Here is a 72089-nt window from a genome sequence, read left to right as displayed (position 1 = left end):
GCTGCGGTGCAGCCTGTCATGTGAATGTAGCAGAGCTGGACCGGTCCTGGGAACCATGGAGAGGTAAGGATGAGGTTGCTTTATTATTTTTCTTTTATTGCAGGAGATCGTTGGCTTCAGCTGGAATGGGCGTGATGGTAAGTATGGTTTAATTTAGAACAATAAAGGATTGTGTCTTTATTTCAATTAAAGGACTTTATTCTGGGTGTTTGTGTTTTTTTTTAACTTTGACTATGGGGTTAGTAATGGGGGTGTCTTATAGACGCCTCTCCATTACTAACCTGGGCTTGACGTCAGCTGGCATTATAAGCTGACATCAACCCCAGCCCTATTACCCCACTGCCACCGCTACAGGGCAGTGGGAAGAGCGAGGCTAAGTGCCAGATTTGGCGCATCCTATGGATGCGCCATTCCTGGGGCGGCTGACGGCTGGTGTTTCTAGCCTGGGAGGGGGCCAATATTCATGGCACCCTTCCTGGGCTATTAATATCAGCCTCCAGCTGTCTGCCTAGCCTTTGCTAGCTATTAAAATAGGGGGGACCCCACGTCATTTTTTTGGGGGGGTCCCCCATTTTAATAGCTAGTAAAGGCTAGGTATTCAGCTGGGGGCTGATATTAGTAGCCTGGGAAGCTCCGTGGGTATTACCCCCTTCCCAGGCTTCAAACATTTGCCCCAGCTGTCTGCTTAACCTCCGCTAGAGACTAAAATTAAGGGGAACCCCACGCCAATTTTTTTTTTAATAAATCCGTTATTTTAACACTAGATGACAAGTACAGTAACCAGCACTGTCACTGTACTTCATATATATGTGACTGACATGTTTCTATCTATCTAATCTATGTGTGAAGCTCTATTCTGTCTGTTATAAATTGTCGGGTACTGCTGCTGAATTGCCGGCCGGCTTTTTTAAAGAGACAGTGCATGAAAACACTATTATTTGTTTTAATAAATCCTTTACACTAAATGACAAGTACAGTAAGCAACACTGTCACTGTACTTCATATATATGTGACTGACATGTTTCTATCTATCTAATCTATGTGTGAAGCTCTATTCTTTCTATTCTAAATTGTCGGGTGCCGGCTTATGCCGCTGCTGAATTGCCGGCTTTTCATATATTGTCACAGAAGCGATGCGAACTTCCCAGCTCCGGACACAGCGCAGCGCTTCTGTGACAAGTGAAAGCTGTCGGCACAGAAGCCCTGCGCTGTGTCCGGAGCTGGGAATACGCAGCGATGTGTCCGTTTCAGCACAGAAGCGCTGACCGTCTGGACCTACCGCCACCGTATTTTAACTCCCTCCACCTTATATTAACTCCGACATGACAGGGATACAGCCACGGCAGCTTATTAACACCCCCAGAGTATCCCCGCATGTCAATTTCTGAAAGTTCAAAAGCATTACCGGCGTATAAGACGACCCCAGACTAGACAGAAGATTTTTCAGTCTTCAAAAGTCGTCTTATACGCCGGAATATACGGTAATCCTTTTACTTTAACCTAGTACCACTGTGGAACATGAACATTTCTCACCAATTCCTGGTCCCATACACTGCAGTACTCACGTAGTACTCACAATACAGTGCATGAGACCCGTTAGATTTTCACTGACTCAGTCTGTTAGACACTGCCATAAAAAGGGTCCAACAGACAACTGTACCCCGAGGTCATCTGAGGACCTCGGGGTGCAATGCAAACTATTGGCACCCACGATTACAATCGCGATGAGCAGATAGTGTTAAAGAGGGAGTATTCTCCCTTTTAACCACTTAGATGCTGCTGTTGTGATTGACGGTGGTATCTGATGGGTTAATTGGCATGGTGTACATATCTGGCACACAGCCCAAAGTGACATGTGCTCATGACCAATCTGTACAGCTTTCAGGGGTTAATCACCCTTTCTATAAGTTTTACACTGAAATGAAACTTACATCTGCAGCCCACAAGTCTCTGCTTATTGACCGACGGCACAATGTGTGGATTCTCTTTGGTTCATGCATAGGATTTTGGCTTGAGGACGTTAAAAGGATCCTTAAAAAGACAAAATGAGTTGTAAATGTTATACCACTTACAGGTGCATCTCACTAAATTAGAATATCAAAATTTATTTATTTCAGTTCTTCAATACAAAAAGTGAAACTCATTATATAAAGTCATTACAGACAGAATGATCTATTTCAAGTGTTTATTTCTGTTAATGTTGATGATTATGGCTTACAGCCAAAGAAAACACAAAAGTCATTATCTCAGTAAATTAGAATACTTTATAACAGCATGAAAAATGTTTCCTCTTGACAATACCCCATAGATTCTCTATGGGGTTAAGGTCAGGCGAGTTTGCTGGCCAATCAAGCACAGGGATACTGTTGTTTGTAAACCAGGTATTGGCACCTGTCCACACTGCCAAAAGTACCAAGTCCTGCAGGAGAATGAAATTTCCATCTCCAAAAATCTTAGCAGAGGGAAGCGTGAAGTGCAATAAAATCTCCTGGCAGACTGTTGCGCTGACCTTGGTCTTGATAAAAACACAGTGGACCTACACCAGCAGATGACATGGCTCCCCAAACCATCACTGATTGTGGAAACGTCACACTAGACCTCAAGCAGCTTGGATTGTGGCCTCTCCACTCTTCCTTCAGACTCCGGGACCTTGATTTCCAAATGAAATGCAAAATTTACTTTCATCTGAAAACACCACCTTGGACCACTGAGCAACAGTCCAGGTCTTTTTCTCCTTGGCCCAGGTAAGACGCTTCTGGCGCTGTCTATTGGTCATGAGTGGCTTGACACAAGGAATGCGACACTTGTAGCCCATGTCCTGGATAGGTCTGTGTGTGGTGGCTCTTGAAGCAATGACTCCAGCAGCAGTCCACTCCTTGTGAGCCTCCCCCAAATTTTTGAACGGCCTTTTCTTAATAATCCTTTCAAGGCTGCGGTTATCCCGATTGCTTGTGCACCTTATTCTACACACTTTTTCGTTCCACTCAACTTTCCATTAATATGCTTGGATTCAGCACTCTGAACAGCCAGCTTCTTTAGCAATGACCTTTCGTGGCTTATCCTCCTTGTGGAGTGTGTCAGTGACTGCCTTCTGGACATCTGTCAAGTTAGCAGTCTTCCCCATGATTGTGGAGCCTACTGAAACAGACTAAGGGACCCTTGTAAACGCTTAGGAAGCCTTTGCAGGTGTTTATTGTTAATTATTCTACTTTACTGAGATAATGAGTTTTGTGTTTTCATTGGCTGTAAGCCATATTCAACATTAAAAGAAATAAACACTTGAAATAGATCACTAAGTTTGTAATGACTATATAATATCCGTTTCAGTTTTTGTATTGAAGAACTGAAATAAATTAAATTTTTGATAATATTCTAATTTTGTGAGATGCACCTGTATATGTAAAGAACACAGAAACGTTTATTTAAAGACACTGAACAAAATAATTTAGCAATGTCTTGTCATGAATCCAGATACACTGAGAGATTCCTGCAAAGGACTCATTATGGACTTTGACCTTAATCCACATTTGTATAAGAGGTCTGTCATTTGCTTTACTTCTCCTGGAAACAAAGGAATAACTGGAACAAGGCCTGAAACTCCTGATAGGCACTGCTGTACTTACACGGTTGATCCTCTGAAATCAGCACAATAGATCCCATGCACAGCTATACAGTACATTGCCTAATCTCAGACCTGCACTATTTACCTGTGTTGAAGCAAGAACACCATCTTATAATAAGGTCTGGAAAGAAGCTGTCGTAGGACAAACTTATTGTAATACTCCTGCCAGCAGTGATCAATGTAATGGAGGCCAAAGTATGTCAACAGCAGGAGAAACCTTTCCTCCCCACTATGATGTCTAAAGTGATGGGTACATGGTTAGCACCCCATTCTGCTTTATGACATCCATATGCACTGAGGACCTGTGGAGAGGGTGCATGAGAAAGAACGTAAAAAAAGTAATCTGGTGGCATTACCCCTTGAGTTGTTGCCACATGACAGATGTTTGGAGTCCTTCACAGTGAGAAGCAAGGTAGAACAACGTTATTAAACGATGCTGCCAAAGTATCATTAAATGGGTTGTCCAGGGCCATTTTATTTTTACTTTGGGCCTAAAAACTAACAGGCAGGTAGTTGCAAACAGAGACAACTACCTGCCTGCTTTATCCAACTACAGTCATACTGATTGACAGCTGGCTCTCCGCAGTTAGGCAGCAGGAAGCTGGCTGTCAACAGAGCAGAAGAGAAGAATCTGCTCTGTTGACAAGACGTCCATGGAAGCCGCTGAATCACCAGCAGGAGCAGTCTGTGACCGCTCTGTGCTGGCAGAGACAGACACCAGGCACAGACAGGCAGTTAGCAACTATCTGCCTGTTAGTTTTTAGTTCATAGTAAAATAAATAAATATAAAAAAAATTCTTCTCATGCCTATTTGTGGATACTGCCATCATTCCTAGACTACATATCCCATCCTGTCTTATATGCTGGAAAAAGTATCCAGTTTCTCCTAGTTCCCCACTCTGTTATAGGGTCCTGGCTTCAAATCCCACCAAGGACAACATCTGCAAGGAGTTTGTATGTTCTCCCTGTGTTTGCGTGGGTATCCTCCAATTTACTCCCAAACTCCAAAGACATACTGATAGAGAATTTAGATTATGAGCCCCAATGGGGACAGTGATGATAATGTCGGTAAAGTGCTTTGGAATTAAAGGCGCTATATAAGGGATTAAATAAAAAAGCGCCAAGAAATAGGACCTGGGAAGCATGACTACAGAACACAGAAGTGACCAGATGTGTGTTCCCTGTGGCTAGACTGTCTAGCAGGTCACTAATAATGCCCCATATACACCAGGGTGTGACTAGCAGCTACACCAATAAAGTATAGGGGATGCCACCAGGACCCAAACTTTACATCACAAGCACAAGACCTACAGATGCATCTGAAGACGGGGACCCCTCTTCAGCCAGTTTCACTTTGTCCCAGACTCATCAAGTGTCACCAGGTTTCTACTGTAAAACCGATTGGAATGTCGCTTTTTGCACAACTTTTCGTTGCTGAAAGCAAATAGTTTCTTGACACGTGTGTCCCAGCCAGCTTAGACAACTTTGAGAAGTGGGCAAAGCCAATGTTTGTTCCTCTAAACACACAAGGATATTAAAATGGTTTGTCCAAGACTTGACAACCCCTTTCTTAAAGGCTGTATTACCCGGTATAAAACAAACTCCCCTTCCACACCAGCGTCGTTCCAACAGTGTCAGCAATAGATCTCCCGGTCCCATATGGAATAATCAGCAGCCACTAACAGGCTGCTTCGCTCACACTTCCTGGAGATGAACTTTGGACATCAGAGGAAAGTGTGAGAACAGTGGCCCATTAGCAGCAGACTGGCTGCAGCACTCACACGGTATACAAATATCATGGGAAACCAGGGAGACCCAGCACTCACATTGCTAGAATGGCACCCGCACAGGAGGGGAGTTTGTTTCCATTTTACACTGAGGGCTATAGTAAGGAGGGTTTTTCCACTACTTGGCACAATACAAGAAAATTGTAAAAAAAACAAACAGTAAACACAAGGAGTAAGATACAAGTGTGTGAACATGGCTCAGCCTTGTCCTAGACGCACTCTAACGGACGGGGGAGGGGAGCAGCACCCTAACGGACAGGGGAGGGGAGCAGCACCCTAACGGACGGGGGAGGGGAGCAGCACCCTAACGCCCCCAGTTGTACATTTCAGTCTTAATTATCTTAGTTAATTATGTCATATACCTCTCCCTTCTTCAAAGCGTTCAGGACTTTCCTCTCCAGGCCCGTCGCCTGCTCCTCATCAGTGGGGATACCTAAACAGAAGACACAAAAAGGACAGATCATAGCAAGAATACTACAAAAAAAAAAACAAAGTGACCTGAAAGTGGCTGATAAAAGAGGACAATTGCCAGCCGAGCTGTGTGACAATTCAGTCTGTACAGAGGGTACAGTAGTGGAAGTGTAACCTGTGCAGGGGCTTGGCAGACCCCGTGCACACGGTCACAGTCCTGGGTGTCACCTGCTGTCACTGGAGCAGTGAGTACCTGCTGATGGGCGGCGCACATTACTACACTGCTGCAAAGTCACGTACACGGTCCCGTCCTATGCCCTTCACAGGGGACACCGCACACTCCAGCCTCACACCTAGTAATACACAGCAGTCCTCACACCACACACAGGAGGCGGCCACTGTCCACCATGGCTGTCATACCCACCTCCAGCGCTCATGGCTCTGACGCATGGTCGGCTGCGGCACACGGTCCCTGCACTCCGGGGCACAGCGCGACGGACGAGCTGAGAAACCTCCAAGAAGCCATGACTGCTGCACCTCACAGCCGACAGCTGCCACTACAGCGTCCAGGGGGCGGGGCAGTGCGCATTTATACCCGGGACCATACCAAGCGCATAGCGGAGGGGTGCACCGTAACAAGGCAGCGAGCAGAGAGGCCGTGTCATCTCCGTATATGGCCGTAATGTGCTGTACCCGCGGGGTTATTGCTGGCGCTTAATTACCACATGTAAAGGGAGTCAATGACAGGTGGAAACGCCATTTGTTCTCTAGTAGCAGCCGCCCAATAAAAGTGACCTCATCAATGGGAAGAATTGTTTATAAAAAGCAGCAGCTTTGTGATTTACTTGTTTTTAAAAAATCCTTTTCATTCTCAAGGAGAGGAATTTTAGTTTTGTTTACTGCTCGTTGCCTAGGTTACCGGCCACTGCTGTGCTAGGAGTGCAGCGCTTACAAGCTGTTTTCTATAGAGCTTGTACACACTGATTTGAGGCTGCCCGGATTTAGTACCCTGCACTCTCCGGGGCTGCAGCGGTAAAGATGCCTCATGTGTCAGCATCGGAGGGCGCACCATTTGGGTTCAGCGATGCGACATTGCCACATGTCTGACCTGTCAATCAAGCAGCACAGCATCGGCCACCCGGCAACCAGAAGTCGGGAGGATGGGGATCGGGGTGCTGAACATCAACGTGGAGACAACCTCTTTATTATCTACCTTGAGCGAAGTTCACACACAGTTTTCTACATGGATATTGTGTCAGATCCGCTCCAAAATCCACGTAAAAAACTGCTTCAGATACTCTGACTACTCCTCATATTCATTGCTGTGGAATATCCACACGGCTGTTCATATTGTGAATTATTTTGAGAATTTTTCTGACTAAACATTAAAAACCTCACTGCACAAAATAAAAAATAATAATAATTAACGTCACTTCTGTGAGGCGGATTCTCATGGAAGCTTCTCCAAACTCGACACTGTCACAGGCTGCAAAAGACCATAAGGAGAGAATACTTCAATAACGCTTCAAGAAAAGAACCCCAAAACAAACAGAACAAGCAACGCAAATTCCTCTGGAAAATCTCATTGGATTTTCCGCTTCCAAAAAAGACATAGTTTTGTCATTTCTGTTTATAACCAAAGCCTGAGAGATCCGACGCAGGACAGAGCCCAGTGGTGCCGGGCGGACTATTATAATGGGGTACTATAGTTTTTGCCTGGGGTGCTGCCAGGACTTTTGGTGAAAAGGATTTTCTGAGAATTATTTGTTTACCCCCGAGGCTTCCAGAGGTTAAATGGGTATTCCAGATTTGGAAGACCTCTGTTCCCCAGCTGCAGTTTATTTAAAAAACAAGCAAAATGTGCTCTACTCACCCTCCACAGGTCCAGCGGTGACTCTCTGCCGCTGCTCTTGGTGTTTGCTATTGTGGGTTTCTGCTGCTGCCCCTTTCTGCACCAACTAAACCTCAGAGCCCAGTGATAGGCTATGTGCCCACGGTGCAGAAATGAAGCAGAAATTTTCCGCAGCATTTCTGCATGTCCTTGGCAGTAAAAACGCATGCTGATTTTACACGCGTTTTTGATGCATTTTTACTTGTGGATTTGCCAGGCGTTTTTCAAATGCATTGTATAGACAAATCAGCATGCGGAAACGCATAAAGAATGGACATGCTGCTTTTTTTTCCACACCTAAAATCCATGCAGAAAAAATCCTGAGATGTGCAATGCGCTTCTGCTACATTTCCGCACGGAAAATAAAAAACACAAAAAACGCACAAAATCTGCATCGTGGGCACATAGCCATAGGCTGCAATGGTGAGGAGCTGAGAGCCCTTCATAAGCGGCAGATGCCCAGTATGCGATACAGAGCCGGCATCTTTCTCTGACAGCTTTGGCTGGAGCTAGCTCCGATCGCAGCTGTCTACCATTTAGATGCCTCTTTTCCCTATTTAAAAATTAAGAAAATACAAAATTGAAATAAAAAAAACATTTACTTAGTATTGTCATGTCCAAAAAAAGGCTAGTTTATCAAAATATTACATTATTTAAACTGTATGTAAAATGACAAAAAAAATATATCAAAAGTTCAATTATAGCAGGATCCTTCCTTCTTATATACAGGTGCATTTCACAAAATTAGAATATCATCAAAAAGTTAATTCATTTCAGTTCTTCAATACAAAAAGTGAAACTCATTATATAGAGTCATTACAGACAGAGTGATCTATTTCAAGTGTTGATTTCTGTTAATGTTGATGATTATGGCTTACAGCCAATGACAACACAAAAGTCATTATCTCAGAAAACCGATCAGTATCTGGTGTGACCACCATTTGCCTCACGCGGTGCAAACACATCTCCTTCGCTTAGAGTTGATCAGGTTGTTGGTTGTGAAATGTTGGTCCTCTCATCAATGACTGCAAACTTGCTGGATATTGGCAGGAACTTGAACACTGTCGTGTACGCCGATCCAGAGCTATACTGGCCGTGCAAATCCCACCAAGGACAGCATCTGCAAGGAGTTTGTATGTTCTCCCCGTGTTTGCGGGGGTTTCCTCCGGGTTCTCCGGTTTCCTCCCACACTCCAAAGATATACTGACAGCGATGATAATGTATGTAAAGTGCTGTGGAATATGATGGCGCTATATCAGCAAGGTATAATAAATAAATAAAATTAATGCAATTTTATTGTGCATAAGAAAAAAGCTGCTCATCACTAGCGAATGGTGCGTCCAATCTCCAAGGTCACAGTGCTGGCAACACACTGCAAGAAACTAACTGGAAGTTTAGCCAAAACTCAGTACATTTCTATATGAAAGACACAGCTTTAGGGGTGGATTAAGGGTGGCCAGGGCCCCGGGCAGTTCAGATTGTGTGCCCCCCCCCCCACCCCCCCATGTGAGGGGTCATGCGGTCCAAGTACAGTAATGTGATCAATGTCATCATCATATACCTGAAACCTATAATATGTAAATAGGATGTACGTCACTCTTTATAAAAATATGGTGCCAGAATATGATAACACTCCATGTACTCAAAGAAGAAAAAATCCGGCACTCAGAGTTTCAGAAAAAATTCTGATTCATTGGTAAAGCAATCCAAAAACAGATCAACCATCTATCTGCAGGTCAATAGTGTTCTTCAATCTCACAGATTTCCTTTAAGAGCTTCCCTGCCGCCTGCTTTCTCACTAGATAAGAGCTGTTACCTCTGCAAACAATCTGACTGATCCTCAAGGCTTGGCCTTTATTCAACTCACTCAGGAACCTTCGCTGAACTTGCACTTTCTCAATACTTCCTATAATCAGTGGAGTAACTTGAAGCTCATGGGCCCCAATGTAAAAGCTCCAACGGGGCCCCCAATTATTGCAAGTCTTTAATAGTATTGGTCTTTTCATACAGACCAAAGGGACTTTTTGGGCCCTCTAGCCTCCAGAGCCTGGGTGTGATTGCAACCCCTGAACCTATTGTAGTTATGCCCCTGTCTATAATTGCTGACCCTTCCCCAATAAGCCCCCCTCCTGACAGTGCTTGCCTTTGGCAGAAATCACATAGGCCCCGATTCATCATTGCTATTTCTCCATTTTTCGGGAGTAATTGGCTCTTTTTTGGGGGGCTTTAGTATTTGCGCCTTATTTGCTTTATGTTTTGTGCCACTTTTTAAGTTTTCTTTCCTTTTCAAGTCTTTATTTTTTATTTTTCTTGATAACTTTGCTTATCCAGATGTTTTAGATTCATGAATTGCGACTTTTACCGAATATCACATTCTTTGGCGCATCTCTCTGCAGTCCCTACCTGGAGTAACATTTCTGGAGGAATTTTCAATGTGGCGCATTTCTGTGATTTTTTAAAAGATTTGCGAGTTTTGGTGCTGAAAAGGTGAAAAAACAATTAAAAATTGCCACAAATTCATGGACCGCGTACGCCATATTGAAGAATTTTATGAAAAAAACACTAGTAAATGCCACAAAACAAAAAAGAAAAGTGACTTGAATAAATCACAAATGATGAATCGGGCCACAGTGTTTGTAGTTAATGAATCTCCAGACTCTGCTATAATTCTTTGACAAAAGGGAAACCTCCATCAGCTCAGTATTAGCCCAAGTTACTGCAAATGGCCAAAACAGACTCAGGAGCTCATGCAGGCACAATGTCTAGCCAATAAATGTCAGAGTAAGGGCCAGAAACCAGCACGTTCCGGCATGAGAACGGCCGGTCTTGGTGAATCGCGGCTAAATCTTTACTGGAAGGCTTCCCATGTAAGAGGAATGTGCTGGCTGCAGTGAGGAGGTCATGTGACTGCAGGTGATTGGCAGTTACTGGTCACTCCTGACATCTGTAATGTTATCATTTGTATCTCAGGTGACAGTTGGGAGAGAGCGACGCAGCGACTTGTCTACAAGGAGCATACGCAGAGTTTTTAGCCTCAAAAGCGCAGTGTTTTGTCATATTTTCCCTTTCCTTCCCATTTGTACCCTCCCCCATTGCCCCTTTTATCATTTTGCTGGATTACATCATCCGTTACTGGTCATCATGTGGCAAGTATCATTCTCTGTGCCCCATATACAGTTCCCAGAGCACAATACATTCTCATTACACAGTGTATACACAGATAGGAACAGAACTGCTCACATCATGTGATTGGGACGAGCTGTATAACAGATTTATAACTTTAGAGTCTTAAAAGAAACCTCTCTGCAAAAATATAAATCTGCAGATAAAAGCTGTTTTATACAATGTGGGTCATCTAATTGGATGTGGGGAAAATGAAGTTGTATTCTCCCTGCAGCCGCTTGTTTCCTGTTCTTGGGCAGCACCGGGCAGTGAGCAGTCAGCGGTCACCACACTGTGAGCGAGCTGTAATCTCCCCCTTCTTTCTCACTGACATCCTGCTCTATGGATGTCGGAGCGGTGGATGTGATTACAGAGCACTCAGTGGGTAAAGATCACTGACTGTTCACTGCCCGAGCCCTGATGACTGGAAGGGAGCGGCTGCAGAGAGAGTGTAACTTTATTTTCTCCCTGCAGCCGCTCTTCCAATTAGATTGCTGCACATGTTTAATATAGTATTTATCTACAAATGACTCCTCTGCCTGCAGGCTAATGCCGTCTGTCTGCAGACAGGCTCCTTCTATGGCAGGTATACCCCTCATGTTTGACGTTTCTATGGGACCTGACCAGTAAGACAATGTTCACATCATATATAGACATTTGTTAATGTATACACTATTTATGTTTTTATGCTAAAAGGATGCGTCTGCCTGGTATATAATATGTCTATTAAAATCATCAAATCTTCCTGCCCTCTCCCCTCCCTAGTTTTTTTTAACCCATTCCCTTTTCTGCTTTCTTTCTCCACCTTTTCCTGTTTATTGGGGGTGGGCTGGAAAAATGATACACCAGTGTTGTAACATGTACATGTTTCTACAAAGCGATTTTATAACAAATAAAATTACTATTAATAAATTAAAAAATAAAATATCTTAATAGTATTGTAAACTATCTTAAAAAGACAACATCTGCAAGCAGTTTGTATATTCTCCCCGTGGGTGCGTTGATTTCCTCCCACACTTCAAAGACATACCAATAGAGAGTTTAGATTGTGAGCCCCAATGGGGACAGTGATGATAATATCTGTAAAGCGCTTTGGAATTACTGGCACTATATAAGTGAGTAAAATTAATAAATAAATTGGATACTATTTTTTGCAATGGATACCTATGGTCACAGATGCCAGTGTGCATCATCCATCAGATGTATTTGTGTAGCTTATATTTCAAAGCATATACATTAAATAGATACCTAAATGTGATGCAAAAATAGCTTAACACCGGTCATAGGAAGAAAGGGTACATGGGAGCAAGAAAAATCTCTATGTGTATACATGCAAAAACCTTTATAGCCAAGTAATGTGTATAATTGAAATTACGTGTATAATGATAAAAGTGTGTGTACATACAGTATATCTTGGATATTAGCGCCAACCGACTAATTGGTAACAAAATTGGTAGAAGGGACACAAAAAAACAATAATTAAGTCAATATAGCAAGTCATAAATAAATGTCATAAAAAATTAACTGTATTGATCAAGTAGAAAGGTGTAGTGGAGATACAAAAAACAGAAAACATCACAAATAAAAATAGTGTATATGAAAATGTAAAGGAGACTCTGTGCTTAGTACAAAATCACAAATATAGTATATTGAATGTAACCATCATCAGAAATATATATAAGGAAATATGTATAAAAATACATATATAATATTAATGATGCAATCAGAAGATACGGTGTGTATGGTGACTAAATAATGGTCAAGTATACAAGATTGGAGTAAAAGGTAAAGATATTCCCATATATTGCACGGTCAAATAGTCAGCATACACTCGGGATGGATGGGAAAAAATTAGTTTAGCACATACTGGGTTCACAGCAGGAGCTCCCTTGCGATGCGCTGACCAGAACACGCATTTTTGACAATGTCTTCATCAGGGGGTGGCATCATTATAGGAAGAGGGAGTATAACAATGCAGCACCAGCCAATAGGAGAGGGACGCGGCGTGTATTGATGCATGCGCAAACTGGTGACATCCAGGAGCTTGCCAACACTGGTGTCACGTGACCGGCCGTGTCACAAACTGGGTTGAGACGAAGAACCAGATGTGCATGTGACGCGCCCCTGGGCCTGTGTCGCGCTGCGTTGCGCACGCGGGAGCTTACCCGGAGCCGGATCTCTTGAGGGTTGTAGTCTCGTGGCGGTGACCCGGTCCGTGCCCAGGGAGTCAAACTGAGCGGCGATGTAACAGCGGTAGATGTAGGACGACTACGCCACCCGTTGAATGCAGCTATGGAGCTGCCGCTGCAGGACAGTCCGCTGAGGCCGGTGGATGGATGGTGCAGCGTAGATGGTATAACCCCCAACGGGAGGGGTATGGCCTCAGGGCAGCAGATGTGGATGATGGGGGTAGCAGGAACCACTCAGAGACGGTGCGGTGTAATTCAGGGTCTTTACTGGTAACAACGATAGACCCTCCCGGAGTACTTGCTAGTGAACGGGACCTGGTCAGTCCTTGAGCAGATGGGATCTCCCCTGGCCAGGCGGAGTTGTAGGCCTCCCAAACTGACTGTACTCTTCTGGCTACCTTGCTAGAAGCGGATATAAGTAGCCCACGTCCCTGAGTGTACAGTGTGGTGCTCACCCGTATGGCTGGTGACTCGGGGCCTTCTAATGGCTTCCGCTCCACGATGGCGGTGCTGGTCCCACGCGTGTGACCGTGCCTTCGGGTTTCTGGGCCTGAGGACCTGAAATCCCCTGCCGGTCGGCTTCTGCTGCTGGCTAAGAGTTAGTCCCCACAGCCTCGGACGCCGGGTCCGGTAAGAAAGCTTCTCAGTCAGGGCGAGCTCTGCAGCTGCCAGTCCCTGACTCGTAGTAGTATTGCTTCTGCTGTTTCTTGTCTCTACTCTCCTTGACTCACTCACCCTGCTTCAGCCCCGGGTTTATATAGGGGAAGTTCTTCCCCTCCCAAGACTGGGCAGGAGGTGTGGCATGCACAGGATCCCTGACCAAAGGACCTCCCACCTGCTCTCAGACATAATATTACATTACTGTGGAAACCAGACCCCTGGGGTGCCACATTCCCCCCTAGTAAAATTTAGTACTCCGGGACTAAACACATTTTAGAAAAACATAACAAGGTAAAAACAATAATAATACAATAAGAAAAACATATAAAGATGGTTACGGCATGTCCGTAACCGGGTACAGTCTTTGAGGAGAAGCAAGGTGTCCATTTCACCAAAACAGGGAGACGTAACCAGGTAGGGGTCTGTCCTACCCCGAGTCCTTAACAGTCTCTAGTCCATCCTGGGTTACGCTCCAACTATGTACAAGGATTCCCGGTAAATCCACCAAGGATTCCTAAAAATAACTGGAAACACAAAATTATACACAAGCAACAATACACAGATAAACATAAATAAAACAATTTATACACTTCAAATCCTCCAGCGTGCGGGTAACTGGCCTCTAGTGGCCCTAGTGGACCTACGGAGCTGACTGTCTGGCCCTGAACTACAGGGTGTAGGAGCTGTCAAGGGTAAACTGGGCAGCTGTCTACCGGCTCTTTGTCTCACTAGGGGTACGGCAGGCTCACTATAAGCAGAGGGTTGATCCTCCTGTTCTGCTTGTGTGGAGTCTTCTGCCTCCTGGACCGGCTGTTCTTCCAGCTCTACCTGTTGCTCCGTAGGTGCTTGGGATGCTGGTTGGAGGAAGGTGAGTACGGGTACCACGACTGCACCATTGACTTGAGTCCAAGACCGAGGGAAGTCCCCGAGCACAGTACTAACCATATCTTCCCTTTCCTCTACGGGTCGATGGTCTTCTTGTTCCTCTTCAGGGTTCCTCAGTTGTTCGGGACACTTCTTCAGGTGGTCCCGGGATACAATGGCTGTGGTTTCCCCTCCGTCTTTACTGATGGTACAAACCTTCGGGTTTTCGTGGCTTGAGGGCAGTACGGTGTACGGGTCCTTCTCCCACTGGTCGTCCAACTTGTGGAGCCGTCTCTTCCTCTTCAAGACCTGCTCTCCGGGTACCAGGGGAACAGCGGGAGCATACTGGTTGTAAATTTTCTCTTGTCTTTCCCTAGCCTGACAGAGACTTCGCTCCACGCTCTCCTGTACTCTCCGGTACTGCTGCTGCCTCTCTGTGTCCCAGTCTGTTTCTGGTGAAGTGTCCTCGGGTGTCAGGACTCCCATTTCCAGGTCAACAGGTAACTTACCAGGTCTTGCCCTCATTAGGTAAGCCGGGGTACAGTTGGTGGAACCTACCGGGATGTGGTTGTATAGGTCCACCAGATCGGGCAACTTCTCAGGCCACAGACTGCGTTCTTCCAGGGGCAACGTTTTTAGAAGATCCATTACCACCTGGTTCATTTTTTCACAAAGTCCATTAGTTTGCGGATGGTAGGGTGTCGTCCTTATCTTCCGGCAGCCATACAGATTGCAAAATTCCTGGAAGACCTCCGCTTCAAAGGCAGGTCCCTGGTCCGTCAGCACTTGGTCCGGGTACCCGTGTGGATGGCAGAAGTGCTGCTGGAAGGCTCTAGCTGCTGTTTGAGCCGTTAAGTCCTTGACGGGGACGACAACCAAGAACCGGGAGTAATGATCCACGATGGTTAACGCGTAGACGTAGCCACTTCTGCTTGGGGTCAGTTTTACATGATCCAAGGCTACCAGTTCCAACGGTTGCCGGGTGACGATGGACTGCAGGGGAGTCTTCTGGCTGGCACGGTCCTTCCTTCTCAGGTTGCACGGGCCACAGTCTCTGCACCACTTCTCGATGGTTCCCCTCATGCCTACCCAGTGGAACCGCTCGCGCAGCAGGAACTCCAGCTTCTTCCACCCGAAGTGTCCAGCTCCGTCGTGGTATGCCTCCATTACCATGGCTGCGTCTCTTCGTGGCACCACTACTTGCCAGAGTAATTCATGCGTCCGGGAGTTAACCATTCTGCGGCACAACTTCCCTTTGTAAAGGAACAGTCGACTCTTCTCTGCCCATAGTTGTTTGGCTTCCTCCGGAGCGTCTGGTTCAAGGCGAGCCTCCGGCCGAGTCAGCATCTCCTTCACCAGTCGGACGGCAGGGTCGCTGTCTTGCGTTTCCGCCCAGTTGTAGTGGGGTAAGGGGTTCAACGTAGCAGCCTGCTTACTCCTTACCCGGTGGGAATACTGGATAGTCCCATGATGGTGGAACGCAGGGAGTTCAACTTCTTCCAGTCCCTCCGGATCTTCTCCTCCATCCGGCAGGTTGGGCATCCTGGACAGGGCGTCCGCGTTGGTATTGGAGCGTCCTGCCCGGTATTTGATTGTGAACTTGTAGTTGGACAGACGGGCCATCCACCTCTGCTCCAGGGCACCGAGTCTTGCCGTGTCCAGGTGTGTCAACGGGTTGTTATCCGTGTACACGGTGAACCGGGAAGAAGCGAGGTAATGCTTAAAGCGCTCGGTGACTGCCCATACTACGGCCAGGAACTCTAGCTTAAATGAGCTGTAATTCTCGGGGTTCCTTTCGGTGGGTCGCAGTTTTCGGCTGGCGTAGGCGATTACTCGTTCCTTCCCCTGCTGGATCTGGGACAGTACGGCTCCTAGCCCGATGTTACTGGCGTCGGTGTAGAGGATAAAGGGCTGGCTATAATCCGGGTACCCCAGGATTTCGTCCCCCGTGAGGGCCATCTTCAGCTGGCGGAAGGACTCTTCTTCCAGCTCCTCCCATTTGAAGGGCGGCTTCTGGTTCTTGGCCTTCCGGGACTGGCCTATCAGGAGGTCCTGCATAGGTGCTGCCTTTTTGGTGAAACCGGGAATAAACCTTCGGTAGTAGCCTACCAACCCGAGGAACTGCCGCACTTCTTTTACGCTGGAGGGGCTTGGCCATTCCTTAATTGCGGTGATCTTATCAGGGTCGGGAGCCACTCCGTCAGCGCTCACCACATGTCCCAGGTACTGCACCTTTGGTTTCAGGAGGTGACACTTGGAGGGTTTCACCTTTAGGCCGTAACTCGCCAGAGCTTCGAACACTTCCGCCAGGTGTTTCAGGTGGTCCTCATACGTCTTGGAATATACAATGACATCGTCCAGGTACAACAGGACCGTCTCGAAGTTTCTGTGGCCCAGACAACACTCCATTAGTCGTTGGAAGGTTCCCGGTGCGTTGCAGAGTCCGAACGGCATGCAGGTGAACTCGCTAAGTCCCATCGGGGTGGTGAATGCGGTCTTCTCCCGGTCCGCCTCTGCTACAGGAACCTGCCAGTACCCGCTAGTGAGATCCAAGGTAGAGAAGAAGTTAGCAGATCTTAAAGCAGCCAATGACTCCTCTATCCTTGGTAAGGGGTACGCATCCTTGTGTGTGATACGATTGATTTTCCGGTAATCTACACACATCCTCATGGTGTTGTCTTTCTTTCGGACTAAGACTAGTGGAGCTGCCCAGGGGCTACAGCTATCCCTGATCACCCCAGCCTCCTTCATGTCTCTAAGCATCCCCTTGGCGTGTTGGTAGTGGGCAGGGAGTACGGGTCGATACCTCTCTTTTATAGGAGGATGGTCTCCCGTGGGGATGTGGTGTTCTACCCCCTTGACTCGCCCGAAGTCTAACGGGTGTTTACTGAACACTCTCTCGTACTCCTGAACCACCCGATAGACTCCTTGTTTCTGGTGTGCGGGAGTGGAGTCAGTACCCAGATGTAGTTGCTGACACCAGTCCTCCATGTTTTTCTTAGAGCCGTTACCTTCCTCCGGGTGAGATGGAGGCAAGGGTTCCACAGATTGTATAGAATTTTGGTTAATGGTATATAATTTGGCTAGCGTGGCATACCGGGGCAGGTACACTTCCCTCTCCCCGATATTTATTATGCGAACGGGCACCCTCCCATGGCGTACATCAACCACCCCCCGTGCTGTCAAAATGGTGGGCCTACTGTCCGAGTAAACTGGTTCTACCATTGCCTGGTAATCTCTACCTCTCAGACCAATAGCTGCCCGGCACCAAATCATCATTTCACTTTTTGGGGGCATGGCAATAGGAAAAGGGTCACACATTCTTACGCTACCAATCTCACCGCCGGAGAGTTCCACCTGTTGCCGTCGCATCAGTGCCCGGATCTCTTTCTGGAGCACCCGCTGCTCGCCGGAGCTGGCGTTCTTGGCAACCTGCTGTAAAAGGAAAATCACCTCTGCAAGACAATTTTCAATTACATTAGTTCCTAGAGTTATGTTTGGGTGACTCTCATGTTGGTCAATATCTACAATGATCAGTCCCTGTGCTGCCAGTTCGACTCTACCGATTTTGATGGTCACCTCTTTAAATCCGATCTGTGGCACGGGCTGGCTATTGCTGGCGATGATACTCAAGTCGTCGTCAGGGTAGCGGGTAATATCCGAGTCACTCCAGTACTGCTTAAAGAGCACGTACGGGATGGTGGTGACCTGTGACCCGGTGTCCAGTAGGGCACTCATGGGAATGCCATCCAGTACCACAGGCAAGACTGGACGTCCTCCCACATATCTGTCGCGCCAGTTCGATGGGCCTGGTGATCTTTTTCCTGGGGGTTGGCCCTCTACCCCAGGTTGTGCCCGTTTAAAGAACAGTACCTTGCCATATGTCCAGGTTGATTGCAGCGGCGGCAGATGGGTCATCCGTCCTCGCTGTATCGGTCACTGGGTCTTCCTCTGGCCGGTGGGGTCCTCCTTGGTCGACGCCACGGGATGTCCTCCGGTCCGGATGCCAGCTGGATCTTCCCTGGGGTGGAAGCCTGTAAAGACTGCACAGTTCGGGTTAGCGCAGCAACGCTCTTAGCTAGCTCTTGGACCTGATGGTGTAGGTCTGGAGCCGGGTCATTGTCCAAAGCCTGCGCATCAGCTCCCACAGGCCCTGCCGACAAGGGCGCCGCCTCCTGGTGGTAAATGATAGCAGGGCGCTTGTGGGTCACAACGCCACCCGGTGCCGGTTCTCGGAGCACCCGGATGGCTCTGTCCTTGAACTGTGCAAAGCCCAGATGGGGATCCTGTAAGGCCATTGCCCGCAACTGGGTTCGGTGGGTATTACAATACAGTCCCTCTATAAACTGTTCGGTCAACCGCCTGTCCTCGTTTCCCACTCCATCAGGGTCGGTCTGCTTAATGGCCCTCAGGGCCTCTTGTAGGTTTAATGCATAGTCCCTTATACTCTCATGCGCTCGCTGCTTGCACCCGTAGAATCTAAGCTTAATCTCGGCTGAGGTGCGGGTATCAAAGGTGTCCTTCAGCCGGGTTAGTATCCCTGCGACAGTCTTCCTCCCAGGTGGCCAGGATTTTACTTCCCTTTTGGCTGCCCCGGTTAGTTGAGCCACCAGGATGCTCACTTTTTGCTCTTCTGTGAGGGGGTACACCTGGAAGAGGCTATCCAGCTTTTCTCTAAAGTCATGCAGGGTATGTGACTCCCCTGAGTACTGGGGTAGCCAAGCTGCTCCCGGGATATAGGGCATGGTGAAGGGCATAACTGCAGCAGCGGTAGCGCTGGCGGGGGTTGAGGCAGTGAAGCTCTCCTCCGTATCCGACATCTTCCTCCCCCCTAGTGGACCGTGGCCTACCTTGCGATGATCCTCTTCCGTAGGCCGCGGCTCCGCAGTGGATCGTCAGGGTTGAGGACCTTCCGTCGCGCTCCTGTGACGTCGGCGTCTGCTGGGCTCCTTCCAGGACCTTACGCAACGTCCGGACGTGAGGCTTCAGTTCTCGCGCGCTTTCGGAGTCCACGCCCCTGGGGTGCCACACATGCGTGCTGCCGGGTCGATCTGCAAAAGTAGTCTAGCATTCATAGTTGAGAGAAATCAACACTGTGCATAGTGGGAGCGTAATACTCAAAAAAGGCCACAAGATGGTGCACAGGAGCATTGTATTAACTGTATACAGCACAGTGGAGAGACCACATTATGCGATATTATAAGGATATTAAGATTGTTTCTTATTTATGGCATATTAATGATAATATCTATAGTGACAAATGCAGAAATATACATGGCTCTATATGGGTAAGAGTGCAATATTATGACTAATTGATAACTACAATTAAGGGTGTTCCTGGGTGTGTAATCTATATGTCCATAGTGATATCTACATTTATTCTATAGATCACACCCACTACATATCTTCACCGCCACAGAATTATTGTTGTACTTTCTTCCATTGAGACCAACAGTTGTGCTCAAAAGTTTACATACCCTGGCAGAATTTTTCCTTTCTTTGCCTTGTTTCTGAGAATATGAATGAGAACAAAAAACTATTTCTCCACTCATGGTTATTGGTTGGGTGAAGCCATTTATTGCCAAACCACTGTGTTTTCTCTTTTTAAATCTTAATGACAACCAAAAACATCCAAATGACGCTGATCATAAGTTCACATACCCTGGTGATTTTGGCCTGATAACATGCACAGAATTTGACACAAATGGGTTTGAATGGCTACTAAAGGTAACATCCTCACATGTGACCTGTTTGCTTATAATCAGTGTGTGTGCATAAAAGCTGAGTGAGTTTCTGGGATCCAGACAGACCCTTGCATCTTTCATTCAGCCACTGACGTTTCTGGAGTCATGGGGAAAGCAAAAGAATTGTCAATGGATCTACGGGAAAAGGTAGTTGAACTGTATAACACAGGAAAGGGATACAAAAAGATATCCAAGGAATTGATAATGCCAGTCAGCAGTGTTCAAATTGTAATTAACAAATGGAAAATCAGGGGCTCTGTAAAAGCGTAGGTAGACGGTCAGGTAGACCAACAAAAATTGCGGCCACAACTGCCAGGAAAATTGTTCGGGATTCAAAGAAAAACCCCCAAATAACATCAACTGAAATTCAGCACTCTCTGAAAACTAGCGGTGTAGCTGTTTCAAAATGCACAATAAGGAGGTTCTTGAAGAAGAATAGGCTGCATGGTCGAGTCGCCAGGAGAAAGCCATTACTGCGCAAATGCCACAAAGTATCTGGCCTACAATACGCCAAACAGCACAGAGAGAAGCCTCAAAACTTCTGGAACAAGGTAATTTGGAGTGATAAGACCAAAATTGAACTTTTTGGCCACAACCATAAACGTTACATTTGGAGAGAGGTCAACAAGGCCTATGATGAAAGGAACACCATTCCTACAGTAAAGCACAGAGGTGGATCGCTGATGTTTTGGGGATGTGTGAGCTACGAAGGCACAGGAAACTTGGTAAAAGTTGAAAGAAAGATGAATGCAGCACGTTATCAGCAAGTACTGGAGGCAAATTTGCACTCATCAGCCTGGAAGCTGCGCATGGGACCTACTTGGAAATTCCAGTGACAATGATCCCAAACACAAGGCCAAGTCGACCTGTCATTGTCTACAGCAGAACAAAGTGAAGGTTCTGGAGTGGCCATCTCAGTCTCCTGACCTCAATATCATTGAGCCACTCTGGGGAGATCTCAAGCACGCAGTTCATGCTAGACAGCCCAGGAATTTACAGGAACTGGAGGCTTTTTGCAGCTTTACCATCTGAGAAAATAAAGAACCTCATCCACAACTACCACAAAAGACTTCAAGCTGTCATTGATGTTAAAGGGGGCAATACACCGTATTAAGAACTGGGGTATGTGAACTTTTGATCAGGGTCATTTGGATGTTTTTGGTTGTCATTAAGATTTAAAAAGAAAAATCACAGTAGTTTGACAATAAATGGCTTCACCCACCCAATAACCATGAGTGGAGAAAAAGTTTTATGTTATCATTCATATTCTCTGAAACAAGGCCAAGAAAGTAAAAATTCTGCCGAGTGATGTAAACTTTTGAGCACTGTATATGGTTTACATTATATGATATTTCATGCATATGTCACTCAATTATGGGTGTGTGGTTGTCATCTTTTTTTAATCATGTGTGTGTATTTTATATGATCGTCTAATAAAGTGTTTCACTTTTTTGCCAAAAATTCCTTTTTGTCTGATTGCTATGCATTGATTATTTGGAGTGGAATTAAACATTCACCCCCATTTTTGGGCCATAATATGGTGCAGGTGGATTTTTTTCCTAAAATGTACCTAGTGAATCTATTGCTATTAATATGTCAGTGAGCGCCATCGATACTCCTGCGCCCTTTAACACCATCTGCATACAGCGCATCTTGTCTACCTGGTCATATGTTTCCATCCCACATAGACATGTTGCTGAACTCCAGACTGTACTGAAGAAGGCCAGATATAGGTCGAAATGTTAATTTATGCACACAGAGGAACCTGTATAATAAACACATTATATTCGCATATACTTGGAGTGCCAAATTCATTTTTTATTTTGTTATTCATAGTCCTCCATATAGTATAATGCACCCCCCATAGTCCGCACTGTGCGCTGTGGGGATTCGCTGGTTTCTGAGCCACGACCGGAGGGTAAAAAAAAGCATAATTTTATTGATACAAGTCTTAAAACATACAAACATAACACCCCATAAAAAGACAGAATACAAACTACCTATTTAGCTTTGAAGGGTCAACTCCAAGCAGCCAAATTTAAAATAATGGACTAATGCCCAATGTTATCACCATTAAATTACTATGCTGTACAGTTTAGCACCAACTAAAGTGCTATGCTGGAGGTACTATTTCTATAGGTACTATTTCACCTTCCAGCACAAAAGGTCATAGGTAACAAGAGAAGGGGGCCACCTAAATTACTCTGGGGGGAAAAAAAAACCTCTATAATCAACGTGTACCCTTTACACTATATCAGGACACATAAATTTTACCTGAAGTCATGGTGACACCTTATATGGCAGCAAAGGGGGGTACGCATGTGTTATATATACTCATGGCTATGGCCTGGCCAGTGGGCGTGGCCTCACTTCCATACAATTGTATGGAGTGAGGCCACGCCCTCTAGATGACCACAACCACTGTCATAGCGCGGCCTCGCTCTATGCAAGTGTATGGAGTGAGGCCACGCCCTCTAGATGACCACAACCACTGTCATAGCGCGGCCTCGCTCTATGCAAGTGTATGGAGTGAGGCCACGCCCTCTAGATGACCACAACCACTGTCATAGCGCGGCCTCGCTCTATGCAAGTGTATGGAGTGAGGCCACGCCCTCTAGATGACCACAACCACTGTCATAGCACAGCCTTGCTCTATGCAAGTGTATGGAGTGAGGCCACGCCCTCTAGATGACCACAACCACTGTCATAGCACAGCCTTGCTCTATGCAAGTGTATGGAGTGAGGCCACGCCCTCTAGATGACCACAACCACTGTCGTAGCACGGCCTCGCTCTATGCAAGTGTATGGAGTGAGTCCACGCCCTCTAGATGACCACAACCACTGTCGTAGCGCGGCCTCGCTCTATGCAAGTGAATGGAGTGAGGCCACGCCCTCTAGATGACCACAACCACTGTCGTAGCACGGCCTTGCTCTATGCAAGTGTATGGAGCGAGGCCACACCCTCTAGATGACCACAACCACTGTCGTAGCGCGGCCTCGCTCTATGCAAGTGTATGGAGCGAGGCCATGCCCACAAGATGGACCCTGGCCAGGAGTATGTATAACACATACATATGACTCGCCCCCCGGGCCGTGGGGCACTCGGAACCGGGCTTCTGCGCAAAGATGGGGGTAGTAGTGGCGACCCGATCCCGTGGCTCAGGGTGGTCAGACCAGTGGCAATCTTTCATATGTTTTAGGCTAATGTCCGACTATGCCACCCGTGGATTGCGGTCAGGGATAACCGCCGCTGCAGTGCAGACCGCTGGGGCAGATGTACGTGTGCAGCACTGAATAATATAACTCCCCACGGGAGGAGTGTGGCCCCAGGACAATATAGATGGGTGATAGAGGGGATGATTCCGACCGCAATAGCCAGGAAACGGAGGCCTCTTAAACAGTTCAGGGTCTTTATTTGAACAGGTGAAATGACCCAAAACAGTCCCGGCTAGGAGGGGGCCTGGATGTCTGAGAACAAGTGGGAAGCCCTTCTGGTCAGGGTGAGGGTGTAGGCCTACCGTGCTCTCTGCGCTCTTCCTGACTATTTCCCTCCTCGTGGTGTAATAGCCCACGTTCCTGAGCTTGCCGTGTCTTCTCGCCCGTATTGCTTGCAAATTGGGTCCCTTTCTACTCTTGGCCTGGTGCAGCTTTGCTGGTCCCTTTTGCTGTGGCGGAACCTCCGGGCTTCTTAGGCCAAGGGACATACAATCCCCTGCGGGCTGGTTATTTGCTGTAGGACTTAGAATCCTAACAGCCTCGGACACCAAAGTCCGGTAGATCTGTATCTCTCTCAGCCAGGACAGGCTCACCTCGCCTTCCATCCCTGGCTCGTGGCTCCTCTACTGCCACTCGTTCTCCTCAGCCTCAGCTGAACTGGCTCTCCCTTCTCTGGGACACCTCTCACTTCAGAGACAGGTCGTCCAGAACTCTCTAACCCTGCTCCCAGTTCCAGATTTTATAGGGGCAGCCTGCTCCCCCTACTGGCCTGGGACAGGAGGTGCTGCATGCTAATGGTCCCTGACCAGAGAACCTCCCCCTTGCTCTCAGACACAGCTTTATTATACATTTGTGGCATCCAGGCCAGGGTGACACACATACCGTCAGGTCCCGGATCAGAAACCAGCGGATCCTCACAGCGCACAGTGCGGGCTCTGGGGGAATTCATAAGTCAGCAGTCAAACAGAGTGACTACAGACTTATGGATTTGAACCAGACAACCCCTTTAAATATTTTATATCTTGTGTGGGAGATGAAGCATGAGGAGCCTAAGAATCATTTGATCTCCTGCGTAAGAAATGAAATGGAAAGCGCCCGCTATATTCTCTAATGTATTCACCAGATAATGTGGCTTTATTTGTAAACCTGAGGAGTCTCCTGAAATCAGATTACTGTTTGGTTGAAAATAGGTTTGATGTTAAATATTTTATATCATGTTCCATCCATGAAGTCACTTATATACTTACAGCCATACCTCCCATACAGCTATACCTCCCATAGAGCCATACCTCCCATACAGCCATACCTCTCATACAGCCATACCTCCCATACAGCCATACCTCTCATACAGCCATACCTCCCATACAGCCATACCTCTCATACAGCCATACCTCTCATACAGCCATACCTCCCATACCGCCATACCTCCCATACCGCCATACCTCCCATACAGCCATACCTCCCATACAGCCCTACCTCCCATACAGCCATACCTCCCATACAGCCATACCTCCCATACAGCCATACCCCCCATACAGCCATACCTCCCATACAGCCATACCTCCCATACAGTCATACCTCCCATACAGCCATACCTCCCATACAGCCATACCTCCCATACAGCCATACCTCCCATACAGTCATACCTCCCATACAGCCATACCTCCCATACAGCCATACCTCCCATACCGCCATACCTCCCATACCGCCATACCTCCCATACCGCCATACCTCCCATACCGCCATACCTCCCATACAGCCATGCCTCTCATACAGCCATACCCCCCATACAGCCATACCTCCCATACAGTCATACCTCCCATACAGCCATACCTCTCATACAGCCATAACTCCCATACAGCCATACCTCCCATACAGCCATACCCCCCATACCGCCATACCTCCCATACCGCCATACCTCTCATACAGCCATACCTCCCATACAGCCATACCTCTCATACAGCCATACCCCCCATACAGCCATACCTCCCATACAGTCATACCTCCCATACAGCCATAACTCCCATACAGCCATAACTCCCATACAGCCATACCTCCCATACAGCCATACCCCCCATACAGCCATACCCCCCATACAGCCATACCTCCCATACAGCCATACCTCCCATACAGTCATACCTCCCATACAGCCATACCTCCCATACAGCCATACCTCCCATACAGCCATACCTCCCATACAGCCATACCTCCCATACAGCCATACCTCCCATACAGCCATACCTCTCATACAGCCATACCCCCCATACAGCCATACCTCCCATACAGTCATACCTGCCATACCTCCCATACAGCCATACCTCCCATACAGTCATACCTCCCATACAGCCATACCTCTCATACAGCCATAACTCCCATACAGCCATACCTCCCATACAGCCATACCTGTTATGATCTGCTACCAAAGCTAAGGAAAGAGAGGAGATCTGTCCCTACTATAGGACTCAGCTGAATCCCTACGATGTAACAGGGAACCTGATCCTGCGATCAGACCTGCTAAAGTCCTAATCTAGTCTGTACGGAGACCTATAGATGTGGGGAGGGAATCCCTACAAGTACTAAGGACTGGGAGGAATATGGGACACCTCCTAACAGAAATAGTAGCAGACAGACGAACAAACAAAATAGATAGAACATAGAGGTCCGTAGACCAAGCAAACTAACAGAGTTAGATACAGAGCACAGGCTAGCTAGAAAGTAGATATACAATGAAGTCCAGCAAAGCCAGAAGGGCGGAGCAGGATTAAATAGGCCAACAAGGTCATGTGACCAGCAAAGGAAAAAAAACCTAACAGCAAGGTTCTAACAGTACCCCCCCTTCTAAGAGGATCCTCCGGATCCCCTAGGACCAGGCTTATCAGGAAATCTCCTGTGAAACGCTCTGATAAGTCTGGACGCGGAAACATCATCTGACCTCACCCAACAGTTATCCTCGGGTCCGAAACCTTTCCAGGCCACAAGATACTGCAAACTACCTCTATACCGTCTAGAGTCAAGGATGCGAGAAATTTCATATTCCCCGTCCTCCACCACCGGAGGAACAGAGGCAGAGGCGTCACCATCCGACACAACAGCTTTTTTTAACAGAGAGACATGAAAGACCGGATTAATTCTCCAGGAGGTAGGAACCTCCAACCTAACAGCAGATTGGTTGACAACCTGAAGCACCTTAAAGGGCCCTACAAACTTGGGACCCAATTTCTTAGAAGGAATCCTCAACCGCAGATTCCTAGAGGACAACCAAACCATGTCACCAACAGCGAACAAAACCTCCTGTCGTTTCCTATCAAAGTAGTCTTTAGATTTTCTGTTGGCCTCCTGAAGATTACCACGCACATCCGTCCAAACTCTTTCCAAATCACCGGAAAAATTCTCCTCCTCAGGCACGGCAGATCCCAACTTGGAGAACGACCCAAACGACGGATGTCTCCCAGAACAACAAAAAAAAGGCGAACAACCAGCAGAAGAAGATGTATGATTGTTCAGAGCAAATTCGGCAAGTGGCAGAAACTCAGACCACCCCTCTTGATTGTCTGCCACAAAACAACGCAAGAACTGCTCAACATCCTGGTTTTTCCTTTCTGTCTGGCCATTAGATTCAGGATGATATCCGGACGAAAACGACAAATGAATTCCCAACCTGTCACAAAAGGCACGCCAAAAACGAGCCACGAACTGAGGACGCCTATCAGAAACAATGTCAGTAGGAACGCCATGAAGTCTGACAATTTCCTTGACAAAGGCCTTAGCGAGAGTTTTAGCGCAGGGCAGTTTGACGAAGGGAACCAAGTGACACATCTTGCTAAAACGGTCCACGACCACCCAGATGACAGTAAAACCCTCAGAGGGGGGAAGGTCAGTTATAAAGTCCATAGCCAAATGTGTCCAAGGAGCACTGGGGACCTCCAAAGGACAAAGCTACCCCGCAGCAGGAGTATGTGAGGACTTAGATCTAGCACATATAGTACATTGGCGCACCCACTTAATGACTTCCTTCTGCCATCCAGGCCACCAAAAACTGCGACCCACCAGTCTCTTGGTCTCAGAGATTCCGGGATGACCTGCCAACCGAGATTCGTGACACTCAACAAACAAATCTCTCCTAAAGGTCCCAGGCACAAACAACCTCCCATGAGGAGTGTTAGATGGGGCATTCTCCTGAGCTTTAAGAATCTCATCTTCCAAAACGGAGTCTAAAGCAGCTATCACAACACCTTCTTGTAAAATGTTTTCCTCTTTCTCAGCACCGACTATGGGAGAAGAACTGCGAGACAAGGCATCCGCCTTAACATTCTTAGTACCAGGGATGTAAGTAACGGAGAAATTAAACCGCGAGAAAAACAGTGCCCACCTAGCCTGACGGGCATTCAGGCGCTTGGCAGCATCAAGATATATCAGATTTTTATGATCCGTAAGAACCTGAACGGGAAATTCCGCACCTTCCAAGAAGTGGCGCCAGTGTTCAAATGCGAGTTTAATAGCCAATAATTCCCGATTACCAATATCGTAATTCAGTTCAGTCTCCGAAAAATTTTTTGAAAAAAAGGCACAGGGATGTAATCCATCCCCGTTATCCTGAGACAATACTGCGCCAACCCCCACAGAGGAAGCATCAACCTCAACCAAAAACGGCCTAGTAACATCAGGCTGCATAAGGATGGGAGCAGAGGTGAACCTCTCCTTGAGATACACAAAAGCTTCAATGGCCTCGGAAGACCACTGAACCGCATCAGCACCTTTCCTGGTGAGATCAGTCAGAGGTTTGACAATACTAGAAAAATTTTTTATGAATTTTCTATAGTAATTGGCGAAACCCAAAAACCTCTGTATCGATTTCAAACCAATAGGCCTAGGCCATTCCTGCACAGCCTGAACCTTAACCGGATCCATCTCAAAACCTTTGCTGGAGATAATGTAGCCCAAAAAACTAATTCTCTGTACAGCGAACTCACATTTCTCCAGCTTAGCAAAAAGCGAATTGTCCATTAATAACTGTAATACCTCACGCACGCTCCGCCAATGAGACTCCAGATCTGGCGAATAAATCAAAATGTCATCCAAATACACAACCACATTTTTACCGATCAAAGGTCTAAGGATGTCATTAATCAGATTCTGAAAAAATGCAGGAGCATTAGTAAGACCAAAAGGCATAACCAGATTCTCAAAATGACCCACAGGAGTGTTAAAAGCAGTCTTCCATTCATCACCCTCCTTCATGCGCAACAGATTGTATGCCCCCTTAAGGTCAATTTTAGAGAACCACTTGGCCCCCAATAACTGGTTAAACAGATCAGGAATCAATGGCAGTGGGTAAGGATTGCGTACCGTAATTTTGTTAATCTCACGAAAATCCAGACAAGGACGTAAACCGCCGTCCTTTTTTTTTACAAAAAAAAATCCAACCGCCACAGGAGACTTAGAGGGCCTAATGTGACCGGCGGCCAAGCTTGTCTGTATGTATTCCTCCAAAGCCTTCCTCTCAGGAATAGTAAGGTTAAATAAACGACTCTTAGGAAGAGTCGCTCCAGGGACAAATTCAATAGAACAATCATAGTCTCTATGGGGAGGCAAAACCTGCGATTCCTTCTCAGAAAAAACTCTCCAAAAATCCTGAATAGGAACAGGCAATTCTCCCTTATCCAAAGCTGCAATACGCCCGTTACAACACTTGTCATAACATTTATGGCTCCAGGATTTAATTTCACTGGTAGACCAATCCAGTACAGGATTGTGAAATTTTAACCAGGGCAAACCCAATATTACTGGAGAAGGCAAGTTATTCAACACTACCAAATCCAATTTCTCATGGTGAACACCATTAATAGTGAGAGGAAATTCACTGACCTTGAGAGTAATATTCTTCAAAGGGGAGCCATCCACAGAAACCACAGCAATGGGGGATGATAAAGGTTCAGGTTTTAAATTGAGTTTTTCCACGAATCCACCATCAATTACATTCAGTGTAGACCCGCAATCAACAAACACCCGAAATTCCATCAATTTTTCCTGAGCAATCGTGGAAGCAGCTAAAAATATACCCTTGGAATTTAAACAGGCAATACGGGCGTGACTGACCATTTTTTTTTCTTTCTTCATACGAAGCTCACAGCCTTTAATCAAATGACCAGATTTTCCGCAATAGAAACACAAGCCTTCCGAAAAACGACGGTCTTTTTCTTGAGAGCGAGGTGCCACCGATCCAATCTCCATCGGTTCACCACTGTTAATACACACATTATCATAACCAGAAACTGACATAGCAGAGGATTTGCTCTCATTAACCCTAGCACGCAGTCTTCTATCCACCCGTATAGCTAATTGCATAGCCTGTTGCAAATCCTCAGGTGTAGGATAAGCAATTAGCAGGTCTTTAACCCTTTCACTGAGCCCAGCAAGAAATAGACTTTTCAGAGCAGAATCGTTCCACCCTGTTTGAGTGGACCAACGACGAAAATGTGTACAATATTTTTCCACATTACCCGATCCTTGTTTTAAACGTCTCAACTCAGTCTCAGCTGATGCGACACGGTCAGGATCATCATATAATAGTCCCAAAGCAGAAAAAAAACTATCCACTGATCTGAAGCATGAATCACTAGGTTGCAAAGAAAAGGCCCACTCCTGAGGCTCTTTGCGCAAAAGTGACATTATGAACCCTACGCGCTGGGATTCATCCCCAGAGGACTTAGGTCTCAAACGAAAATACAATAAGCAAGCATTTTTAAATGAAAAAAATTCTCGGTGTTCACCAAAAAATAAATCCGGCAAACATACCTTAGGCTCCAAGAAATGTGCTCCAGGACAGTTACTCACGTGCTGACGGAGCTCGGCCACCTCCAGAGAGAGTCCCTGCAGGCGATGAGCCAAATCCTGAACCGACACCATGATGGAACAGAAAAATCTTTCCTTAGAGAATTTGCTGGCTGGACTTACTGTTATGATCTGCTACCAAAGCTAAGGAAAGAGAGGAGATCTGTCCCTACTATAGGACTCAGCTGAATCCCTACGATGTAACAGGGAACCTGATCCTGCGATCAGACCTGCTAAAGTCCTAATCTAGTCTGTACGGAGACCTATAGATGTGGGGAGGGAATCCCTACAAGTACTAAGGACTGGGAGGAATATGGGACACCTCCTAACAGAAATAGTAGCAGACAGACGAACAAACAAAATAGATAGAACATAGAGGTCCGTAGACCAAGCAAACTAACAGAGTTAGATACAGAGCACAGGCTAGCTAGAAAGTAGATATACAATGAAGTCCAGCAAAGCCAGAAGGGCGGAGCAGGATTAAATAGGCCAACAAGGTCATGTGACCAGCAAAGGAAAAAAAACCTAACAGCAAGGTTCTAACAATAGCCCCCATACAGCCATACCCCCCATACAGCCATACCTCCCATACAGCCATACCTCCCATACAGTCATACCTCCCATACAGCCATACTTCCCATACAGCCATACCTCCTATACAGCCATACCTCCCATACAGCCATACCTCTCATACAGCCATACCCCCCATACAGCCATACCTCCCATACAGTCATACCTCCCATACAGCCATACCTCCCATACAGCCATACCTCCCATACAGCCATACCTCCCATACAGCCATACCTCCCCTACAGCCATACCTCCCATACAGTCATACCTGCCATACCTCCCATACAGCCATACCTCCCATACAGTCATACCCCCCATACAGCCATATGTCTCATACAGCCATACCTCCCCTACAGCCATACCTCCCATACAGCCATACCTCCCCTACAGTCATACCTCCCATACAGCCATACCTCCCATACAGCCATACCTCCCATACAGCCATACCTCTCATACAGCCATACCTCCCATACAGCCATACCTCCCATACAGCCATACCTCCCATACAGCCATACCTCCCATACAGTCATACCTCCCATACAGCCATACCTCCCATACAGCCATACCTCCCATACAGCCATACCTCCCATACAGCCATACCTCCCATACAGCCATACCTCCCATACAGCCATACCCCCCATACAGCCATACCTCTCATACAGCCATACCTCTCATACAGCCATACCTCCCATACAGCCATACCTCTCATACAGCCATACCTCTCATACAGCCATACCTCCCATACAGCCATACCTCCCATACAGCCATACCTCCCATACAGCCATACCTCCCATACAGCCATACCTCCCATACAGCCATACTTCCCATACAGCCATACCTCCCATACAGCCATACCTCCCATACAGCCATACCCCCCATACAGCCATACCTCCCATACAGCCATACCTCTCATACAGCTGACGCGCCCCCTGGGCCAGTGTTGTTTGGGGGATACCCGGAGCCGGATCAGATAGGGGTTGTAGTCTCCGAGTGGCGGTGACCCGGTCCGTGCCCAGGGTGTCAAGCTCAGTGTGTGGCAGTCCTACAGATGTTGCTGGATGTTCTTTAGTGTCGACTACGCCACCCGTTGATTTGCGGTCAATACGGCCGCCGCTGCAGCAGGGTCCGCTGAGGCTGGTGGTGTGTGTGCAGCTTCTGGTAGTATAACCCCCAACGGGAGGGGTATAGCCTCAGGGGGTCAGTTGTAGAGGGTGGTGGTTGTGGTGGTGCAGTGAGGGTGGTAATAAGACTCAGAGTCGGGCTGTGCAGTTCAGGGTTTTTACTTACTGCTGTTGTGCTGGTCACTCCGGCCTTGAGTGACCGCCCGAGCCGTGCTGCGTCCACCAGGTCCTGGACTCGGCCAACCCCCAGGTAATTCTGGAGCGTGATCCTGAGCTCCCTTTCTGACGTTCCTTTTCTCTGGCCTTCCCCACCAGGGATCCACTTATGTCCGGCTCCCTCGGGCCTCTTGTTGGTAAAACCCTTGTCTCTGGGTTCCCTGACCCTATACTCGGTATGCCTTCGCAGTGGATTTAGTGGGGGGTCATGGCAGATCCTGCCCACAACCTCCGGTCTCTGGCTGAGGATTAGTGCCCTCCACCAGCTTGGGATCCGGTACCCTTGTGCCAACCCTTCACCCTTCTGGTTGTATTTGGGCTCTTGGGGTTCCCTCTTCTTCCCCTCTGGGTCCTTTTCTTCTCCTCTCTCTCTTCTTTCAGGACTGCTTGACCCTCTACAAAAGACTGACTGGTAACTGTCTGCCTGTCTGACCCTGATCTAAGATGGTTCCCACCTTATATACTCCCTCTATGTGTGAGCTCAGGTGACCAGCACCCAATGAGCTCCTAGCATTACCCAGACTGCTCCCCCTATCTGCCCCTACACTACTGGGATGTTCCACCCCCCTCCCACTCCAGCCAGGGACAGACACTGTCGTACCTGCACATATACCTAGTGGGAGTACCATTGATCTGTCCCCCGGAAATGGGATGTATGTAGTGCATGCAGCCTACTGAGCTCAGTTCCACACTCCATCCTTACCCGGGAGTGGAATATCACACCTCTGGCTTGAGGTGCAATACCCCTGTAGCAGCCGAATCCTCAGGGTGCTACATTCCCCCCTGGTAAATCACAGCACGTCCTCGGGCTGTAAGAGAATAAAAACATCAAACATACAAATTTTCATAACAACAATAACATATAAAACATTATATATATATTAACACTCTTGCTCCTCCGGCCACGGTGCGACTTGTGACCCGGTAAAGTGCGACAGTCTCTTGTAGAAAAACGGTTTCCTTATAAAACCAGTAGGGGGCGCCTTAGAAAGCGCAACTATATACAGGGGGAAAGTGGCCGCTCTCAGTCCTCGGCCAGGTATAAGGAAGGAATGACCGCTTTCAGTCCTCGGTCAGTGGGATTAAGGGACACACGGGTTAACAGTTCAATTTGTTGGTCCCAACGGGGACTATATTTTAACTAGCAGCAGTAACAGTTCACTGTACCCCGACGGGTAACTATTTACAGTCTCTTTACCGTACTTTAACGACGGCGTCCTCCTGCTCCTTCTTTGTCTTCAGACCCGTCCGGGTCCTCTTGCTCCTCCTCACACCGCAGCTCCTCCTCCGTCAGGCGATGCACATGGAGGGCGTAGGGTCCTTTGGCACACTTGTGCCGGGTGAACGTGACCTCGTCCCCTACGTACAGGTCACGACCTCTGTGTCCCTCCGGCAGATGGCTTTCTACGTCTCTGCGGGTTACAAAGACGTCGCCGGGGGTATGATGGTCTCTTATGAAGCCCCACCCATGCTGCAGGTTGAATTTAATCACAGTCCCGGTGGTACGGGGACCATGAGCTGCATGGGGGTTCCTCCTGGTCCGGCTCTTCTGCCCTGCGCTCTGTTCCTGCAGCCGCTGCTCACGGATCCGCCTCTCTTTCCGCTCTTGCTCGAAGGCTGCCAACTGCTGGCGGCAGCACTCCACTCGCTCTGCTGCGGCTGCCCGCGTTTCTTGAGTGAACCCCATGAGGTCTCCTCCGGTGGGGTCCCACTCGAATTGTGCTTCTTCTAGCGGGAGCGGGGTTCTCCTGACGGGCTTCGGAGCCGGAATCAGGGGCTCGCACAGGGGCCTTGCTCTTTGGAGTTCCAGTTGGTAGTACTCCTGGGGCCATACAAAGGGCTGCCCATCCGGGCACGTGTACTGGGCAAATAGATCTTCGCCCAGGTGCGGCACTCGAGATGTTGAGGGCGCGTTGATGGTAGCGGCGCCCGGGTTGACCAGGCCTTGCGACCAGGCTTGGGGCACCCTAAAGGTAAAGGGCACCGTAAGGACGGCGGCGCCCGGGGGTACTCGGCCCTGCGACCAGGCCGGTGGCTCCGCGGAGGTAGGGGGCGCTGTTGGAATTGCGGCGCCCGGAGGTACTAGACCTTGCGACCAGGCCGATGGTATTTCCTGTTTCGCCGCGCTCAGGGTCGAGGCGTGTGACGTCACAGGGGTCGCGGCCGCGGCTTCTACTTGAGGCCTAGTCCGGCACGGTGACGATGCAGCGACGGGCACGGCAGGGGGAATTTCGGGCTCTGCGACGGGGAGCTGGGGCAGGCTCACGGTTTCTCGGCTCGGGGTAGTGACGTCCCCTTTACCTGCCTCCAGTTGTCCAGCTCCCTTCTCGGCGCCGTCTCCGGCCTTCACTCCTCCTGCACCATCCTCAGAGGCGGTCTGTCTCCTCGTCTCGGGTGGTGTGCTCCGCTGACGGGTTCCGGTCTGCTGGGCCATCTCACGGCTCCACTCCGTCAGCGTGTCTTGCTGCACCTGGGCCATCCTCCGTGCGAGGCCCTCCAGCGCGGTCTGTGCACACTCCCGGTCTCGGGGGAGCTGTGCTAGGATCTCCACTAAGCCTAGTGGGGTTGTTGCTTGCAGCAGGCTCCTGACCACTGGGTCGGTGCTGCCTGTCTCTCCCTCCATCTCCGGGTACGCTTTCTCTGGACTCCTCTCCCGACTTCTTGTCTCCGGGTGCGCTCTCTCCAGACTCCTCCAGGCTGCACCCATCTTCGCTCTCTTGTTCTGTCTCCGCCCACATTGAAGGTGGTCCCGGGGCAACTTTGTGATTGTCAGTTCCAGGGGCAGTTCTCTCACGCTGATGGACACTTCCAGCATCACAGTCTCTGTTGGTGGGCGCGGTTTCCGCTTTTGGCGCCATTCTTCGACCTGGCCCACGATGGGAGGTGGCCTTTTGCCACCCTCTGGCACGCCCATAATGGCGTCCGCTCTTCCAAGGCGGGAAATCTTTGGAAATGGCGGGAATCGTCTCCCAGTGGCGGGAAACTCCATGGATGGCGGGAAAAAGCTGCAAATGGCGGACAACCGGCGGGAAACGACCTGTGATGGGGTCCGTTGGCGGGGACCCTCCGGAACCGGCGGGAGACTTCTTTTTGAGGTAACGGTGAACTTTTCTTCAGGCACGCAGTACCCGGTTGTTGCGGGCACGTTATCCTGCCGACTACGCCAAAGTTGACGCGCCCCCTGGGCCAGTGTTGTTTGGGGGATACCCGGAGCCGGATCAGATGGGGGTTGTAGTCTCCGAGTGGCGGTGACCCGGTCCGTGCCCAGGGTGTCAAGCTCAGTGTGTGGCAGTCCTACAGATGTTGCTGGATGTTCTTTAGTGTCGACTACGCCACCCGTTGATTTGCGGTCAATACGGCCGCCGCTGCAGCAGGGTCCGCTGAGGCTGGTGGTGTGTGTGCAGCTTCTGGTAGTATAACCCCCAACGGGAGGGGTATAGCCTCAGGGGGTCAGTTGTAGAGGGTGGTGGTTGTGGTGGTGCAGTGAGGGTGGTAATAAGACTCAGAGTCGGGCTGTGCAGTTCAGGGTTTTTACTTACTGCTGTTGTGCTGGTCACTCCGGCCTTGAGTGACCGCCCGAGCCGTGCTGCGTCCACCAGGTCCTGGACTCGGCCAACCCCCAGGTAATTCTGGAGCGTGATCCTGAGCTCCCTTTCTGACGTTCCTTTTCTCTGGCCTTCCCCACCAGGGATCCACTTATGTCCGGCTCCCTCGGGCCTCTTGTTGGTAAAACCCTTGTCTCTGGGTTCCCTGACCCTATACTCGGTATGCCTTCGCAGTGGATTTAGTGGGGGGTCGTGGCAGATCCTGCCCACAACCTCCGGTCTCTGGCTGAGGATTAGTGCCCTCCACCAGCTTGGGATCCGGTACCCTTGTGCCAACCCTTCACCCTTCTGGTTGTATTTGGGCTCTTGGGGTTCCCTCTTCTTCCCCTCTGGGTCCTTTTCTTCTCCTCTCTCTCTTCTTTCAGGACTGCTTGACCCTCTACAAAAGACTGACTGGTAACTGTCTGCCTGTCTGACCCTGATCTAAGATGGTTCCCACCTTATATACTCCCTCTATGTGTGAGCTCAGGTGACCAGCACCCAATGAGCTCCTAGCATTACCCAGACTGCTCCCCCTATCTGCCCCTACACTACTGGGATGTTCCACCCCCCTCCCACTCCAGCCAGGGACAGACACTGTCGTACCTGCACATATACCTAGTGGGAGTACCATTGATCTGTCCCCCGGAAATGGGATGTATGTAGTGCATGCAGCCTACTGAGCTCAGTTCCACACTCCATCCTTACCCGGGAGTGGAATATCACACCTCTGGCTTGAGGTGCAATACCCCTGTAGCAGCCGAATCCTCAGGGTGCTACACAGCCATACCTCCCATACAGCCATACCTCCCATACAGCCATACCCCCCATACAGCCATACCTCCCATACAGTCATACCTCCCATACAGCCATACCTCCCATACAGCCATACCCCCCATACAGCTATACCTCCCATACAGCCATACCCCCCATACAGCCATACCTCTCATACAGCCATACCTCCCATACAGCCATACCTCCCATACAGCCATACCTCCCATACAGCCATACCTCCCAAACAGCCATACCTCCCATACAGCCATACCTCCCATACAGCCATACCCCCCATACAGCCATACCTATCATACAGCCATACCTCCCATACAGCCATACCTCCCATACAGCCATACCTCTCATACAGCCATACCTCTCATACAGCCATACCTCCCATACAGCCATACCTCCCATACCGCCATACCTCCCATACCGCCATACCTCCCATACAGCCCTACCTCCCATACAGCCCTACCTCCCATACAGCCATACCTCTCATACAGCCATACCTCCCAACTGTTAAAGAAGAGAAAGAGAGACAAAGTTTGCGGCGCACACAGTGCACCGTGGCAATTTCTAAACCATGCCCTTAACTACACCCATATCCACGCCCCAACCACACCCATTCAGCATTTCCGATCAGATTGTTTTCTACACAATTAAAAACAGGAAAAAAAAATATTTCCAAAAAGTAATGAATAAAATATAAAAGCTGCACATTACATGATAGGTCAAAATATTGTGCTTTTGGTTAATAGGAGCAATTAGAGAATACAGTCAACTTATTGTTCTGCATGTCTGCTGAACTCTTGAGAAGCGTTCCCCTCACCTCTCTTAACAGTGAGGTCAAATGAAGCCGCAGAATCACCGGCAGGAGCGTCCATGACCACTCTGTCGGCAGAGATCGGTGCTGGGCAGAACAGGCAGGTAGTTAGCAACTTCCTGCCTGCAAATTCTTAGCCCCTTAAGAAAAAATATACAAAAGTCCTGGATAACCCCTTTCATTGCCCCAATTAATCAACAGCACATAATTATTATTTGTGCGATTTTGGCCTTCAAGGAGCGTGGACCTGTCATGTTAGGGCTATGTTCATATTGTGCTTTTGCCGCTCGTCTGTTGCTCCATCTGGGCTTCTGTCTGAATCCCTGAAATACAGGATAATAGCACAACTCATGAGGGGGCTGTTGACCTTAATGAAGCAGACGGGGTCACTTTGTGCTTTACCTGACCTCACTTTTAACAGTGTCCATCTTTGAGGCGTGCACAAAAGCATGGTCGATAGCACTTGTGTCCTCCTCAGAAAGGTGGACACTGCCGAAGCTGAGGCTGGACAGAGCGCAAAGTGTCTAACCAAGCGCAAATCAAGCTAGCCTTTTTATAAATATAAGGGCTCGCTCACACTGGCGGATAACATGGCCGACTGCTATGCAATGTTTTATCAGATAGCACTCTGCCCAATGTTATACCTTGGGTCGGTGCAGGTCTGCAATTATTTTCTCATGCTGATTCAGGGCATGCTGCAGGTGGCTCCGATATTCGGATCATGAGCAGCCACACAAGTCTATGGGTTCAAGTGAAACATCAGACTGCACTTGGATGTCATCCGAGTGCAGTCTTATTGCCGTGGACGCTGGCAATGAGAAGATGGAGAAATTACTGTATATTCTCTGTACCTGTGCTGCAATAACACTAGGATCAGAATTTGATCTCAGTGTCAATAGCATAATCAGCTTGATTCTCTCGCATGAGAGAACATACGCATGTGTGAACGCAGCCCTAATGTTGAGGTACACTCTACTGTCTGATATGACATTGGGTGTGGAGACACAACTGAATACTGGCAGTAGAGTTAAAGGAATTGTCCAGTACTCAGACAAACCTTCTTAATTACTATATTCCACCTTGTAAAATAAAAACAATCCGTACTCCCTTCCAGTGCTGGCATTGTTGGCGCCAGGTGTCATGTGACGTTATGCCACGTGAGCCTTGCAGTCAATCAGCGTCTGCTATTAGACCGCTGCACTCTCACTTTCTTTGCCTGAACCTTGGATAAATTGAAATAGTGAGAGTGCAGCAGCGTGATAGCAGCCACTGATTGGCGTTATGCCTTGTGACCCCAAGAAACCTAGCGCCGACGTCACTGGAACTGTATTTTTATTTTACAAGGTGGACTACTTTATTTTAAAAGGGGTGGCCAAAATAGTGACAATCCCTTTAATATATAATAAAATGTATTTTTTTAAAAGCTTATACTTGCCTCCCGTGCTGGCACCGTTCCAGCGGTGTCGGAGGTCCCATGCTGTTGCTGTGACACGTGACCCTGGCACCCAATCATCGCTGGTGTCACTGTCCCCGCCTTCATACAAATTGAACATGAAGAGGAGGCCAGGGCTGCGGCTGTTTGCTCCCTTCCTCTTCATGTTCAATCTGTACGAAGGCTGAGACAGAGACGCCAACGCTGATTGGGTGCCGGGGTAATGTGTCACAACAACCGCACGAGAACCCCAAGCACAGGAGGCTAGTAGAAGCTTTTTTATTTTATCAGTGCCAAACATTTAGATCAAGAAGGGGTTGTCCAGGCTTGAGGTTAATATCAGACTTTTGAATCCTCACAGCGTCTGCATTGCACCCTGTGAGGATTCTCCAGTGCCAGTAGCGGACGCCCATGTGACCACAAGTATGTGATTTGCATACAAGCAGGCACATGCTGAATGGATGAGTGCTGCCTCACTCATTGCAATTGTATTGAGCGAGACTGGACACGTCTAGTTGGAATGTGGCCGGGAGTACACAAACGCTCCCAACACCAGTGTGGGCGCTGTGAGGATTCAAAAGTATGACAGTGACCTCAAGCCTGGACAACCCCTTTAATAAACTGTGGGGGAAAAAAAATTATACATAGGTAGGAAGTAGAGAGATAGGGGGCGTAGCCTGAAGCTAGAGGGGGCGTGGTTGCTGCGTCTAATTGCAGTACCAGAACAAGTAGATCCCGACCGTGGCCGCGGGGCAGAGTCTCAAAACTGGGACTGTCCCGTTGTATATGGGACAGTTGGGAACTACACTGTGTGCAGAATTATTAGGCAAGTTGTATTTTAGAGGATTATTTTTATTATTGATCAACAACTATGTTCTCAATCAACCCAAAAGACTCATAAATATCCAAGCTTAATATTTTTGGAAGTTAGAGTGGTTTTTTTTTAGATTTGGCTATTTTAGTTGAATATCTGTTTGTGCAGGTAACTATTACTGTGCAGAATTATTAGGCAACTTAATAAAAACCAAATATAATCCCATCTCACTTGTTTATTTTCACCAGGTAAACCAATATCAGTGCACAAAATTTAGAAATAAACATTTCTGACATGCAAAAACAAAAACCAAAAAAATTAGTGATCAGTATAGCCACCTTTCTTTATGATGACACTCAACAGCCTTCCATCCATAGATTCTGTCAGTTGCTTGATCTGTTTTCGATCAACATTGCGTGCAGCAGTCACCACAGCCTCCCAGACACTGTTCCGAGAGGTGTACTGTTTTCCCTCCCTGTAGATCTCACATTTTATGATTGACCACAGGTTCTCTATGGGGTTCAGATCAGGTGAACAAGGGGGCCATGTCATTACTTTTTCTTCTTTTAGACCTTTACTGGCCAGCCACGCTTTGGAGTAGTTGGATGCATGTGATGGAGCATTGTCCTGCATAAAAATCATGTTTTTCTTGAACGATACCGACTTCTTCCTGTACCACTGCTTGAAGAAGTTGTCTTCCAGAAACCGGCAGTAGGTCTGGGAGTTGAGCTTCACTCCATCCTCAACCCGAAAAGGTCCCACAAGTTCATCTTTGATGATACCAGCGCATAACAGTACCCCACCTCCACCTTGCTGGCGTCTGAGTCGGAGTGGAGCTCTCTGCCCTTTATTGATCCAGCCTCTGGCCCATCCATCTGGCCCATCAAGGGTCACCCTCATTTCATCAGTCCATAAAACCTTTGAAAAATCAGTCTTAAGATATTTCTTGGCCCATTCTTGACATTTTATCTTATGTTTCTTGTTCAAAGGTGGTCTTTTTTCAGCCTTCCTTACCTTTGCCATGTCCCTGAGTATCGCACACCTTGTTCTTTTTGATACTCCAGTAACGTTGCAGCTCTGAAATATGGCAAAACTGGTGGCGAATGGCATCTTGGCAGCTTCACGCTTGATTTTCCTCAATTCATAGGCAGTTATTTTGCGCCTTTTTGGCCAACACGCTTCTTGCGACCCTGTTGGCTATTTGCCATGAAACGCTTGATTGTTCGGTGATCACGCTTCAAAAGTTTGGAAATTTCAAGACTTCTGCATCCCTCTGCAAGACATCTCACAATTTTGGACTTTTCAGAGCCCGTCAAATCTCTCTTCTGACCCATTTTGCCAAAGGAAAGGAAGTTGCCTAATAATTAAGCACACCTTATATAGGGTGTTGATGTCATTAGACAACACCCCTCCTCATTACAGAGATGCACATCACCAGATTTACTTAATTGGTAGTTGTCTCTCAAGCCTATGCAGCTTGGAGTAGGACAACATGTATAAAAAGTATCAAAGTGATCAAAATACTCATTTGTCTAATAATTCTGCACGCGGTGTATGTACAACACTATCACGGAGGTTTTTACTCCTCTGAAAGGTGATACTAGGTTTATTAGGTGAGTATTTGGATACAGCAGAATCTGCCAAGATGATGGGCCACGATTTTTCTAAACATTTCCTCACACAGAAGGCTTGTGAAAACTCTTGATTTTACAGTTGTATTACAGTATTAACACTAGACAATCAGACCCCAAGTCCCTCAAAAAGAAAAAAAAAGAAAGTAAAAAAAAAATTAAATTTTTTGTTAAAGAATTATAAAAAAAAATGTAGAAATTGAAAAACATTTGTGATTTTTCGGCTGCAGCTACTCCGTAAAAAAATGTGATAAGTGAACAGAACATGATATCTACCCCAAAATAATATCAATAAACACGTCAGCTCGCCACGCAAAAAACAAGCCCTCACACTGCTCCATTCACTGAAAAATTCAACTAAACAGCTCTTGGAAAATGGCAATATCACATTTTTTTTTTTACATAAAGAAGAAGAAAGAGAAGCGCACCTTGTGCAACTCCAGTTGGCTGCTCCGCCACCCACTGGATCCCGCTGGGAATCCAGGGATATAGTCAGGAAATGGCAAAAATCTTTAATATTTGCCTGAAGAAGGGGCTAGAACAACTTTGAAACGCATAGCAAATAATACACTTTTAAAAAGTCATTACCTTAGTGGTTTTGCGTTTTAAAAATCCTTGGCAGCGCTATTTCCAACAAACCAAATCTCCCATTTTCTAATTTTTATTTTTCCAGCTTCCAAATTTCTTTTCATTAAATAAAAAAATATGTAAGTTTGGTTTTGTTGTAATCGCACTGACCAGGAGAATCATACTGCTAGGACATTTTACTGCACAATGAATGCCATAAAAACGAAACCCAAAACACTATTGCTGAATTTTCCAGTACATCTCAAGGTAAAATGAAGGCTGTCATTCAAAAGTACAACTCATCCTGCAAAAAATACAACCTCAGATGGCCATGTCAGTGGAAAAATAAAGAAATCTATTGGCTCTTGGAAGAAAATGAGGAAAACACATAATTGCAAAAAATGAAAATTTGCCCTGTTCATAAAGGATTAAACAGAAAACCCACTGGACTGAATAAAGGCCATAACTGGTGTAAAATGCTGGGATCAGAAGAGTAATAAATACTTCATGTTCAGAAAGTGAACTAAGTCCGTACCTCTGACTTCATGGCGCAGGGGAATATAGATTTGTACAGTCATCCTTTATCTTGTACTCATGTGATCGGGCATCAGATATTGTATTCTCTCTATTATATCTGTTTACTCAGCACATTTCTAGCCTTATGTTATGATGTCACATTTTCACTTTACACTGGTGGCTCTGGAATATGACATATTCTTACATGTTTAAACATATTTTTATCTCTTCCCAGGAACCTGGGATCCACCTCCTTCCATTTAGAGATGGACCTCCAGCCACAGGACGATGGATGGAGTAACGTGACCACCATGATGGCGTCAGCATTGCTGGACTGCTACAAGAATACTGTCAGTGCCAGGCTCTTTCATCCATTAAATTGGCCGTGTAATGTATAAACTTGATTTCTTTATGAAATGTCCTAAAATATGAGTATCTCCTGTTATACTGTAGCCTCCACCACTCCACACTATGGAGCGTATCCTGAGGACTGCTGAGGACCGTGTAAGTGACAGTAACAGATAACACACCGTGACGTATCTATGAATCCAGACGCCCATATTTATCAGGCACAAAACATGCATCAGTTTATTTGGTATTTTCACTAATCTACACAGAACCAAAACCAAACATATATAGAACCAGAACCCCAGCCTGACCCCAGAATAAGTGGAAGTGCCCCCTTACCTGCCTCAGAATAAGTGGAAGTACCCCCTCACTTAGCCCCAGAATAAGTGGAAGTGCCCCCTCGGCTACACCCAGAATAAGTGGAAGTGCCCCCTCACTTACCCCCAGAATAAGTGGAAGTGCCCCCTCACTTACCCCCAGAATAAGTGGAAGTGCCCCCTCACTTACCCCCAGAATAAGTGGAAGTGCCCCCTCACCTACACCCAGAATAAGTGGAAGTGCCCCCTCACTTAGCCCCAGAATAAGTGGAAGTGCCCCCTCACCTACACCCAGAATAAGTGGAAGTGCCCCCTCACTTACCCCCAGAATAAGTGGAAGTGCCCCTTCACCTACCCCCAGAATAAGTAAAAGTGGCCCCTCACTTACCCCCAGAATAAGTGGAAGTGCCCCCTCACCTACTCCCAGAATAAATGGAAGTGCCCCCTCATCTACCCCCTGAATAAGTGAAAGTGCCCCCTCTCATACCCCCAGAATAAGTGGAAATGCCCCCTCACTACCTCCAGAATAAGTGGAAATGCCCCCTGACCTGCCCCAGAATATGTGAAAGTGCCCCCTCACCTACCCCCAGAATAAGTGGACGTGCCCCCTGCCCTACCCCCAGAATAAGTGGAAGTGCCCCCTCACCTAACCCCAGAATAATTGGACGTGCCCCCTGCCCTACCCCCAGAATAAGTGGAAGTGCCCCCTCTCCTACCCCCAGAATAAGTGGAAGTGCCCCCTCTCCTACCCCAGCATATATTGCTCATGTCATCTAAGTGATGTCTGATCTTTCTAGCTCTTCAGGAACCTGTTCAGGACAGAGATCACCCTGGAGGAGGTAAGAGCCTCACATCTACATGATAAGACATTCCTCACAGGAGCAGGGGAACATCAGCTCACACTGAGGCCGGGTGCACAGAAGTGTATGCAAATCGTCCGGTTACACCCAAAAAAATAGGATGATTATTCATCTGTATTGTCATCTATATGTCCATTTTTATTCACATCCATATGCAATCCATATGTTCATTCTCACACACATAAGCGGAATTTAATACATAATAAAGATCAAATACAGTTTCCTATCTTTATTATTGTAACATATCTGTGAAATCACATGACATAAGGATGGTAACTCGTATGTGATCGATCTATTACACTCATTGCCCTATAATGGGTGAGGCTGATCCAGAATAGGAATCACAGTAGTGCATGCTGGGATTTTCTTACTCGTAGACCATCAGTCCGTGTATAAAAATGTTCAAGTCAACAAGTTCATAGACTTGAACTGGTCCTTGTGCTGTCTGTATGCTATTAGTTTTGCGCACAGGCGTTTAATACGTTTGTCTGAACGAGCCCCAAGACTAAGTTCACACAAGAGTATACAAAAATATCGTCCGATTTTCATCCAGAAAAGCAGATACTTTTTATCTCAATTTTCTTCCGTACGGCATCGATTTTTATACTTCAGTTTTGAAAATGTACAAGACCAAATCCAGTTTCTTATGTTAAAGAATTGTTTGTATCCATAAAAATCTTACGCTATATGGATGACCCATATGGGATCCAACAATGAAACAAAATAAACGCTCCTATGAACTAGTGGAATCACATTGGTCCTCGTGCCGTCCTCGTGATGTCAGTTTTTTCATGGACAGCACTCAGACCGATAATAAAGTTGTGTGGACTCGGCCTGACGTTCAGGGGCTGTGTCTGTTTTGTCACAGCGCTCTGCTATTTTTGCTGGCAGAAACAATGCAGATCTGAAGAAATCCTTAACCTCAGTAACAAAAGCAGTAATTTTCCAGATCCCACCAATATTTGATGAGGAATTTGGCACAGATACAGTGGGGAAAATAAGTATTTGATACACTGCTGATTTTGTAAGATTTCCCACCTACAAAGAATGGAAAAGTCTGTAATTTTTATTGTAGGTACACTTCAACTGTGAGAGACAGAATCTTAAAAAAAATCCAGAAAATCACATTCTATGATTTTTACATAATTAATTTGCATTTTGTTGCATGAAATAAGTATTTTATAAAATAGAAAAACAGAACTTAATATTTGGTACAGAAACCTTTGTTTGTCATTACAGAGGTCAGATGTTTCCTATAGTTCTTGACCAAGTTTGCAGACACTGCAGCAGGGATTTTGGCCCACTCCTCCATACAGATCTTCTCCAGATCTTTCAGGTTTTAACTCTGTCGCTGAATAACATTGAGTTTCAGCTCCCTACAAAGATTTTATATTGGGTTCAGGCCTGAAGACTGGCTAGGCCACTCCAGGACCTTGAAATGCTTCTTACGGAGCCACTGTTTAGTTGCCTGGGCTGTGTATTTCATGTCATTGTCATGCTGGAAGACCCAGGAATGACCCATCTTCAATGCTCTTACTGAGGGAAGGAGGTTGTTGTCCAAAATTTTGCGATACATGACCCCATCCGTCCTCCCTTCAATCTTCAATACGGTGCAGGCGTCCTATACCCTTTGCAAAACCGTCCCAAAGTATGATGTTTCCCACACCATTCTTCATGATTGGGACAGTGTTATTGGGGTTGTAATCATACTTCCTCCTCCAAGCGCGGCGCGTGGAGTTGATATCAAAAAGTTTTATTTTGGTCTCATCTGACCACATGACCTTCTCCCATGCCTCCTCTGGATCATCTAGATGGTCATTGGCGAACTTCAAACAAGCCTAGACAAGTGCTGGCGTGAGCAGGAGGACCTTGTGTGCCCTGCAGGATTTTAATCCATGACGGTGTAGTGTGTTACTAATGGTAATGTTTGAGACTGTGGTCCCAGCTCTCTTCAGGTTATTTACCAGGTCATCCCCTGTAGTTCTGGGCTGATTTCTGACCTTTTTCAGAATCATCTTTACCCCACAAGGCGAAATCTTGCATTGAGCCCCAGACCGAGGAAGATTGACAGTCATCTTGTGTTTCTTCCATTTTCTAATAATTGTGCCAACAGTTGTTGCCTTCTCAACAAGCTGCTTGCCTATTGTCTTATAGCCCGTCCCAGCCTTGTGCAGGTCTAAAATTTAATTTTGTCTCTGGTGTCCTTAGCCAGCTCTTTGGTCATGGCCATGGTGGAGAGGTTGGGGTGTGATTGATTGTGTGGACAGGTGTCTTTTATACACGTAACAAGTTCAAAAAGGTTCAATTAATACAGGTAATGAGTGCAGAGTAGGAGGGCTTCTTAAAGAAAAACTAACAGGTCTCTGAGAGCCAGAATTTTTGCTGGTTGGTTGGTGATTAAATACTTATTTCATGCAACAAAATACAATTCAGTTTTTTGAAAATCATACAATGTGATTTTCTGGTTTTTAATTTTAGATTCAGTCTCTCATATGTGAAGTGTACCTACGATAAAAATTACAGACCACTCCATTCTTTGTAAGTGGGAAAACTTGCAAATTCGGCAGTGTATCAAATACTTATTTCCCCACTGTATATGATAATGTATAATGTGCAGTGGGGGGGGGGCAGATACATATAAAGAATGAGACCCGATTTGGCTATTAATAAAAATGTTTGTAACAGAAACCACATGAGTCGAGTTCTTTTAGATCTGTTACTAGAAAACAGATTATTAGTAACTTCTGTTTTTATTTCCTCATTGCAATAGATAAGACACTATGGATTACGGATCACCGAACACCACGTAAGTGATATGAGCAAATCATATCATTAAAGTGTATTCCAACAGTACAGCAGAGATATAAGTACACAGGGGAAAATGTATCAAAACGAGTGGTTTACGCACCAGTCGTGATCCAGTGCTGGAGTAAGATGTATCAAATTCATCTTTCATCGCCTATGCCAAATATGTGTATTTTTGATTTTTTTATTGTATTATTTTGAATGGGGCTAAATGGGGTGATTTGAACTTTTATCTTTTTTTGAACTTTTTTAATATTTCTAAAACCATTTTTTTTTACTTTTCATTTTCTTTTATAAACTCCCTAGGAGACTTGAAGCTGCGATCATCTGATTGCTTGTGCTACACATAACAGAGCTGCAGCCCTGCTATGTGTAGAAAAAATGATCATCTGCTATGAGCGCCGGCCACTAAGCGGCGCTCATAGCAGACTGGCAATGACCAACCACAGGGGTCTCCTGCAGACCCCGGGTTGTCATGCCAACCCATTGGCGCCCCGTGGTCATATGACAGAGGCTCTGATGGGTGGAGCTGATGGGCGCTTCTGGCACGGGCATTTTAAATGTCGCTGTCAGCGATTGACAGTGGCATTTAACATATTAACAGCCGCGGTTTGATCGCGATCCCACCCGTGGCTGTTAGGAGCACTTGACAGCTGATCAAATCAGCGGTCATATGCCTGAAAAGATGCGGGCTCAGCACCAGACCCCGCATCAAAGAGGGGGAGGTGACTTATGATGTGTCTATACGTCATAGGTTGTAAAGAGGTTAAAGGCCACTATGTACATTTGACTAAAATCAGCAGAATCTGCCAATATCATGCATGTGTATATGGGGGCCGCTCGACTCTCTCTTGACAGATGATGTTGGAGGAGAGAAGGATCTGGTCTGTTGGATTTCCAATGACCAATCCTTTTATTCTCTGGGAGATAAGCCGCCGCAACAGAAGTTTGGCAGCATCTCTCTCGTAGACAACATAAGAGCGCTTGGTCAAGGGCTCCAGTGTATGGGGGGTCAAGAAGGATGTCTATTGGCCAAAAGATCGTTCAGCTGACAGCTGTGTAAAGGACGCTGACTTTTCACCTACCTCAGAGCAATAAATCAAAAGCCATACTTTAGTAATGTACCTAGAAATTCTGGTTGCAAGAACTTGCCGGCCCGGCATGCATGCAAATAAAATATCTTCAGTCTTTATCTAGAATGTTTTTTTAATCCGAAACAAACCATATAAACTTTCACTAGCGCGTTTCAAACAAACAAATTGTTCTTAGTCAAAGTTCACAGTAACTGAAGTCACACTGCAATATATACTAACTGCTACCAATCAAAAGGAAGGAGAAAAAACACCAAAATCACAGGAGAATAAGTGTGAAGGCCGTGAGTGCTGTCAGATCTGCTGTGTTCACGTTTAATCAGCAGAAATATTGTATATTTGGTTAGTTAATGAGGATGAAATCATTATTATTCACTTAGGTCACTCCGCTCTGTGTTATGTACAAAAAGTAATGTTCTGAAAAATCAAAATTGCAACATATTAGGCAATTGATGGAAAGGGCACAACATTATATATATATTTGTGTGTCTACAATTTATGGTACATGAAGCATAAACCAACTGCATCAAAGCTAGAATATAAAAAAAAATCACGAATACACAGAGAAAAACACCAATAATATCATAGTGCAGATCTGAGAGCGCCCAAACATTCAACCAATGCAATTTCTAATTTTATTCTTTTCTTCTATAAGGATCAGGATGCGGAAGGATATGATGATGATGATGGGGTAAGAGCCCCATTGGCACCATAGTCTATACAAGTGCTTCCTTACCTATGGCCCTGCAGGCATCTCTAAGCTATACCTCCTAGTATGCAATAATATCAGGAATTAATAAAATGGTTGAAATTAAAGGGGTTGTTTAGCCCAGGTGTAATTTTCAGCAGAATGCAGAATCCGAACAGTATGTAATGTTCTATTGACATGACCAATTGTATGCAAATCACATAGTTTTGGTCACATGACAACTGCTTGATCTGGCACGCGTAGCTGAATCCTGACAGTGTGTTAGGATACAATGCTTTATGAAAATTCCACCAAGGCTACACAAGCCCTTTACAGTATCAAAAAATAAATACAAACAAACTAATTCTTACCTGTTGTATTGCAGCCTATCTACATGAACCTGGATCAAGGCATCAGGATCCCAGAGGAAGACGTAAGTGATTATCCAGCGTGTATCTTCATACTGAACTGAAAGGACATGATTTACATTAGCATCATGTAGAGGAAAAAAACTGGAAATGCCCTTATATTTGGTTATAGTAGTTATATACAGATCCCCATCACTACACGTAGTATTTATACCTACACACAGCTAGATATATATCAGTATCTCCCCCATCTCTCAGCTGATGCACTTCTTAGCCCCTCGGATTATTACACATACAGAACGGCTCCAGGTCACAGGCCCTGATTCATCATTGCCTTTGCGCCTGTTTTTTGACTACTTTTGTGTGTTTAGCTTCTTTTTTGTTTTGCATATTATTCATTATATTCTTTGAGCCTTTTTTGAAGTCTATTTTTTATGTGCTTCTCTGTTTTTGTTTTGTTTTCTGCTTTGTGGGGAGAGTCTGGTAATTCCAGATGTTTTATCCTGATTCATCAATTGAAACCTTTTCAAAATTTGCTACAACTTTACTTCAGTCCAACCATTTTAAGTAAGCCAGTATTGAGTGCAATTTTTGCTACTTTTAGCGCCAAAAGTCACAAAAAAAAGTTCAAGACAAAGAGAAAACCCATTTTTAACTTTATACCAAATTCATGAATCTTGTTCACCATTCTGACATAGTTGACACCAAAAAGGCATTTAGTTTATTATTATTAGTTATTTATTATCTTTATTGTGTTTATAGGAACAAGAGGCAGAGCATATTCCACCAGAAGATGTCACTACGACAGTAGAGGAAGAACCTGTCTCAGGAGAAAGCAGCACAATTACAGAGGAGGAGGAGGAGGGGGAGGAAACAACCTGCTGCGCCTGGCCCTACATTCCATCAAGAAGGATGATGAGAACAGCAAGGGCCAGGATTGCCTCCTTCATAAACAATCTGTTGAGATAAGGCTAAGTATAGGTTAAATATAGGTAAGAAATTATAAGCATATTATTCAAAAAATTTTTAAAAATAAGAAAAAAAAGTATAAGTATAGGTAAGCTAGGATAAGCATAGGTAAAAAAGGATAAATTAATTAAAAAAGGATGAAAATAGATAGAAAAGGATATACATAGGTAGGAAAGGATAAGTTTAATTAATCAAATAAGAAGTGGTCTTCAGCACCAAACCATTTCTAATAAAGTAGAACTCCCTTTAAATTGGCATCAGCATTAAGCAATAGGATTCAGGCGGTGCAGTGCTTTATAAAGTAATTGAGTATCCAATATGCAGAAAAGAAGAAAATGTAGCGCTCACCAACTTCCTTAAGAAAAGTCTTTTAATGCAAATAGCAGGACATGGGAGCAGCGTGCAGTGGGTGCGGGGGATCAGAGGACGACGACCGTTTCGTGTCTTAGCTGACACTTCCACGGGTCCAGCGTGAGGGATGTTGTGTAACTTCTTCCTTTTTAGGGCTGTGCAGCAGTACATGTCAATACATACACAATGTAAAAAAATACATTAAAATTCAGTTCTAAAATTTAAATCACAGAAACACTGATAGATCTATTCTATCGTTTAGACCTAATGGGCCGTGGGCTGATGCATTTATGATCCATTTAGCCTCTCTCCTTAATAGATATTTGTTAAGGTTCCCACCTTGCAGTGAATATCTTACTTGTTCAAGACCTGCGAATCGCAATATTTTGGGATCTGCTCCATGGCATTCCTTTATATATAGAACGAAAATGTTCACGGATGCAGATAAGCAAGAGTCGAATGGTTTTACCATTATTATAAAAATGACAGGGACAGAAAATTACATAAATTACATCGTTCATTGTACAGGAAATAAAATCAGATACTTTATGGGTAATAGGTCCTATTCTCAGCGGATTGACATGATATTGACAAAAAGAACAATGGCCACATTTAACTTTGCCTCTTAAATTTTGCCTATCTAGCCAGTTGTTATTATTTGCGGACATCCTATGTCTAACTAAAATGTCACCCAAAATATGACATCTCCTATAGGAGAATAGTGGTTTTCTTATTGCTGTCTCCTTTTAATCCTTATCCTCTTCTATTATATGCCAATTCCTTTTGATTGCGGTGTGTATAATGTCATCCATAGAAGCGGGTTTAAATGGGAATATAAATCTGCGATTATCTGTGTTAGGTGTTTTGAATTTGTTTTTTCCCTTGGAGTAATTCTTGTTCAGTGATGACATTCACTTTGTGAAGAGCTGATTCAGAGCTACAGAAGGATATCCTCTTCTTATAAATCGGTGTGTGAGCTCTTTAGCTTGTTTTTAAAAATTCCCTTTGTCATTATTTATCTTCTGCAAATATTGGCTATATGGTAACCCTAATTTGATGTGCTACTGATGTGCACTGTTATAGTGTAACAGGGTACTTGTAGGTTTTTTATATGCCCCTGTGCAGATTTGCCCATTTTCTACTTGTAATTTTACGTCAAGGAATTCCAAAGAATCCCCACCATACATTGATGTAAAACGCATATTCTCAGAATTAATGTCATTTAAGTAATCCACAAACCTAAAAATCCTCTTTTGTACCTGCCAATAGTATTAAAAATGTCATCCACATATCTTAAATTGCTTTTATGTATTTCAAATAGGGGTTTCGATTGTGCTTATGTATTTGCTCTCATAATGGGCTAAAAATAAATTTGCAAAAATGCATGCTGAAGGCGCTGTACCTGGTTTTTGAACATACCATTTTTCCAGAAACTTAAATGCATTGTGTGAAAGCATGAGGTCAAGAGCTTCTGATATAAAATTAATAAAGGTTTGGCTCTTATTCATATTTTTAAGAATATTTTGAATTACCTCTATACCCAATTTTTGGAGGATATTTGTATACAAATTTTTAACATCGATAGAGTTGAGGGTGAAGTCCTCCTGCCATTCAGCATCATTAATGGCTCTCAAGACCTACCCTGTATCCTTTATATGCGATGGTATATTTGGTAAAGAGAGGTTTTAAGAGCCAATCCAAATATTTGGAGAGGGGTTCTGTGATCAACCCTACCCCAGACACTATGGGAAGCCTGGGGAACAGTGGAATTCTTGAGAGCCATTAATGATATTGAATGGCAAGAGGACTTCACCCTCACCTCTATCGATGTTGAAAGTTTGCATACAAGAATCCCCCAAAAATTGGGTATAGAGGTAATTCAAAATATTCTTCAAAATACCAATACGAACCAAACCTATATTAATTTTAGATCAGAAACTCTTGACGTCATGCATTTAAGTTGATGGAAAAATGGTATGTTCAAAAAACAGGTACAGCGATGGGCACGCCTACAACATGCATTTTTGCAAATTTATTTTTAGCCCATTATGAGAGCAAATAAATAACCACAATCGTAAACCCGATTGTAATACATAAAAACGTAATTAAGATATGTGGATGATATTTTTATAGTATTGGCTGGTAAAAAAGAAGATTTTTTATCTTGTGTTGATTACTTAAATGACATTAATTCTGAGAACGTGCGTTTTACATCAATGTACGGAGGGGATTCTTTGGAATTCCTCAACGTAAAATTACAAGTAAAAAAAATCTGCACAGAGGCATATAAAAAACCTACAAATACCCTGTTACACCATAACAGTGTACATCCACAGCACACCAAATTAGGGATACGGTATAGCCAATATTTACGTCTGCGGAAAATAAATAATGACCAAAGGAATTTTAAAAAACAAGCTAAAGAGCTCACACACCGATTTATAAGAGAGTATCCTTCTGTAGCTGTGAATTCAGCTCTTAACAAAGTGAATGTCATCACTGAACAGGAATTACTCCAAGGGAAAAAACCCAAATTCAAAACTCCTAACACAGATAATCGCAGATTTGTATTCACATTTAAACCCGCTTCTATGGATGACATTATACACACCGCAATCAAAAGGAATTGGCATATAATAGAAACTGATAAGGATTTAAAGGGGATAGCAATAAAAAAACACTATAGGAGATGTCATAATTTGGGTGACATTTTAGTTAGAGATAGGATGTCCGCAAATAATAGCAACTGGTTAGATAGGCACAATTTAAGAGGCAATGTTAAATGAGGCCATTGTTCTTTGCCACATTTGGCAAAGTAATGTGATTTATGTAATTTTCTGTCCCTGTGATTATTATATTGGTAAAACCATTCGACCCTTGTTTATCTGCATCCGTGAACATTTTCACTTTATATATACTAATAAAGGCTCCCCTACTTTGATCAAACATATACAGGAATGTCATAGAGCAGATCCCAAAATATTGTGATTCGCAGGTCTTGAACAAGTAAGACATCCACCGCAAGGTGGGAACCATAACAAATATCTATTAAGGAGAGAGGCTAAATGGATCATAAATGCATCAGCACAGGGCCCATTAGGTCTATTCTATCAGTGTTTCTGTGATTTAATCTTTATAACTGAATTTTAACTTATTTTTTTTACAATGTATATGTATTGAAGTGTACTCTTGCACAGCCCTAAAAAGGAAGCAGTTATACATCATCCCTCACTCTGAACCCGAGGAAACGTCGGCTAAGAAGCGAAACGGCCGTCGTCCTCTGATCCCCCGCACCCACTGCACGAAGCTCTCATGTGCCGCTATTTGCATTAAAAGACTGTTTTTAAGGAAGTTGGTGAGTGCTACATTTTCCTCTTTTCTACATCTTGGATAAGTAATAATTGGCTTAAGGAACACAGCAACAATGAAAAATCCATAAATAGTATCTGCAATATGCCCATACTACTTGGACTTGGACTAATCTAAGACCAATCATAAATGACTAGAAGAGGAGAATGACCGTGAAGTCAAAAAAATGACAGAAAAGGTCATATTAACAAAATTAGAAAATACTTTATTGATTATATACAACCAAGGTAAATACAGAAAACACTAAGGGACAATACACGTTAAAACCAGAAAAGTGTGCATAGCAGTGAACCCAGTCGTAAAGACTCACCAAATATTATCAAACAAATGTAGAAATAATGCAAGCTCCTTTACTATAAAAGTAAGAGGCTGGTATATATGATGATAGACTCCCCCACCTGTGTAGATGTACCTAGACACAGCCTATATAATGAAAAAGGCACAGGCGGGTATATAATGAACAAGGCCCCACATACATATGTCAAAATCCAAACCCATGTATTACCTCAAGGAGCCACAGGCCGGGACCAAAGAGCTGCACACGTCCCCTGACGCGCGTTTCGGTGTGGAGCCTTTCTCAAGGGGTACTAAATACTACTACATGCTAGATATAAATAGGGAAGCACCGCTAATAGCAAGCCAATAGTATCGCGTGCGCCTCCCTCCTCCACCACGCCCATTCCGGAGATTGTATTGTCATGGGTACTATGGGCATCTACCCATAGTGCTCCACGCAGTACCGAATATGACGTAAACCACCTCACCCAAAGTTTTGGCTAGTATGCCCGAGAAGTGTAGTGTTCATGCCTGATATGACGCAGAGCACGTCACTGTAACAAAGATACATGATGGCGTCGGCATCAAAGTCACTCACAGGCGAGGACCTCATGATGCCAAAGACCGGCATGCATTTTGGGACCCTGACACCTCTGCGTACGGGCACCACACACAAAAATTCATCAATGGAATCAGGCCAGGGACACAGATATATATCTCAGGGACAGGGGGAGGAGGAAAAAAATCAAAGCAATAAAAACATACAGTCTCCACATAATACAACATAATATGTTAATTACAACACATTAAGATAATTTTTCACATAAAACCATAATGTTTGATACCCACAGATCACAACTTGCAAGAAAATGAAAACACATACATGAAGCACAATAAAGTACCCACATATAAAGCACATCCCGATATATATTCATATTGCACCTAGAAGGATAATAAAAGAATTAAAAATACCCCAACATGACATAACTGGCAACCAATCACACCATATAAATAGACGGTATCCCATCGCAACCATATTATATTATAATTCAAGTATAATCCTAATCACATTGCCACATGTGTCATATAGGGGATTCACGATACATTGCCCTCAAAAATATATCCATAGGCTGGATCACCTACCCACAAAGAATAACTATTAATACAGCTACAAATACTTTAACATAGGAGATTGTCCCTTATAGATCCATCCACGACACAGAATTCTTGAATAGTCAAGGATCAATTGTAGCCGGAGAGATCCAAAGCCGATAGATGTGTATCAGAACAGATGTAGCCCATTTCCTGCAATATGCACCATACGGTGGAAGCAGATATCATCATGGAGACTATATTCATAAAGGTGTTCCATCCACAGCAGGTAAGTGTAATATAATTAGCATAAGACCTAAAACAATATATGAAAACAAGAAGGAATTAAAATCATATAAAAATATATACCATAAAATGTGTAAACCCAGATGACTAATAGGTAAAACAGCAAGCCACGAATCACAAAAATAGGACAAACTAAGGTTTTTGTTAAGCCCAGAAATATGCAATATTTTCAGGATCCAAATCCATCAGGATTCCAATTGCGCGAAACGTTGTAATATGGGACCTCCACGTATGTTTGTCTCAATAGCTTCAATGTCTCTAACCCTCAAAAGCCTTGCATTGCTTTGATGATAGAGTTTAAAATGGTGCGGGATGGTCTTCAACATGGATGCGTTGAACTTGCCAATTCAAAGTAAGAGTTTGTGAACATGTTTTGGGTATAATTGCTGCAGCTGACCACACGGATGCATCCATGTTGAAGAGCATCCTGCACCATTTTAAACTCTATCATCAAAGCAATGCGAGTCTTTTGAGGGTTAGAGGCATTGATGCTATTGAGGCGAAGATATGTGGAGGCCCCATTTCACAATGTTTCGAGCAATTGGAATCCAGATGGATTTGGATCCTGAAAACATTACATATTTCTGGACTTAACAAAAACCTTAGTTTGTCCTATTTTTGTGATCTGTGGCTTGTTGTTTTACCTATTTGTCATCTGGGTTTACACATTTTATGGTATATATTTTTATATGATTTTAATTCCTTCTTGTTTTCATATATTGTTTTAGGTCTTATGCTAATTATATTACACTTAATTGCTGTGGATGGAACAACTTTATGAATATAGTCTCCATGATGATATCTGCTTCCACCATATGGTGCATATTGCAGGAAATGGGCTTCATCTGTTCTGATACACATCTATCGGCTTTGGATCTCTCCTGCTACAATTGATCCTTGACGATTCAAGAATTCTGTGTCATGGGTGGATCTATAAGGGACAATCTCGTATGTTTTAGTAATTGTTTCTGTATTAATAGTTATTCTTTGTGGGTAGGTGATCCAGCCTATGGATATATTTTTGAGGATAATGTATCGTGAATCCCCTTATATGACATATGAGGCAATCTGACTAGGATTATTCATGAATTATAATATAATATGGTTGTGATGGGATACCGTCTATTTATATGGTGTGATTGGTTGCCAGTTATGTCATGTTGGGGTATTTTTGATTCTTTTATTATCCTTCTAGGTGCAATATGAATATATATCGGGATGTGCTTTATATGTGGGTACTTTATTGTGCTGCATGTATGTGTTCATTGGCTTTGTATTATTTGTATGCGTTTTCCTTTTCTTGCAAGTTGTGATCTGTGGGTATCAGACATTATGGTTTTATCTGATACATTATCTTAATGTGTTGTAATTAACATATTATGTTGCATTATATGGAGACTGTATGTTTTTTATTGTTTTAATTTTTTCCTCCTTCCCCTGTCCCTGAGATATATGTGTGTCCCTGGCCTGATTCTATTGATGATTTCTGTGTGCGGTGCTTGTACGCAGAGGTGTCACAGTTCTGATGGCATCATGAGGCCCTCGTCTGTGAGTGACTTTGATGCCGACACCGTCATGTATCTTTGTTACAGTGACGTGCTCTGCGTCATATCAGGCATGCGCACTACACTTCTCGGGCATACTAGCCAGAACTTTGGGTGAGACAGTTTAAATCATATACGGTAGTGCGTGGAGCACTATGGGTAGACACCCGTAGTACCTATGACAATACAATCTCCTGAATGGGCGTGGCGGTAGAGGAGGCGCACGCGATACTATTGGCTTGCTATTAGTGGTGTTCCTTGTTTATAGCTGGCATGTGGTAGTATTTAGTACCCCTTGAGAAAGGCTCCACACCGAAACGTGCGTCAGGGGACATTTGCAGCGTGGTGGTCCCGGTCTGTGGCTCCTTGAGGTAATACATAGGTTTGGATTCGGACTCTCATTCAACATATGTATGTGGGGGGTTGTTCATTATATGTGCCTTTTTTATTATATAGGCTGTTTCTAGGTACATCTACACAGGTGGGGGAGTCTATCATCATATATACCCGCCTCTTTTATAGTTTAGAAGCTTACATTATTTCTACATTTGTTTAATAATATTTGTTGAGTTTTTACGACTGTGTTCACTGCTATGTGCACTTTTTCTGGTTTAAAAATGTGTATTGGCCCTTAGTGTTTTCTCTATCTACCTTGGTTGTAAATAATTAATAAAGTATTTTCTACATATTGGATAAGTATATTTAAAATTTAGTAAAAATAAGAAAAAAAGGATAAAGTATAGGTAAGTAAGAATAAGTATACAAAATTTAAAAAAAAAGTATAGATAGAAAAGAATAAATATAGGTAAAGTAGGATAGATTTAGTTAAATGTAGGTAAGAAAGGATTATATTTAAAATTCAATAAAAAGCAAAAAATGGATAATTATAGGTAATAAAGGATAAGTATAGCTAAATATAGAAAAAAATAATAAGTATAAGTAAGAAAGAAAAAGTATTGGTAAGCAGGTATAAATATAGGTAAATATAAAAAGAAAGGATAAGTTTAAGTAAGGATAAGTGTAGGAAAAAAGGTTAAGTATAGGTATGAAAGAATAAGTATAGGTAAGTATAGGAATGAAATATAAGTATAGGTAAGTATAGGTAAGAAAGTAAAATGTAGGTAAATATATGTAAGAATGAATAAGTATATTTAAAATTCAGTAAAAAAAATCCTAAATAGATATAGAGATAAGATAGAAATATATGCATTAGATATGTATTAAATTTTTAATCTAAAAGGTTTGACAGGGCCCCATCCAGTGCTGATGCTGCAGTGAACCAGGGATTAGCCGATCGCCAGTACTTGGGGTCAGGAAGGAATTTTTCCCCTATAATTGGGGTTGTTTTGCCTTCCTCTGGTTCACATCCTTTTTATGCAGTAAATCCTATAAATGGCACTGGATGATTAAAATAAAATAAATTTGATAATAGATAAGAATAAAAATGATTAATCTCTATTCATTGTGTCTGTGTCTTTTTTGTATGCTGCTCATTCTGCTGAGACTAATATTTTAATTTTGGACTGCTGTAGTGAATATTACAAATGGCAAAGAATTAAGAGTTAATCGCATTTTGTTTTTTTGCGGGGAGTTGGGTCACATGATCTCGCTGTCTATTTTTCCCATCATGACAATGATATTATGGCCATCTGTCATATGGTTTTCCCAGACTAATGTCACTGCCCCAATATGCACCAGATCAGCAATCACATGTTGTACATGGGTTAGTGCTAACATCATTAGCTACTGCTCTTTACCCCAAGTGTAATCTCTCTACACTAAAGTCTCTGCATATCACAAATCATGTAGAGGACGATCAGATTTTATAGTCACTGTACTAACCCCACAGTAGCACCAAACTGTGCACCATTTCAGTAGCCTCAAGCCCATGACATATGGAAATGTAGACCTGGTGCAAGAGGATGTAATGGGAATGTAATACATTAGTACAGCAAAGGATATATTGGGTGGATATAGATGGAAAAGGAGGTGTCATTGGCCTTATATAACAAGGAGGTATAGTGGCAGAATAAAGATGCTGAACTGGTACCACGACCATAAACCTGAAAGCAAATGAATGGCAAGCACTCAGGATAATAGGACTTGAGAAAAAAACACCAAAACAAAAAAACAAAAATGTATTGAAATTAGCTTCAACACAAAAACTTTTCAGGTTTAAAATTTTTCGACTCATAGAAAACCCCTTTAAACACTTAGTGACCAAGCCAATTATGTCCTTAATGACCAAGCCTAATTTTACAATTCCGACCAGTGTCAATTTATGAGGTAATAACTCTGGAACGCTTAAACGGATCCCACTGATTCTGAGAATATTTTTTCATAACATATTGCACTTCATAATAGTGGTAAAATTTATTCGATATGACTTGTGTTTATTTGTGAAAATAATGGAAATTTGGCGAATATTTCGCAATTTTCAAACATTTAATTCTTATACCCTTAAATCAGAAAGTTATGTCACACAAAATAATTAACAAATAATATTTCCTACATGTCTACTATACATCTGCATAATTTTTTAAACTTAATATTTTTTCTTAAGAAGTTGTAAGGGGTAAAAGTTGACCAGCAATTTCTCATTTTTCCAACAAAATGTACAAAACCATTTTTTTGGGGACCACATCACATTTGAAGTAACTTTTGGGGGCCTATATGACAGAAAATACCGAAAAGTAACACCATTCTGAAAAACTGCACCCCTCAAAGTCCTGAAAACCACATTCAAGAAGTTTATTAATCCTTCAGGTGCTTCACGGGAACGAAAGAAATGTGGAAGGAAAAAAAAGGGACATTATTTTAGCCCCAGTTTTTTTTATTTTCACAAGGGTAACAGGAGAAAATAAACCCCAACATTTGTTGCATAATTTCTCTTGAGTACACCGATACCCCATATATGGGGTAAAACTACTGTTTGGGCACATGGCAGGGTTCGGAAGGGAAGGAGCACCATTTGACTTTTTGAATGCAAAAATAGCTGGAATCAAGAGCGGACGCCATGTTCCATTTGGAGAGCCAGTGATGTGCCCCAAATTTTTTATTTTCACAAAGGTAACAGGAGAAAATGGACTCCAAATTTTTTTGTGAAATTGCTTCTGAGTATGCCGATACTTCATATGTATGGGAAAACTATTGTTTGCTTGCACAGCAGGGCTCGGAAAGGAGGCTGTGATGTTTTGGAAAGCAGACTTTGAAGGAATGGTCTGCGGGCGTCATGTCGCATTTGGAGAACCCCTGATGTGCCTAAACAGTGGAACCCCCCACCTCACCCCAAGTTACCACATTTTGGAAACTAAACCCTTCAAGGTATTGATCCAAGGTTATAGTGAATTTTTTGAACCCACAGCTACTACACAAAACTTGATAACATTAGGTCGTCATATTCAAAAAATGTTTTTTTCATGAAAACATACTTTTAGCCAGAAAATGTTTAATTTTCACAATGGATAATATGAGAAAACAGACACCATGATTTGTTATGCAATTTCTCCTGAACGTGATGATACCCCATTTGTGGTCAAAAACTTCTGTTTGGGTACATGGCAGGTCTAGGAAAGGAAAAAGCACCATTTGTCTGTAATGGGTTATCAATGCCATGTCGCATTTGGAGAGCCTCTAACATGCAAAAACAGCAGAAACCCCTCCACAAGTGACCCCATTTTGGAAACTAGTCCCCTCAAAGAATTAATCTAGGAGTGTAGTGAGTAGCTGAACTCATAGATGCCTCACAGAGTTATAACATTGAGACGTCAAAATATGAAATTTTTTGTGGTAAAAAAGTAGTTTTTGTATTTGTTGCAAATTTTAAGGTATATAAGGGTTAATAGGTGAAACTGGACCCCATAATTTATTGTGCAATTTCTCCCGAATGCGGTGATGCCCCATATGTCATCAGAAATTAATGTTAGGCCACACGTCAGGACTGAGCAGGAAGGAGCGCTATTTGACTTTTGGCACACAGATTTTGGTAGAATAGTTTGCGGGCGACATTTGCGGAGTCCCAAAGGTGCCAGAACAGCAGAAAAACCACAAAAGTGACCCCATTGTAGAAATTATACCTCTCAATTAATTAATCTATGGCTGCAGTAATTATTTTGTAACATCCACGCCAGTCTCTTTTCTGGAGAATTGCAAATATGCCAGTTTAGTGCCCATACATTGTGCTCCCATACATTGTGCCCAGCTTAAGTGAGCACTCTCTACTACAGTAATGTCAAACATATGGCCGCTTACTGCGGTTTAGGCACAGTAGGGCTCAGGAGGAGGCACTTGGATTTGGGAGTGCAGAATTCACTGGATTTTATTTGAGGGGATGGGAGCCATCGCTTTTTCAGAGCCTTTGTTTAATCAGTAACATGGTAACCCCCTATAGTTCCAGTGACAGATGACAGACCTGAGTGGGTGCTGGTTTTATGCGGGATAATTTAGTGTTTTTATTGGTAACATTTTGGGGTACATTATATTTTTCGATCGCTTCCAGGATATGGCTGGGATCACATTCTTGTGTTCTACACTGAGCACTTGTGTCGGGTTTCCATTTAAATCCCACAAAAATGCAATTCAGATGAAACCCCCAACGGAACCACCCACCATAAAGAGGCAGATGGAGACAGTTTGGAGTCTGTTTGGCGTTGGCTCCAGTGGTATCCATCTTTTCAGGCATGCACAGATCTGTTGTTGCCCACACTTGTGCGCTAAAAAGATGCCTAAAATGATGGGACCTCGCCGGGACAGAGACCAGTCCAAAGTGTCTCCATCTACTTCATAAGTGAGTGGCTTCGTCTGGTGTTTTGTCTGAATCGCAGTTTTGGGGAATTTACAAGGAAACCCCGAGGTAAGTGCTCAGCTGAGAGCGCAGAATAAATGTAAGCCGAGCCTTATTCTGATTTTTGGGAGGCAGAATGAAGAAATAGACAGCAGTACTAAAATAGTTATTTTTATTTTTGCGCCATTCGCTGTGATAAGGCAGATTTATTCTTTGAGTCGATGCAATTTCAGCGATACCAGATTTATATTGTTTTTTTTATGATTTGCTATTTTTTTACACACTAGAAACATTATTTTACAAAAATGAATTTGTTTTTGCATCGTTATATTCTGAGAGCTGTAACTTTTTTTATTTTTTTCCCGAATGAGCCATATTATAGCTTATTTTTTGCGGGATGGTTTGGCGTTTTCATTTATACATTTTTTTTTACATATCACTTTTTGATCGCTTATTATTCACTTTTTTGTTGGTATGATGAAAAAAGCGACATTTTTGGCATGTTTTTAATTATTATTTTTTACGGTGTTCACCATACGGAATAAATAACATGCCAGTTTTATAGAGCGGGCCATTCCAGATGCAGCAATACCAATTATGTGTGTTTTTTTGTTTATTTTTGTTTTATCACAAACACTGCGTTTTGAGTGGCGAAACACATTTTTGTAATTTGTGTGCACTCTAGCTTTTGTTTTTTTTTTACATACTTTATTTTACTTTTTGTCTCCAAGTCCCACTGTGGGACGTGTATAATTTTAGTTTGATCACTGGTTTCATACACTGCAGTACTCGTGCACTGCAGTGTATGAGACTGTCAGTGTCTCATTGACTGTGCCTGTGAGACCCAGCTTATAGCTTTTGTTGGGTTTTTCAGCGTCACAAATCTGCAGGAAAATCTAATCTCTGGCAGGAAATCAGCTGCGTCAAAAACGCAGGTTTTGCTGTGTTTTTTTGCAGCGTTTTTTTCACTGTCCTGTCACTATTTATGCATGTACATAAAGTTCTGTAAAAAAAATCATTCTATGTTGCCATCAAAAATGCTGAAAAAATGCTGATGCAACTTTTGGTGCATTTTTAAAGTGTTTTTTCACCACCAATTAATTCCTATGGGTGAAAAAACTCTGACATGCTCTATTGTCAAGAGGAAGATGAGATGCCAGACCCAACAATGCTTGATTGCTATCAAAGCAACCTGGGCTTCCATAACACCTCAGCAGTGCCACAGGCTGATCGCCTCCATGCCACGTCACATTGATGCAGTAATTGATGCAAAAGGAGCCCCGACCAAGTATTGAGTGCATTTACTGAGTATACGTTTCAGTATGACAACATTTTGGATTTTAAAATAATTTTTCAAGCTGGTGTTATAAAGTATTCTAATTTACTGAGATAATGACTTTTGTGTTTTCATTGGCTGTAAGCCATAATCATCAACATTAACAGAAATAAACACTTATAGATCACTCTGTTTGTAATGACTCTATATAATATATGAGTTTAACTTTTTGTATTGAAGAACTAAAATAAATTAACTTTTTAATGATATTCTAATTTAGTGAGATGCACCTGTATATCACTTGTCTACAGGACATGTTCAATAAAGTTATTTTTTTTCACCAAAAAGGTAGCAAAAGTGCAAGAAACACGCAGGGTTGTGTTTTTTTCCAGCATTTTTGCACTTACTCATTGCTTTCTGTGATGAAAAAATGCAGCAAAGATGCTGAAAGAATTGACATGCTGCATTTTTAAAAAGAAGCAGTTTTCCAATTCAATCAGGAAGAAAAGCAAGTGTCTGCATGCGATTACTGAAATCTCATTGCTTTTTCTTGGGAGTAGCACAGGGCCCAGATCCTACAGCTTTATAGCATAGAGCCTGCTTGTGGCCTCACACTCCTTACCTAAGTAATTCTTAGGGCGCAGGTAGACGGAAATATAAATCGAACAGAGATTGGAAAGCAGAGCACAGACTGGCAGGAGACTCTCCGACCCGAACATGACAGCTCCTTAGAAACACTTGAAGCTGTCACGCTTGGCTCGGGCATCCGCTGGCCAGTCCGTGCACTGTGTTCTGATCTCGGTCTGTTTGACTGTTACCCGGGTGGCAGGTAACCGAGGCAACGAGCTGTAATCTGTAAAAGTAAAAATCCTTCAGCTCTTGAGAATTTGAAGGACATTTAAAAAGAGTTACATTGCAAAGTAGCTTGTTGTTACAAACAATTTGCAACTTTAACCATTTAAGAACTTTAGACAGCTTCTTTAGACAGTTATACAACATATATTCAGGAGAGGCGTCATCAGGGCTGTGGAGTCAGTAAGCCAAACCTCCGACTCCGACTCCTCAATTTCCATGACACCAACTCTGACTCCGACTCCCTCATACATGGATCATGTTTAAGTGATAAATTTACTGTAGCACAGATTCATCTCAGCTAAAAGTCTAGACCCTTAGATCAGGAATAGGACAGACATTTATAGGACATTTCATAATTTTCCCAAATTCTCATGAAAAAAATATTCCCCACATCCCCGCCATGTTGCCACGTCACCAGAGAGGCCGCGTGCCCTGTGTGCGCCACCATCGCCACGTGACTCAGTCATGTGACCGGGACCGTAGCCATGGCGATGCGTCACAGTGTCGGAGCACTCCTCCACAGGGGACGCGGCAGCGCATGCGCGGTATGCACACTCATCAAACTTGTGGTCAGTATACATTTACAGGAATTTTTTCTCCCATGACTGACAGATATGGGACGGGATGTACCCTCACTCCCCCATAAAATAAACCATAACTTCAGTAAACCTCAACCCTAATAAGTACACAAACACACAAGTTTGGATGTCAAAATGGCCACAGCTTTATTTAAATCACATAATTATACAACCATAGTTGGAGTCCGGTAGAGTCCACAGTCGCAGGGTGTGGAGACACGGGGTCAGTGGGTGCTCTCGTCCGCTGGCCCAGTCGCCTTTAGAAAGACAACGTGGACCAGGGCTCATCCCCAACTGAAGGCCTGAACTCCTCAACCTTGCGCGGAACACTACTCAGACAACAGAGGGTGAGGGAATCACAATATTAAGGCTTTATTGGATCCCCAACAGCTAACAGCATATAACACATAACCAGCACAACACAAATTGTAACAGGCAACAGAGTCTCACCCTTCCACTGGCTCACCAGGGTTTTAGAATCTTCGTATCTCAGATCTTCCAGGACTATTTACTCCAAACCAGTGGTCCCCTTCTTTTGGCAGGCACCCACCGAGAAAGAAATTATGCCAGAGTTTGGAAGCTGAGTCAGCATGGCAAAGTCTGTAACCAGGTGACCGAAATGTCCCAACCTGGGTTGCGTCCTATGCGGCCGTTGTTATCCCATTCGAATCCGAAGATCCTCGATTAGCTGCCTGTCTTCAATCTAGTGCACCTGCAGTCGGGACCGACATCCCTAGGCTGAGGGCAGTAGACAAAAATCTGCTGGTCAACTGAACAGTCCTCCTTATATACCCTCAGCCCTCATTGCAGGATACTGGGGACTTCACAATTGGTGGAATAAGACTGTCTTTTCATTGGCTGGATCTCAAGTCCCATATAACCATTTTTGGTCATATTGCAGTCCAGGCAAGGGAGAGCCACATACTGATTGATATAGTCCTACAATGGAATGTTAGTAGGAGACATTGGGCTTGCAAATTATGACATTACAACAATGGTGGCTGAGGCAATTTACATAGAGTCAACAATCCACATGGTAATACAAAGGCATTCTAACAGGATTAAATTCCTCTGACCTTACAGAAGAGAGATAATTGCATTACATAGGTCAACATCACCAACATCTACAAGGCTCTAGAAACAATGGGTATACAAAATAGTGTCCAGCTAGATTGTAAGAACTTAACCCATGAGTGGCATATTACGAGTTTTCCACAAAATACCATATTGTCCGGATAAATAAGAAATCATCATATGTTGTATATAAAAGGGGTCCATTTCGTCACACTGGGATAACCGGATACTGTGATATTCCAGCTGTCCGACCTACTTTACCAGGCCGGATAATCTAAAGTGTTACCATACCATATCCCTCAGGCTGAACCCCCCCATAGCCGAGACTGTTCACCACCATGAAATTTTACATACTTTATTAAATAAGATTAGTCCATCGTAACTTCCTGCAACTTCCACCTGACTCCTAAACCACCACTAAGAGGCCATTTGACACCTTAAATGGACTCGACTGCCACTATCCTGTAAAAGGGGGCTAAAATTCACCATAAAAAAAGGTGAACCAAACAGAAGCTGTATGCAAAATACACCATAATAAGGGCCACCCCAGAGATTCCTGCATGGGCAATACACCATAATAAAGAGTGACCAGAGAGGTTCCTGTATGCAAAATACACCATAATAAAGGGTGACCCCAGAGATTCCTGTATGCAAAATACACCATAATAAAGGGTGACCCCAGAGATTCCTGTATGGGAAATACATCATAATATGGCCACCCCAGAGATTCCTGTATGCAAAATACACCATTATAAAGGGCGACCCTAGAGATTCCTGTATGGGAAATACACCATAATAAAGGGCGACATATTGTCCAGTCCAGCTCTTCATGAACCATGAAGGCGTTTGTGACATATTGTCCAGTCCTTCATGAATCATGAAGGCGTTAGTGACATTTCGGCCAGTCCTTCGTTAGGAGAGATTGCACTTTTTATTAGCACTCGATTATTTTACCTTTAGTGGTCACATTTCTTTATCCCAACACAAACATTAAACATTGTGTGGATTTAATATTAAGAAAGTCGCCCGGTATATTGCACTTATTTATAAGGGGCACAAGATTACTTTCTTCAATTGTCCCCCTTGACTAAAAGGAATCAAATTGGTCTCAGGAGCCTCCATTCCTCCAACATTAAATCATTAACAAAATCATTAGTGACATTTGCTGAATCTGGTTGTTTAGAAATGTGGCCATTACAAGCTCCACTCCTGATGTGGAGCAGCACCATTGTCCTCAGTAGCATAATCATAGTTTAAGGGGAAATCCGGGTCTGACAAGGAGTCGCCCAGCACCCCGTCCTCTCAGTCACACATCTCTGATGAGGACTCCAGAAGTCACGCTATGACGACACAGTAGAGCCAGCACACCATTCTGCTCTGCTCCCCCACGCCTAGCTAGCTCAAGAGGAAAAATGGGTTTGAAGAAGTAGTAGAGTTCATTGGGTTTTCCTCTTACTGTCCTCTGGGCTGATCTCCAGGGACGTATACAACTGTTCAGTGAGCGCACCCTGGGACCCCTCAACCAATTTAGCACAAGTGGAAATCCGGGTATACAGAAGGATCCTTTCTCTGTCCACTGAGCTCTTCCCCAGGGACCCATATTCCACTGTCCACTGAGTCTGCCCCGGGGAACCACATTCCACAATCCACTGAGTTCACACCAGGGACCCATATTCCACTGTCCACTGAGTCCTCGCCAGGGACGCATATCCACTGTGTCCGCTCCAAAGATCCATATTCCACTGTCCACTGAATCTGCCCCAGGGAACCCCATTCTGCAGTCCACTAGGTCCGCCCAAGGGAACCATATTCCACAGTCCACTGAGACCGCCCCAGGGAACCATATACCGCAGTCCACTGAGTCCGCCCCAGGGAACAATATTCCGCAGTCCACTGAGTCCACCCCAGGGAACCCTATTCCACTGTCTATTGAGTCCTCCCCAGGGACCCATATTCCACTGTGTCCGCTCCAGTGACCCATATTCCACTGTCCACTTAGTCCACCCCAGGGACTCATATTCCACTGTCCACTGAGTCTGTCTCAGGGACCCATACATATTTTACTATCCACTGAGTCTGCCCCATGGACCCATATTCCACTGTCCACTGAGTCCACTCCAGGGACCCATATTCCACTGTCCACTGAGTCCACTTCAGGGACCCATATTCCACTGTCCATTTTTTTTTTCACATAATTTACTGATGACTGAGCTTAATTGAACTACAGACATTTACTGTCCATTGAGCTCACCTGCAGGCCTACATTTCACTGAGCTCATTTAAGGCACCCATATTCCACTGTCCATTGAGTCCTCCCCAGGGACCCATATTCCACTAAGATCTGCAAGGGCCTTCTCTGCTCATCTGGATACAGACCGGCCATGAATAATAAGACATGTGATATGAATTTCTAGTATTTACCTCATACAGTCCCAGCTGCATGAGCTGAGACACCGGGCTGAGAACTGGACCATGACTGCCCTCCAAACCTGGGTGCAGCACAACATCAGACTCTGCCCTTTAATCACCGATCCAAGTGCTGACGAATTCCTCACCCATCTTATTATTTACATTATAGGAATACATATAGGATAAGAGCACAGCTGAATGACACTGTGGTGTTCATGGCTCTGCCCGACCTCAGTAATGGATGACACTGTTGTGTTCATGGCTCTGCCCGCCCTCAGTAATGAATGACACTGTTGTGTTCATGGCTCTGCCCACCCTCAGTAATGAATGACACTGTTGTGTTCATGCCTCTGCCCACCCTCAGTAATGGATGACACTGTTGTGTTCATGGCTCTGCCCGCTCTCAGTAATGAATGACACTGTTGTGTTCATGGCTCTGCCCACCCTCAGTAATGGATGACACTGTTGTGTTCATGGCTCTGCCCGCTCTCAGTAATGAATGACACTGTGGTGTTCATGGCTCTGCCCACCCTCAGTAATGGATGACACTGTTGTGTTCATGGCTCTGCCCGCTCTCAGTAATGAATGACACTGTTGTGTTCATGGCTCTGCCCACCCTCAGTAATGAATGACACTGTGGTGTTCATGGCTCTGCCCACCCTCAGTAATGGATGACACTGTTGTGTTCATGGCTCTGCCCGCCCTCAGTAATGGATGACACTGTTGTGTTCATGGCTCTGCCCGCCCTCAGTAATGAATGACACTGTTGTGTTCATGGCTCTGCCCGCCCTCAGTAATGGATGACACTGTTGTGTTCATGGCTCTGCCCGCCCTCAGTAATGGATGACACTGTTGTGTTCATGGCTCTGCCCGCCCTCAGTAATAAATGACACTGTTGTGTTCATGGCTCTGCCTATTGGGTGCAGCACAGACTCTGCCCATTAATCACCGTGCCATGTGCTGAGCCATTCCTCAGCCATCTTAGAATTTATATTATGAGAAAACATACAGGATAAAGCTCCAGGTAACACCTCTGCCCCACCGCACTATCCACCATCATAGGCAATGTAGATAAGCAAATGGTGGGTATATAGTGTGACTGCAAACATATTGTAATGATGAATGCAGCAACCCCAGGATGTATACATCAAGCAGGGCAGGATATAAAAGACTAAAAGCTGCCATATATACAGGAGGACAGCCATATATAGTAGGGTACAATGATCCAAAACCTGCATAACCATATATACTGGTGAAATGACATATATGCAGGGGTAAAGATATCTAATGCATATACCGGGGTACTGCTACAGTTCAGGGGTACAATATATATATATATATAGGGGAAGTACCTATATACCAGATTACTGCCATATATAACAGGGCACCGCTATAATTCAGGGGTACAACCATATAAAGGGGAAGTGTGATATATTCTGGTTTACTGCTATATATAAAGGGGTACAGCCACATATACCGGGGTACTGCTATAATTCAGGGGTACAACCATACATATAGAGGGAAGTGCCAAATATAAAGGGGTACTGCCACATATACCAGGGTACCGCTATTATTCAGGGGTACAACTATATATATATATATATATATATATATATATATATATATATATATAAAAAAAGAGCCTCACCCTCCACCGGGGGTGGGGGTCGAGGGTGAGGGGAGGGCCGCATTGGCAGCGGAGCAGAGACTAGCTCCCTGCCCAACAGATGAGGGAAGGACCTTTGATGATGTCATACCCATGTGACTTATGTTCGGGGCCATGAAACAGCAGAAGAGAAGAGAGAAACTAGTGACAGGTAATTAGGGAACAGGAGGTACATATGGGGTTGCAGGATGTATATGTGGTGCAGGCTATATGTGAGGGTACATATGGGGGTGCAGGATGTATATGTGGTGCAGGCTATATGTGAGGGTACATATGGGGGTGCAGGATGTATATGTGGTGCAGGCTATATGTGAGGGTACATATGGGGGTGCAGGATGTATATGTGGTGCAGGCTATATGTGAGGGTACATATGGGGGTGCAGGATGTATATGTGGTGCAGGCTATATGTGGGGGTACATATGGGGGTGCAGGATGTATATGTGGTGCAGGCTATATATAAGGGTACATATGGGGGTGCATGCTATATGTAGGGGAACATATGGGGATGGAGGCTACATATGGGGGTGCAGGCTATATGTGAGGGTACAGACTATATGTCATGGTATATATGGGGGTGCAGGCTATATGTGAGGGTACATATGGGGGTGCAGGCTATATGTGAGGGTACAGACTATATGTCATGGTATATATGGGGGTGCAGGCTATATGTGAGGGTACATATGGGGGTGCAGGCTATATGTCGTGGTACATATGGGGGTCCAGGCTACATATGGGGGTGCAGGCTATATGTGAGGGTACATAGAGTGGTGCACGCTATATGTCCGGGTACATATGGGGGTGCATACTATATGTGGGGGTACATATTGGGGTGCAGGCTACATGTGGGGGTACAGACTATATGTCATGGTATATATGGGGGTGCAGGCTATATGTGAGGGTACATATGGGGGTGCAGGCTATATGTGAGGGAACATATGAGGGTGCAGGCTACATGTGAGGGTACATATGGGGGTACAGGCTATATGTGGGGGTCCATATGGGTGGGTGCAGGCTACATGCGGGGGGACATATAGGGGTGCAGGCTATATGTGAGGGTACATATGGGGGTGCAGGCTATATGTGAGGGTACATATGGGGGTGCAGGCTATATGTGGGGGTACATATGGGTGGGTACAGGCTACATGTGGTGGTGTATATGGAGGGTGCTTGCTATATGTGGGGGTACATATGGGAGTGCAGGCTATATGTGGGGGTACATATGGGTGGGTGCAGGCTATATAAGCAGCATGGTGGTTCAGTGGTTAGCACTGCAGCCTCCCAGTGCTGTGGTCCAGGATTAAAGTCCCACCAAGGACAGCGTCTGTCAGGAGTTTGTATGTTCTCCCAGTGTTTGCGTGGGTTTCCTCCGGGTTCTCCCGTTTCCTCCCACATTCCAAAACTGATAGGGAATTTACATTGTGAGCCCCAATGGGGACAGTGATGATAATGTCTGTAAAGTGCTTCGGAAAATGATGGCACTATATAAGCAATGCATAATAAATAAAATATGTATGGGGGTGCAGTCTAGTTGTGAGGGTGCATATGGGGAAGCAGATTGTATGTCGGTGTACATATGAGGGTGAATGCTGTATGTGGAGGTTACATGTGGGTGCAGGAAGTATGTGAGGGGTTCAGGATGAATGTGGGGGGTACATGGGGGTGCAAGCTGTATGTGAGGGTTACATGGGGGAGCAGGCTGTATATGGGAGTGCATAGGGGTGCAGGCTTTATATGTGTGCGGTACAGGGCTGTGGAGTCGGTAAGCTAAACCTCGGACTAAGACTCCTCAATTTCCAGGACACCAACTTCGACTCCAACTCCCTCATACATGGCTCATGTTTAAGTGATAAATTTACTGTAGCACAGATTCATCTCAGCTAAAAGTCTAGACCCTTAGATCAGGAATAGGACAGACATTTATAGGACATTTCATAACTTTCCCAAATTCTTATGAAAAAAATATTCCCCACAAACTGCATTAAACTACTGTACCCAATTTAATGTACATTTTAGGAGACGGAGTCAGACCATTTTATACCGACTCCAACTTTGACTCCACCAAAATAGACACCGACTCGACTCCACAGCCCTGGTGCGGTACATGGGGTGCGGACTGTATGTGATAGAGCGCCACAAAGGAGGGGAAGATAAGGGGAAGGTAAGCACTCCTTAGTAGAATTGAAGATACATGGAATTTTTACTGTAGACAGTGAGGGGGAGAGGTATTTATGGGCACAGTATGGAGGGAATATAGTGTGGGGAGGGATACTGAAGATGGAGACAATTTGGAGGCTACAGTTTATAACGCAGGTACAGTGTGGAGGGTGGACAGTGTATAGACCATTATTGTTAAGGGGGGGGGGGTGGTTTGACAGTTTTGTTCATAAAAAAAGCCAGTGTGGCGGGCATAATTCATGGGGAATGGATGGGGTGGCATAATATATAAGGGGGAACGGTGGGGAGGCAATATTTTATAGGAGAGGAGGTCATGTATCATAAGAGGGACAGTGCGGGTGTCACTTTTTGGGGCAGAAAGCACAGTGAGGCGCAATTATTTATTTAGGGCACAGCATGGGCAACTATTTTTATTTTGTTGGCATTATAATGACACTTTTTATTTTTAAGGGCTCTGTGTCAG

The 72089-nt window shown here is 44.8% G+C and overlaps 1 long non-coding RNA gene and 1 pseudogene across 1 annotated transcript; one reads left to right on the top strand and one right to left on the bottom strand.

The window, feature by feature from the left end:
* The window catches only part of LOC141182920 (cytochrome c oxidase subunit 5B, mitochondrial-like), a 10426-nt pseudogene extending 3782 nt beyond the window's left edge, over positions 1 to 6644 (bottom strand).
* A 40034-nt stretch (positions 6645 to 46678) lies between these two features.
* Positions 46679 to 50187, top strand: LOC141182930 (uncharacterized). The gene is made up of 4 exons (XR_012257983.1): positions 46679 to 46756; positions 48502 to 48537; positions 48920 to 48967; positions 49665 to 50187. It is a non-coding gene; the product is annotated as an uncharacterized lncRNA (long non-coding RNA).
* Positions 50188 to 72089: the final 21902 nt, after the last annotated feature.

The sequence above is a fragment of the Phyllobates terribilis genome, unplaced genomic scaffold, assembly GCF_046119375.1.
Source record: "Phyllobates terribilis strain yellow unplaced genomic scaffold, ASM4611937v1 Scaffold_37__1_contigs__length_12642776, whole genome shotgun sequence".
Classification (NCBI taxonomy): Eukaryota; Metazoa; Chordata; class Amphibia; order Anura; family Dendrobatidae; genus Phyllobates; species Phyllobates terribilis.
Note: the sequence above shows the minus strand (reverse complement) of the source record. Positions and strands in the feature narration are given on the sequence as shown.